This window comes from Acipenser ruthenus, chromosome 41 (assembly GCF_902713425.1).
Source record: "Acipenser ruthenus chromosome 41, fAciRut3.2 maternal haplotype, whole genome shotgun sequence".
Lineage (NCBI taxonomy): Eukaryota > Metazoa > Chordata > Actinopteri > Acipenseriformes > Acipenseridae > Acipenser > Acipenser ruthenus.
Window position 1 is genome coordinate 8362298 of NC_081229.1, and position 72089 is coordinate 8434386.

General features: G+C 42.1%; 1 protein-coding gene and 1 pseudogene across 1 annotated transcript in view; one reads left to right on the forward strand and one right to left on the reverse strand.

The window, feature by feature from the left end:
* Window positions 1–10903: 10903 nt before the first annotated feature.
* Window positions 10904–43930, forward strand: LOC131696848 (zinc finger protein 160-like; annotated as a pseudogene).
* Window positions 43931–59912: 15982 nt separating this feature from the next.
* The window catches only part of LOC117434240 (zinc finger protein ZFP2-like), a 12284-nt gene continuing 107 nt past the window's right edge, over window positions 59913–72089 (reverse strand). The window contains exons 1-4 of the mRNA XM_059011056.1: window positions 70774–72089; window positions 70134–70253; window positions 63464–63960; window positions 59913–61881 (exon numbers count right to left, since the gene is read on the reverse strand). The exon at window positions 70774–72089 is cut by the window's right edge and continues 107 nt beyond it. Coding sequence (XP_058867039.1) covers window positions 60674–61881; window positions 63464–63944 — 1689 coding nt within the window. The 5' untranslated portion in view covers window positions 63945–63960; window positions 70134–70253; window positions 70774–72089 and the 3' untranslated portion in view covers window positions 59913–60673. The remainder of the gene's footprint in view (window positions 61882–63463; window positions 63961–70133; window positions 70254–70773) is intronic.

The window sequence follows — 72089 nt, forward strand, 5'->3', positions numbered from 1 at the left end:
CCTCTTAAGTCCCCTCTGGCTCTCCTTCTTTCTAGGCTGTACAGATTCAGCTCTTTCAGTCTCTCTTCATATGACATGCCCTTCAGTCCTGGAATTAATCGTGTTGCTCTCTGTACTCTCTCCAGTGCCTCAATGTCTTTCTTATGATAAGGGGACCAGAGCTGGACACACTATTCTAGGTGTGGTCGTACCAGTGGATTGTATAATTAATATAACTTCTCTTGATTTGAATTCATCTGTCTTGAATATATAACCTAACATTCTATTTGCCTCGCATTGATCATTACTTCTTACGAAGTCAGTCAAGTCAGTCGAATGAAATCCAGCAGCAGGAAGCAAACCACAGTTCGCAGGATATCAGCACCCCTGTCATAGATGTGAGGAGGACTTGCATGGACACAGTTAGTGATGAACCTAATGATCCTTGTGAACCCGGTCAGACAAACCAGCATAAGAGAGAAAAGAACCTCAACGGGCACAAGCCTGGAGTTAAATGACCAAGAGCTTGTGAGAAAACTGCATGGGACACAGTAAACACAGATCTCTGCGTTGCATTGGAAAGATTAAGTGGAACAGTTGAAAAGAAGCTGGATAAATTTGGGGACATCATCTACGCATATGGAAGTGAGAGGTTTGGAGTTGAAAAAAGGAAGGAAAAAGTACAAACTATTCCTGGAAAGTCTAGACGGCAGCAGGAGATTGAACGCTTAGTTAGAGAAAGGAGACAGCTGAGGAACCAATGGAGAAGAGCAGAACAAAGTCAGAAGGAGGGACTCAATCTCTTACAAAGGGTCATAAAAGATAAGCTTGCAACATTGCGCAGAGCTGAGCGCCTACAGAAACGCTACAAAAAGAAGGAGCGTGCGAGAGCCAACTTTTATAAAGACCCATTCAAATTTGTAAAGAAGTTATTCACCAGTGAGAAGAATGGCACACTAAAAGCATCTAAGGTTGAGCTGGAGAGATATTTGGAGGAAACACATACAGATTGAAAAAGGCAGGAGCCTATGTCAGTTCCTTCAGACATCCCACCTATCAATCCACCAGAATACCAAATGGAGGACTGTGCACCTAAGTGGAAAGAAGTAGAGCAAGCTGTGAAAAAAGCAAGGGCTTCATCATCTCCAGGGCCTAATGGAGTTCCGTACAGAGTGTACAAGAGTGCTTCAGGAGTTCTACGAATTCTGTGGAAATTGATAAAAGTGGCATGGGAAAAACAGGTTGTACCAAGAGCATGGCGCCGAGCAGGTGGAGTCTTTATACCTAAAGAAAAAGATTCTACAAGCATCAGTCAGTTTCGTCCCATTTCCCTATTAAACGTAGAAGGCAAGATTTTCTTCAGCATTATTGCTCAGAGATTGTCAGCTTACCTATTAAAGAACTGCTTCATTGACACTTCAATACAAAAAGCGGGCATTCCAGGTTTCCCAGGTTGCTTAGAACACATCAATGTGATCTGGCAACAAATTCAATCAGCTAAAAAGGAGAGGAAGGAGCTCCATGTGACATTCCTGGATTTGGCTAATGCATATGGTTCAGTGCCACATGAACTACTTTGGGCAGCATTTGATTTTTTCAGTGTACCGATGACAATAACAAATTTAGTTAAAGCCTACTTTGGAGATTTGCAATTCAGTTTTTCAACTTCAGAATTCAGCACTACATAGCAATGCCTAGAGGTTGGAATAATGGCAGGATGCACCATTTCTCCACTGGCTTTTACCATGGCAATGGAAGTAATCATTAGGGCATCAAAATGGGTAGTAGGAGGAGAGCGTTTGGCTTCTGGAATGCGACTACCACCAATTCGAGCATACATGGATGACGTGACAACCATGACTACAACAGTAGCCTGCACTAATCGATTATTGGGCAAATTAACCAATAACATTGAATGGGCACAAATGCAATTCAAGCCCACTAAATCAAGGAGCATCTCTATAATTATAGGCAAAGTAGTAGATAAAACATTCTTCATTAATGGTGAGGCAATACCAACAGTGTCTGAGAAGCCAGTGAAGTGTCTTGGGAGATGGTACGACGGGGATCTAAAGGACACAGTTCGTGTGGGAGAAGTTAGACAACAAGCAGTGGAAGGGTTGAAGAGCATAGACAGCTGCGCTCCACCAGGTAAACTAAAACTCTGGTGCTTTCAGTTTGGTCTACTGCCGAGGTTGCTGTGGCCACTGACTGTGTACGAGGTTTCTTTGACAACAGTAGAGAAGCTGGAAGCTTTAATCAGTTCATACATCAGGAAATGGTTGGGAGTTCCATGGTGCCTCAGCAGAGTGGGACTTTATGGTAAAGGAATACTGCAGCTACCAGTCTCTGCTCTAACTGAGGAGTTTAAGTGCGCCAAGGTCAGACTGGAAATGACATTAGCAGAGTCACGTGACAAATGCGTAAGGGAGGCAGCACCTGTGTTGAAAACTGGAAGAAAGTGGGCGGCAAAGAAAGCTGTGGAAGATGCAAAGGCTGCCCTTCGAATTGGTGATATCATGGGGCAAGTACAGCATGGAAGAGGGGGTCTTGGTTTCAGTTCAGCTCCTCCTACATGGCACAAGGCAGCCCCAGCTCAAAGGAGGAAGCTGGTAGTCAATGAGGTGCAAAAGCAGGAGGAGAGGATGAGGTGTATAAAGGCCATTTCCGAGGCCAAGCAGGGAGAATGGATGAGATGGGAGAGTGTGGAACAACGCAAGATTGGCTGGCAAGACCTATGGTCAATGGAACAGAGCAGGATCAGTTTCCTCATCAGGTCAACATATGATGTTCTCCCATCACCACAGAACCTAAACCTCTGGGTAGGAGAGGATCCCTCATGTCCTTTGTGTTCATCACCTGCAACATTAAGGCACATTTTGACAGGATGTAAGGTGGCTCTTAGCCAAGGACGGTTTACTTGGCGCCATGACCAGGTGCTGCGATGTTTGGCCTTAGCATTGGAAGACAAGCGTAACATGACCAATAAGTTGCCACCTGTTCCATCAAAACATTACACACAAAAGACAACATTCCTCCGCCCAGGAGAGCAACCACCAAGAAAAGGTGTTAAAACCAATCCTCGCCCAGGACAACTGGAAGCTGCTAGAGACTGGAAAATGCTGGCAGATGTTGGTCAACGGCTTATTTTTCCACCTGAGATTGCCACCACTAACCTTCGACCAGATATTGTCTTGTGGTCTGGATCAGCACGCCTTGTTCACCTGGTAGAGTTAACAGTGCCATGGGAGGATGCTGTAGATGAGGCGTATGAGAGGAAGAAACTGCGGTATGCTCAACTAGCCACTGAAGCGGAACAGCGAGGATGGAGAGTCCGGGTTTACCCAGTGGAAGTGGGTTGTCGAGGATTTGTGGCACACTCTACAACCCGGTTTCTCAGAGACGTCGGATTCAGTGGCCAAGAGTTGCGTCGCACAGTGAAGAACTTATCTGAAGCAGCAGAGAGGAGCAGCAACTGGCTGTGGTTGAGACGGAAAGATTCTGGCTGGGGATCTCAAGCACAATAGAAAGAAAGAAACGCTGATGTACAGGTAAGTAAGCTGGGCTGAGTTGAGTGGGGGACGGAGGGGGGTGATGCTGGGACGCCAGAATCACCGTCGAGCCCTCTTGAGGTGTCCTGGGCTAGTTGACGAAACACTGGGGGCATGGCTTCAGTGATCTGTTCCTTTGCATATGGTTAAATTATATAACCAAGAAGGGGCCCGTATCTGTGGAATCGACCATGAGTGTTTTGTGTCTGTGTCTTAACACTGTGTGTCTTGTGTGTTGTTTTCTCACTAAAGATTACTGAGCACGATCCGGAGCTGCAGCCGCAGGCCAGCGAAAAACCCGGACTTCACCACTCACCTTTTCACTATCGGAACTGTCTTTTGTTTGCACCTTTTAGCACTTGAATCACGCACTGTCTTTGTGTTTGTGTTTAGTGTGGGTGTCTGAACGGGACTTTGGGGATACGGGTCAAACCCGTAGGATTACAAATAGAAGTGATACACGCCGCTGTATCACTTCCAGCACTATTATTATTTACAGGTTTTGCCTTAAGGCTCTGGACATTTATTACATTAAATAAACACCCTTGCACCTGTACCAACGTTTGTCTGTGTGATTATTCTGCACTGCACTCACCTGCACGTCTTTACCACTTTGCCACAACCCTACTTAGCTCAATCCAGACGGTTGTCATGCTGATGCGCTGGGGAGGCCGCACTATGGTTGATCCCCGGAGCCAGCATCGCAGCCGTTGTGTGTGCTGATGCGCCAGGGAGGCAAAATAAACTGATCCCTGGAGCCAGCATTACACTTCAGCCATTAACACCAGACAGAAGGATATCTACATCATCATATGGAAGGAAACGTAAATGGATGGAGACACATATGGATCACATTAGTTTACTGTAAAGCTACGTCTTAGTTGGTGCTTATCTTGGCGAGAGCCGAGTTCAAATCAGCATGAAGTTTTAACATCTACTCTCGTGTAATGGAAATCAGAGATTGACCAAATCTATATGTGGGAATGTAATACATGTAGAATTGAGTATCCCAGCTCAGCTAAAGAGTGCAGAGATTGACAGAATCTATATGTGGGAATGTAATACATGTAGAATTGTAGAATGATGAAGATTTATAAAGTATAACAGGGTGTGGCTGTGAGTCGCTGGACAAGAGAAACGGGTCAGTGTAATATCTGATGGAACAATCTGACAATATGAGACGTGTAAATATTTGAAGCGATCTGGTTAATTGTGTAACAGGTGCTGGAACGAATACAGGATGGATAATAACACATGTAACGGTGTTCAGTTTAAGGGTCGTGGATTCTATCTGAAGGATGTATAATTAAACAACACATTGCTAAAGAATGAATTACGATTTCGTAATATCCTATTAGAATTTACTGAGATTATATTTCTTTCCTGACTCTTATACTGTATATTAAAACAATTCTACTTGCACATGTTATTCATGCTATTTTGCTTATTGATACAAGAACATTATTATTATTATTATTATTATTATTATTATTATTATTATTATTATTATTATAGAATGACAAATATAGATGATTGATAGAATGGTTGCTTTTACTTATCATTGATATTTTCCATTGCATCTGAAATAGTACCTGAATATTATCCATTGCTTAACTTCACGTTGTGATTATTGTGATACTCGTGTTCTTTCTTCCTTTTGTAGCGTATCACTGAACTCACTTTGATAAAATGGATCATCTATAGAACAGTGTCGTGGTGTTATTGTTCCACTGGGTTTCATTTTCTGGATCATGAGCTCGTTTGGAAATAATTGATGGAATCAGCATAGGGGGTGTGACAAGATGAATGGTGCAGTGCAATGAATGTATAATGTCCAGACTGTTGTCTCCCAAAAAATAATCCTTTTTAATACAAAACAGAAATATTACAAAAATAATCCACACGGGACAAATAGTAAATAGCCCCGCTACCAGCGATGGTATTGGGGCAAACACGGCAGGGTCCAGGCTCAAACAACAGAAAACAAACAGACACTCCGATAACCACAGTCCTCCGTGCACGAAAATGTGCTCTTCTCCTTCGGGGCTTGTGGTGCGTGCGCTGTGCGATGAGGGGCGTGCTCTGGGGTAAGTGCTGTGCGATGAGGGGCGTGCTCTGGGGTAAGTGCTGTGCGATGAGGGGCGTGCTCTGGGGTAAGTGCTGTGCGATGAGGGGCATGCTCTGGGGTAAGTGCTGTGCAATGAGGGGCGTGCTCTGGGGTAAGTGCTGTGCGATGAGGGGTGTGCTCTGGTGTAAGTGCTGTGCGATGAGGGGTGTGCTCTGGTGTAAGTGCTGTGCGATGAGGGGTGTGCTCTGGTGTAAGTGCTGTGCGATGAGGGGTGTGCTCTGGTGTAAGTGCTGTGCGATGAGGGGTGTGCTCTGGTGTAAGTGCTGTGCGATGAGGGGCGTGCTCTGGTGTAAGTGCTGTGCGATGAGGGGTGTGCTCTGGTGTAAGTGCTGTGCGATGAGGGGCGTGCTCTGGGGTAAGTGCTGTGCGATGAGGGGCGTGCTCTGGTGTAAGTGCTGTGCGATGAGGGGTGTGCTCTGGTGTAAGTGCTGTGCGATGAGGGGCGTGCTCTGGGGTAAGTGCTGTGCGGTGAGGGGCGTGCTCTGGGGTAAGTGCTGTGCGGTGAGGGGCGTGCTCTGGGGTAAGTGCTGTGCGGTGAGGGGCGTGCTCTGGGGTAAGTGCTGTGCAATGAGGAGCGTGCTCTGGGGTAAGTGCTGTGCGATGAGGGGCGTGCTCTGGGGTAAGTGCTGTGCGATGAGGAGCGTGCTCTGGGGTAAGTGCTGTGCGATGAGGGGTGTGCTCTGGGGTAAGTGCTGTGCGATGAGGGGTGTGCTCTGGTGTAAGTGCTGTGCGATGAGGGGCGTGCTCTGGGGTAAGTGCTGTGCGATGAGGGGCGTGCTCTGGTGTAAGTGCTGTGCGATGAGGGGTGTGCTCTGGTGTAAGTGCTGTGCGATGAGGGGTGTGCTCTGGGGTAAGTGCTGTGCGATGAGGGGTGTGCTCTGGGGTAAGTGCTGTGTGATGAGGGGCGTGCTCTGGGGTAAGTGCTGTGCGATGAGGGGCGTGCTCTGGGGTAAGTGCTGTGCGATGAGGGGTGTGCTGTGGGGTAAGTGCTGTGCGATGAGGGGTGTGCTCTGGTGTAAGTGCTGTGCGATGAGGGGTGTGCTCTGGTGTAAGTGCTGTGCGATGAAGGGCGTGCTCTGGTGTAAGTGCTGTGCGATGAGGGGCGTGCTCTGGGGTAAGTGCTGTGCGATGAGGGGTGTGCTCTGGGGTAAGTGCTGTGCGATGAGGGGTGTGCTCTGGGGTAAGTGCTGTGCGATGAGGGGTGTGCTCTGGTGTAAGTGCTGTGCGATGAGGGGCGTGCTCTGGGGTAAGTGCTGTGCGATGAGGGGCGTGCTCTGGTGTAAGTGCTGTGCGATGAGGGGCGTGCTCTGGTGTAAGTGCTGTGCGATGAGGGGCGTGCTCTGGTGTAAGTGCTGTGCGATGAGGGGCGTGCTCTGGGGTAAGTGCTGTGCGATGAGGGGCGTGCTCTGGTGTAAGTGCTGTGCGATGAGGGGCGTGCTCTGGTGTAAGTGCTGTGCGATGAGGGGTGTGCTCTGGGGTAAGTGCTGTGCGATGAGGGGCGTGCTCTGGGGTAAGTGCTGTGCGATGAGGGGCGTGCTCTGGTGTAAGTGCTGTGCGATGAGGGGTGTGCTCTGGGGTAAGTGCTGTGCGATGAGGGGTGTGCTCTGGGGTAAGTGCTGTGCGATGAGGGGTGTGCTCTGGTGTAAGTGCTGTGCGATGAGGGGTGTGCTCTGGTGTAAGTGCTGTGCGATGAGGGGTGTGCTCTGGGGTAAGTGCTGTGCGATGAGGGGTGTGCTCTGGTGTAAGTGCTGTGCGATGAGGGGTGTGCTCTGGTGTAAGTGCTGTGCGATGAGGGGTGTGCTCTGGGGTAAGTGTTGGCTCAGTGGCTACAGCCTCCCTTACTCCAGCTCCTCTGTTAACTGACAAAGCAGACACGTAACACACAAAACAAACATCGGCTCCGGACGGTCGTTTCCATTAACTCAGCGCAAGGGGAGGTTTTGACGTAGCTGCTTCCCCTTTGTACCCAGCAAACTCCTCCCTGCAGTCAATGCGTCGCCATGGTTTCTCCAATGGAATCGTCCTGAGTACTTGCAGCTACGCGCCCCTCCTAATATGGTCACCTTCCGGTTTCCACCTACCACCGAGGTGGCAGATCTAGGAGACAGCATACCTTCCCCCTTACACAGCGCCCTTTCTAATCGGGAGGGAGATTAACAGCATCAATCCTTTCTCTCTATCACGGGTGTGTAGATTTACAGAGCACAGGATAATATACAATGCAGTGTGGTAATGGAATCAGCATGGGGGGTCTGTAGATTACAGAGCACAGGATAATATACAATGCAGTGTGGTAATGGAATCAGCATGGGGGGTCTGTAGATTACAGAGCACAGGATAATATACAATGCAGTGTGGTAATGGAATCAGCATGGGGGGTCTGTAGATTACAGAGCACAGGATAATATACAATGCAGTGTGGTAATGGAATCAGCATGGGGGGTCTAGATTACAGAGCACAGGATAATATACAATGCAGTGTGGTAATGGAATCAGCATGGGGGGTCTGTAGATTACAGAGCACAGGATAATATACAATGCAGTGTGGTAATGGAATCAGCATGGGGGGTCTGTAGATTACAGAGCACAGGATAATATACAATGCAGTGTGGTAATGGAATCAGCATGAGGGGTCTGTAGATTACAGAGCACAGGATAATATACAATGCAGTGTGGTAATGGAATCAGCATGGGGGGTCTGTAGATTACAGAGCACAGGATAATATACAATGCAGTGTGGTAAAGGGAATAAAGATGGGGGGGGTCTATAGATTTTGCAAGGGATTTATTTACCATTCGTACACATAAATACATACCGATGCAACACATGCTTTCACACACAAACATTCTGCAACATCCACGTTATGAGGAGTCAATGCCACGCTTACTACTAGATCTGCATTCGGTGTTGCTTATTGTAAATAATTTCTTATAATACAAATTAATTTAACACAGATGCAAATTATTTTGGAGCCTTCCCAGGGAAGAAATGTGAATAAAATAAAACATCCTAGTTCAAACAGCTGAGTGTAAAGGATTGTGGGAAATGTATTCACTTGCATCCACATTAGCATCTCTGTTCTGTATTTTCGTGTCGTTTGGGGACTTCAGTTCCCATGATGCATTTCGAGTTGCCATGCTGCTCACACAAATACGTGCGCTCCTTGATGACAAGTGGAGGTGCTGAAAGCGATGGATAATGCAGCGCCGTACAAGAAAAAGAAAAATGCTGCTGCAGATTTCAACATTCCCACAAGCACTTTGAAAACCGTTCTGAAATAACGGGATACAATAATACAGGCCTGTGAACAGCAAACTGGATGCAAGTCGTCAGCGTTTCTGATTTGCTCAATACCTGATGCTGAGGACGCCTTGCTTCTGTGCTTTAAAAATGCCTGTGATCAGAATGTGATGAATCTCAACTTGTTAATGTGTCATGAGCAACGGTGTCTAAGGTGATGTCGGCATGGAACTCCGAGGGAAAGACATCATCAGCAAAGGGCAACAGTGGGCGGAAGCGCATACTCCAGGATCGTGATATCCGTGCATTAATTCAAAGTGCAAGGAAAAACAGACGAGCAACTGCAGATCAATTGACTGCATATTTCAACCTGGGAAGCGAGCAGCCAGTTTCAACAAAAATGGTCTGGCGAGAACTCCACAGAGCGGGATACCATAGTGGCCCAACGCCCTATTAAGTGACTTTACATTGGGGTTTCCATTTTTTTGTCTATTACCTGTATATTACTGATTATCAACTCTCAGAGAATCTTATTTCAGTTTTGGCCCCTACACTTTCAATACCTCCCTGCATTGCTTGCTGTTCCCTGTTTAATTAAGTATTGGTATTAAACTCTTGTACTGGAGCAGTGTGGAGTAGTGGTTAGGGCTCTGGACTCTTGACCAGAGGGTTGTGGGTTCAATCCCCAGTGGGGGACACTGCTGTTGTACCCTTGAGCAAGGTACTTTACATAAATTGCTCTAGTAAAAACCCAACTGTATAAATGGGTAATTGTATGTAAAAATAATGTGATATGTGAAATAATGTATAATGTGATATCTTGTAATAATTGTAAGTTGCCTTGGATAAGGGCGTCTGCTAAGAAATAAATAATAATAATAATAATTGTACTGAGTGCATCATTCTGCGTTAACCCATTCCAGAGACTCACCCCCAGTGTTTAGTTTAGGCTCAAACTTCTTCCATAAATTGTAATTGTGATATAAACAGAATACCACTAAGGAGAAACCTTTACTGTCTCAGTCTTTTTTCTGTGTTGACCAATCATGTAGATAATACATGAAGGGTTGTGTCCACTGTCTCCCAATGCAGGAGTTAGGATATGTTGCAGTGGAGCTGCACTGACTCATGCTGGAGGCTCTTTGCAGTATTATTAACATATGGATGCAGTGTTCAGTGTAATAAGAGATTAGAGAAGACTGTTGCTAGACTGTTGTAGTGTTTTATTATGATGATGATGATGATGATGTCAGTGCTCTGTGCAGTAAAGGGTTACCTGGAGGTGTTTTGTGCAACCGGTCCCTGGTTTTCATGAATTGTGACTGATGACATTTAAGACTCTTGACCGGAGGGTCATGGGTTCAATCCCCAGTGGAAGACACTGCTGCTGTACCCTTGAGCAAGGTACTTTACCTAGATTGCTCCAGTAAAAACCCAACTGTATAAATGGGTAATTGTATGTAAAATAATGTGATATCTGTATAATGTGAAATAATGTATAATGTGAAATCTTGTAACAATTGTAAGTCGCCCTGGTTAAGGGCGTCTGCTAAGAAATAAATTAATAATAATAATTTAGAATGAATTAAAAACACACAAAACAAATGCACTGACTGGCTTCTTTAATATCACATTAAAAACCACTGGCTTCAGTACTCCCCCCTGGGTTAGCCCTGGGCAGGCTTGAGCACAGAGACTGAACTGCTCCCTCCTTCCATCCCTCACCCCCTAAGAGAAAGGGTGCTCCCTCCAGGGCAGGCTTGAGGCACAGAGACTGAAATGCTCCCTCCTTCCATCCCTCACCCCCTAAGAGAAAGGGTGCTCCCTCCAGTCCAGGGCAGGCTTGAGGCATAGAGACTGAACTGCTCCCTCCCTCCATCCCTCACCCCCTAAGAGAAAGGGTGCTCCCTCCAGTCCAGGGCTGGCTTGAGGCACAGAGACTGAACTGCTCCTTCCCTCCATCCCTCACCTGTGCTGGGATAATTACATTGTTGCTACTGCTACGATTGTCTAGGGTTTGCATGCTAAGGTTTAAATGTTAATATGCGTTGTAAGATTTAGGTATCATATAGTAATGTACATCACGCACTGGTAGTTGTTATTGTGCATGTTTCCTCTTTCTTTTAGCAGGTGCAGGAGGCCCATATAAGGGATGGAAAGATACTGACTACCAGCTAGAAAGAGGAAGTTCTCTCTATTTAGTAACCGCAAGCTGCATCCGTGACACTTCTCAGAAATGTCACCGACCTGGTTAGAATAGGTACAGCTGACAGGATGCTTGTAAATTAGATAAGTTGTTATTATTGTATATGATTGGTCTCATCTTAATCTTCCAAGCTGTTGCTATCCAACGTATACTGAGCTAAGCTTCTGTGATTGGCTCGCAATAACTGTAGGTTACAAGGTATATATTATGCTTACTGACTCTGCGTACTCAGAACTCAGAGAAAGGGTGCTCCCTCCAGGCCAGGCCTGGCTTGAGGCATAGAGACTGAACTGCTCCCTCCCACCATCCCTCACCCCCCTAAGAGAAAGGGTGCTCCCTCCAGTCCAGGGCAGGCTTGAGGCACAGAGACTGAACTGCTCCCTCCCACTAAGAAACAGAAAGAGTGCTCCCTCCTAACAAGGATACAGATTTACAGTATATGCTCACACAGCTGCTTCACTAAGGAATACAAACTTGTTATGTGACTGACTCATGTGGTAGAAAATTCACAATACAAGGTATTCTCGACAATGTTAAGAACACATACTTTAATGGAAGAACTTGTATTGTTCCACCCTGTAACTGTTTGTACTTTTCCACTCTGTATCTTATTCTTGCAACAAATAGCTACGTGCAGAATAATGCTGCTGTCAGCGAGGGGGGTAACCACAGCATCCTGTCTGCTAAATGTGAACGTTGACAGGTGGCAACCGATTGCAGAATTTTTGAACCACACTTTTGACCGTCTGTTCTACTAAAAATATGTTCTCTGTCTCCTCTGTATGCAAGAGTTTCGCTCAAGTTGTTACATGCCCAACTGTCACTTAGACAGTTTGCGGAGGTACCTATAAATATCCAAGCTAGGCAGAGCTATGTGGGCTTGTTCTCTAACTGACTCTGCACTGAGTGTTGTGACTAGCTCCAGGTTTGCAAATCTTAATAAAGCTTGCTGTTTGAGAATCTACAGTCTCTCTTCCTTTCAATAGAATTTCCACGACACTCGGCTCATAAGAACTTCAGTGACGTATATATTATGTTTAAATACGTTATTTATCCGACATCGACGTGCAGCTATAAACTGCTCAGAAGTCCGCAGACTCGTTGAGGAGGGGGCTCACCTTTCACAGGTAACAGATAATAATAATAATACTGCTAGATAGATTTACATTCTTTAGATATTTATAAATATTAATACTTGCTTACTGGGATCTGAATAAATGTTGTAATATGGCCGGCGGTTTGCAGGCTGCCTCTCGGAGTGATTGTACAGGCGCGTCCTATCTATTTCTATCCTATCTATAATGTTTTCATGTCTCTGTTTCAGACACAGCGTCGTTTCAAAGAGAATAAGAACAACAGTCAGAAGTTAAAAACCTGACCGAGCCCCGCAGAGTTGTTCTTCACTTATTTAAATGGTGTTGGGCACTCGTTGACGATTCAGAAAGTAAGTTCCATGTTGTTTTTAATTCATGTTTCGTTGTTCTCGACGCAGTGGTGTTGCAGATCCTGAATGAACAAGCCATGGCGAGCCTCCTCAGCAAGACCGATTCAATTAACATTCAACTCAGACCTGTGACAGAAAATCTAACGGGACACGAAGCCTCTGCCTGCTGCTATATTATTACTGTTAGTCACAGGATTTTCAGCCGGTCAATTTTGTGCTCTCCTAGTGTCTGGGATAAATCCCGACTGAACTGAACAGCTACTGTACGAAACTACACGTGATTGTAGATTCATATTGAATATAAACTACATGGAAACGCATTGCGCGCTGAGAGATAAGCACGTCTGTCTGTGTTAATGACTTTATAAAACAATGTTCTTGATTACAAAAGTACTTTTTAAAAATGTTATATTGTTTTCACTGCAGGTGCCTTAAAATAAATGATATAGACGCGGTTGTTTTAAACTAAATGATATAGACGCGGTTGTTTTAAACTAAATGATACAGACGCGGTTGTTTCAAACTAAATGATATAGACGCGGTTGTTTTAAACTAAATGATACAGACGCGGTTGTTTTAAACTAAATGATACAGACGCGGTTGTTTTAAACTAAATGATATAGACGCGGTTGTTTTAAACTAAATGATATAGACGCGATTGTTTTAAACTAAATGATATAGACGCGGTTGTTTTAAACTAAATGATATAGACGCGGTTGTTTTAAACTAAATGATATAGACGCGATTGTTTTAAACTAAATGATATAGACGCGGTTGTTTTAAACTAAATGATACAGACGCGGTTGTTTTAAACTAAATGATATAGACGCGGTTGTTTTAAACTAAATGATATAGACGCGGTTGTTTCTGTTATTTTGACAAAAAGTATTTAGAGTGTATCGCGCTACAGGAAGTGGCTGAAAGCCGGTGTAGGTGCAGAACGTGGTACATCATCAGAATGTGATACTGGTACCAAAACTTGACCCGTGTGACATCGAAAAATGGTACGCTGTCAATGTTGTGATTGACTGCTGCACAAATCAGTAGGAACAAGACAAACTGTAGATCACACACAGAATCCTACATGTTTACAATGTTAGATAACACAAGCTGTTGCTCATCAGTTAGTCACATACATTTCCTGAGCTGTGAAAAAAAAAAAATTTAAAAATAAGTCCAAACTCAGTACATGGTACCCTGTTCAGATGTCCGTTCACTTGTTTTCTGAGGTAAATCATCTGCACATGCCTGGGTAAGCGCAGTACATGGTGCACCATTGTTAGGAGGGATCACAGTACAAAGTATTGCATTATAAAATATCACATTACAGAATATCATAATACAGGTAAGAGCAGTTATGAACGTACAGTGAGATCAAATTCAAGTAAGAGCAGAATAAAGAATACAGTAAAGAGCGAGTTCCACTGAGAGCAGCTAAAACAGTAAATATCTGCTTACATGAGTAAAGTCCAGTAAGAACACGTAGTAAGAATGATACATGGATGAGAATGATTTCAAATAAGAGCAATTACAAACAAAAGTGAGTACGGTTACCTATAAGAGTAAAACCAGATACAAGACATGGGAAGTAGTTAGAGTTAGGAGCAGTAGTTGAATGCAGCAAGGTATGGAGCAGTTCAGTGCAAGTACAAGCTGATGCAAGTACTGGTACAATTGGGTGCCATCTAGTCCAGTATAGTGGAGAGTTGTGAGGTTTACAGATGCTGTCTGAACAGGTGTGTCTTGAGGAGGTGCTGGAAGGTGGTCAGGGACTGAGCAGTCCTGATATCCGTGGGTAGGCCATTCCACCACTGGGAGGCAAGGATGGAGATGTAGGGGGCTCTGGAGGTGGGGGAGTGTACCGGGGGAGTACAGCTAGTCTGCCAGAGGTGGAGGAGCGGAGGGGGCGATCACGGGGTGTAGGGAGAAATGATAGTTTGGAGATAGGAGGGAGCAGAAAGCTACAAGAGTTTTGAATTGGATGCGAGCAGCGATAGGGAGCCAGTGCAGAGGGCAGAGCAGCGGTGTAGCGTGGGATAAATGAGGAAGGGAAAAGACAAGACGAGCAGCAGAGTTTTGGATGAGCTGGAGCGGACGGATAGCAGAGGCAGGGAGGCCAGCCAGGAAAGAGTTGCAGTAGTCAAGGCGGGACAGTACCAGGGCATGGAGCTGTGTGGAGTAGCCGTTGAGGAAGGGGCGAATTCTGTATATGTAGCTGAGGAAGAAGCGACAGGAGCGTGCCAGAGTAGAGGTGTGTGATAATACCTGTATATGGTATATTGCGATATTCATCAGGCAATACTGTAACCGGTATTTGAACACCACTGGTATATTTGGTTAGACTGAGGAAAATGTCAGCTATTATCTCAAGAGATAAATACTTCCCTCGTAATTTCAGCTGTGCTACACAAAAAAAAATATAGCACAAGCACACAGATTTTGAGCTGCTTAAATTCTGCAAAGCAAAGTCACGTGTGGAAAAATCTAAAAAGGATGGCTGTACAGCAAATCTGCTGGTACCAGCAACCTGACACACAGTGGTGTAGTCCTACATCTTAAAGTACCGGAACGACAATTACAATATTGATGCTTCTAAAACAAATGATACGAATCCACGTTTTATTTGTACATTGAACTTGAGGTAACATTTAATAGGTAATACATGTTTTGAAAGCATCTAGCAGGTAAATGTTGTCTTTGGTGGTTTGGTTATTTTCTTTTATCATGTTTTTTTCTTTTGCTTTCGATTTTATGAGGTCATGTCCAGTGCAAAACTTCAATCACCCAGATGCCCTGTATAGTATATCACATCCTCCCTGTCTTCAATCACAGTGATGCCCTGTATAGTAGATCACATCCTCCCTGTCTTCAGTCACAGTGATGCCCTGTATAGTAGATCACATCCTCCCTGTCTTCAATCACAGTGATGCCCTGTATTGTACATCACATCCTCCCTGTCTTCAATCACAGTGATGCTCTGTATAGTAGATCACATCCTCCCTGCCTTCAATCACAGTGATGTCCTGTATTGTACATCACATCCTCCCTGTCTTCAATCACAGTGATGCTCTGTATAGTATATCACATCTTCCCTGTCTTCAATCACAGTGATGCCCTGTATAGTAGATCACATCCTCCCTGTCTTCAGTCACAGTGATGCCCTGTATAGTAGATCACATCCTCCCTGTCTTCAATCACAGTGATGCCCTGTATTGTACATCACATCCTCCCTGTCTTCAATCACAGTGATGCTCTGTATAGTAGATCACATCCTCCCTGCCTTCAATCACAGTGATGTCCTGTATTGTACATCACATCCTCCCTGTCTTCAATCACAGTGATGCTCTGTATAGTATATCACATCTTCCCTGTCTTCAATCACAGTGATGCCCTGTATAGTAGATCACATCCTCCCTGTCTTCAATCACAGTGATGCCCTGTATAGTAGATCACATCCTCCCTGTCTTCAATCACAGTGATGCTCTGTATATTAGATCACATCCTCCCTGTCTTCAATCACAGTGATGCTCTGTATAGTATATCACATCTTCCCTGTCTTCAATCACAGTGATGCCCTGTATAGTATATCACATCCTCCCTGTCTTCAATCACAGTGATGCTCTGTATAGTAGATCACATCCCCCCTGTCTTCAATCACAGTGATGCCCTGTATAGTACATCACATCCTCCCTGTCTTCAATCACAGTGATGCCCTGTATAGTAGATCACATCCCCCCTGTCTTCAATCACCATGATGCCCTGTATAGTATATCACACCCTCCCCCTGTCTTCAATCACCTGGATGCCGTGTATAGTATATCACATCCCCCCTGTCTTCAATCACAGTGATGCCCTGTATAGTACATCACATCCTCCCTGTCTTCAATCACAGTGATGCCCTGTATAGTACATCACATCCTCCCTGTCTTCAATCACAGTGATACCCTGTATAGTATATCACATCCTCCCTGTCTTCAATCACAGTGATGCCCTGTATAGTATATCACATCCTCCCTGTCTTCAATCACAGTGATGCCCTGTATAGTATATCACATCCTCCCTGTCTTCAATCACAGCGATGCCCTGTATAGTATATCACATCCTCCCTGTCTTCAATCACAGTGATGCCCTGTATAGTAGATCACATCCTCCCTGTCTTCAATCACAGTGATGCCCTGTATAGTATATCACATCCTCCCTGTCTTCAATCACAGTGATGCCCTGTATAGTAGATCACATCCTCCCTGTCTTCAATGACAGTGATGCTCTGTATAGTAGATCACATCCTCCCTGTCTTCAATCACAGTGATGCCCTGTATAGTAGATCACATCCTCCCTGTCTTCAATCACAGCGATGCCCTGTATATTATATCACATCCTCCCCCTGTCTTCAATCACAGTGATGCCCTGTATAGTATATCACATCCTCCCTGTCTTCAATCACAGTGATGCCCTGTATAGTATATCACAACCTCCCCCTGTCTTCAATCACAGTGATGCCCTGTATAGTATATCACATCCTCCCTGTCTTCAATCACAGTGATGCCCTGTATAGTACATCACATCCTCCCTGTCTATAATCACAGTGATGCCCTGTATATTGTATCACATCCTCCCCCTGTCTTCAATCACAGTGATGCCCTGTATAGTATATCACATCCTCCCTGTCTTCAATCACAGTGATGCCCTGTATAGTATATCACATCCTCCCCCTGTCTTCAATCACAGTGATGCCCTGTATAGTATATCACATCCTCCCTGTCTTCAATCACAGTGATGCCCTGTATAGTACATCACATCCTCCCTGTCTATAATCACAGTGATGCCCTGTATATTGTATCACATCCTCCCCCTGTCTTCAATCACAGTGATGCCCTGTATAGTATATCACATCCTCCCTGTCTTCAATCACAGTGATGCCCTGTATAGTAGATCACATCCTCCCTGTCTTCAATCACAGCGATGCCCTGTATAGTAGATCACATCCCCCCTGTCTTCAATCACAGTGATGCCCTGTATAGTAGATCACATCCTCCCTGTCTTCAATCACAGCGATGCCCTGTATAGTAGATCACATCCCCCCTGTCTTCAATCACAGTGATGCCCTGTATAGTAGATCACATCCTCCCTGTCTTCAATCACAGTGATGCCCTGTATAGTAGATCACATCCTCCCTGTCTTCAATCACAGCGATGCCCTGTATAGTAGATCACATCCCCCCTGTCTTCAATCACAGTGATGCCCTGTATAGTAGATCACATCCTCCCTGTCTTCAATCACAGCGATGCCCTGTATAGTAGATCACATCCTCCCCCTGTCTTCAATCACCACGATGCCCTGTATAGTATATCACATCCTCCCTGTCTTCAATCACAGTGATGCCCTGTATAGTAGATCACATCCCCCCTGTCTTCAATCACAGTGATGCCCTGTATAGTATAGCACGTCCTCCCAGTCTTCTGTCACAGCAATGCCCTGTGATTCCCCCCCTGCGCCCACCCCCCCTCATTGGTTAAAAAAAAAAAAAACTGATACAGTACTCCCCCTGTGCCAGGCAGAAATAAATGCAAGAACCAAACAAAACCAATGGGAACACAATCCTAAGGGAAGGTTTTATTAGGATATACAGCCAAAGGTTAGATTGGGGAGTTAAACATTTAGAGGGGAATTGAACTGGGTGGAAGAATCTATAATGAAGTGTAGGAAAATAAATCTGACAAATGTGCGATCACACACCTTCAACACACCTCCTGGGAAGGGGGGTGGGGGGGGGATCGCCCAAATCTATCACATTCTACAGTGCGTCACATTTAAGCATTTTACTGACTATCTTAACCTAATCTGTTAGAAACTGTTTCAAACGAGTCCTTTGTGGTGTTCTGTTTTCACACTGTGTCTCCACTCCTCCACACATCTTGATTAGACACCTGCTAACTTTGGCACTCTGCCCAGACACCAAGATACGAGAGACTGCAGATGTCTTGCTTAGCTAGTTACATGTGATTTAAGCTGTATCAAAATATGAAAATAAAACTTTAACATAGAAGCAAAGAAACTTATAATCAAATACATAATTAATACTTTATGCTTAATGTCATCTCCTACTATATATATATATATATATATATATATATATATATATATATATATATATATATATATATATATAAATTAGTGCATTGGTCCCCAAAAATAGGTATTTTTTTGAAATGTATTAACTTGCATCAAGATCAGCTGCACCGTATTTTAGTTTTGTTTTGAGGCTGCTGATGCTTTTCGAGAAAGATGCTGCTGCAGATTTCAACATTCCCACAAGCACTTTGAAAACCATTCTGAAATAACGGGATACAATAATACAGGCCTGTGAACAGCAAACTGGATGCAAGTCGTCAGCGTTTCTGATTTGCTCAATACCTGATGCTGAGGACGCCTTGCTTCTGTGCTTTAAAAATGCCTGTGATCAGAATGTGCCTGAATCTGGAATCACTATGAGACACACCCTGAGGAATGAGCACAGCAGCTGGGACATGCACATTTCAACTGCAGTTCATTTGCCATGTATACTTCTTAAAAGTTCACTTACAGCTGTATTTTCAATAGAAAGCACAGTATTTACATTGATATGCTTTTCATTGTACTGTAATTGAGATTTGATTTCAGTCTTCCTGTAACTTCAGTAAAAACTCACAGTATGCATTTGGCCTAATCTCCTGATAAAAAAAGAATTACTGATGAGACCCATTATTTTGCTGGTCCCTTGACATTCATATTAATATTCATATTAATAAGTATTTCGTACTCAAACCTAATGCCAGACAATATTATTCTACATATGCGCCACATAAATGACCACAAGTTAAGGTGAACATATGGCTTCATGGTCACCGGGACAAATTGCTAAGATGAATATTGTTGCTTAATTACTGTGGGAATCAAACAAGTAATACATATCAGCTGTTCACTATTCCTCCCTCTGTACATATCAGCTGTTCACTATTCCTCCCTCTGTACATATCAGCTGTTCACTATTCCTCCCTCTGTACATATCAGCTGTTCACTATTCCTCCCTCTGTACATATCAGCTGTTCACTATTCCTCCCTCTGTACATATCAGCTGTTCACTATTCCTCCCTCTACATATCAGCTGTTCACTATTCCTCCCTCTGTACATATCAGCTGTTCACTATTCCTCCCTCTGTACATATCAGCTGTTCACTATTCCTCCCTCTGTACATATCAGCTGTTCACTATTCCTCCCTCTGTACATATCAGCTGTTCACTATTCCTCCCTCTGTACTTATCAGCTGTTCACTATTCCTCCCTCTGTACATATCAGCTGTTCACTATTCCTCCCTCTGTACATATCAGCTGTTCACTATTCCTCCCTCTGTACATATCAGCTGTTCACTGTTCCTCCCACTGTACATATCAGCTGTTCACTGTTCCTCCCTCTGTACATATCAGCTGTTCACTGTTCCTCCCTCTGTACATATCAGCTGTTCACTATTCCTCTCTCTGTACATATCAGCTGTTCACTATTCCTCCCTCTGTACATATCAGCTGTTCACTATTCCTCCCTCTGTACATATCAGCTGTTCACTATTCCTCCCTCTGTACATATCAGCTGTTCACTATTCCTCCCTCTGTACATATCAGCTGTTCACTATTCCTCCCTCTGTACATATCAGCTGTTCACTATTCCTCCCTCTGTACATATCAGCTGTTCACTATTCCTCCCTCTGTACATATCAGCTGTTCACTGTTCCTCCCTCTGTACATATCAGCTGTTCACTATTTCTCCCTCTGTACATATCAGCTGTTCACTATTCCTCCCTCTGTACATATCAGCTGTTCACTATTCCTCCCTCTGTACATATCAGCTGTTCACTATTCCTCCCACCGATCAGAGGGAGTGAACAACTGGAATCGATCATTTAAATTAATTAAAATAAAAATAGATTTTTGAGAAGCATTTTATTCCTTATTATTATTATTATTATTATTATTATTATTATTATTATTATTATTATTATTATTGCTGTGTAGTGTAATTAAGGTGTAATGCTTAATTTCCACATTAATCTCTTAGTTTAAGGGTATCTTTAAAATCCTGTCCTGTCTCAGTGTCCCGATGACCATGGAGTAATCTAGTCGCCCTGCCAGTCCTATTTCTAAATGCTAATGTAACACACAATTAAATAATAGGTTAAGTACTGAGTGACATTTGCTTTCAGGTAAAGTTAATTGTATCTTATGCAAGTCTTACTAGATAAATGTCAATCTATTCAAATTGAACTAATGAACACAAGCTTTACTACATTAAATCATTACACACAAAGCCTGGCCAGCCTGTTTAAGATGTAACTCGAAAGCCTTGCAAATAGCAGATCCAATGAACAAACAAATACAACTTGTCTTAAATATTCCTGGATGTTCGATCAAAAATCCCAGAAAAAACCCATTCATCTAGTATAGGGAGGAGTTGCAATGCTAAATCCATTAACAAAGGTCCATATTTTCACCTGCTCCAAAAATATTTTTAACATTTCAGTCTGCCCAGTACAAAATCCAAATAAATAACAATTGCATCCAAGTTGGTGCAAAAAAACGCCATTTAGAAATAAAACAAAAACTATCTTGTAGTATGTGGTTCAGCGGATTAAAAAAAAAAAAAGACTTTAACATTGCAGTCTCGTCCAAAAGACAATGTGCAAGAAAAAGTTTAAAGTTCCCCAGACCACGCCTCCAGCAGGAAGAACTGGAGCGCTGGCCGCCCGCCCATGAAACCTGCCCGCTGTCAATCATTCTGCTGCAGACTCGAGGAGCCCTTCCTCTTTATAACTGAAGTGGTCTACACATTAAGAGTGTGAACCCAGTAAGGTGGTACACGTGAATACAAATATATTGAACTTCCATTCATGAAGAGATGTTATTTAAATGTGAGTCCTGGAGTAATACATGAGTGCTCGAGTTATTATAATTATTTAGAGTCCTCTTACCCCGGGGTTCCCAGCTCTGGTCCTGGTCACCCCCTGTGCCTGCTGGTTTTCATTCCAACTTAACCACACCCTTCATTGAACTGATCATTTGCTTAATTAGACCTGTTTAATTGTTGCAGAGTTCAAGTTACTTATAAAATGGTATAGGTAACTTGAAATATTTAACTGTTAACAGCTGAAAACAATTAAAAAGGTCTAATTAAGTAAATTAATGCTCTAACCCACCCCTAGTATATATAATATATAAAAAAGTAACTATAACAAAACTGAAACAAATATACCAGAACAGTTTGCACAAAATAATTCTTCCATGACTAATATAGCGGCGTTTCCATTACCTGGTAAACCTGTCAGACGGGTTCAAAAGCTAGTTGACTGGCAGAGACTGAAGCCGCCCGTCAGTTTGACTGGCAGCAATAGGTCTGTGACGGGCCTCTAGACCCCGCCCTTTAAAGGCACAGCCAATCGAATGAGTGCGTGATTGGGCAGTTCCAGGCTTGTTAACAAAGCAACTCTGTGATGGAGGGAGGATTTGTTTATTTCCTTTTCATGCATGATTCTGATTGGCTGCCTCGTGTGTTCGTCGACATGAAAGCACAATGCAAAGTCTAGTCTAGATCTGCCAGTCTGGTCTTATGGAAGCCTTCTCTCTCCTATCTGTTCAGTACAAATGCTTTAATTCACAGAAACACTGTATATAGAATGGTGCTCACCTGGTGTTCTCTCTGCCTCACTTCTCCCACGCTACTCCACTGCTCCGCTCACTCCACTGGCTCCCGATCACCGCTCACATCCAGTTCAAGACTCTTGTACTCGCCTACAGATGCCTTGACCAGACAGCACCCAGCTACCTCCAGACCCTCATCTCTCCCTACACCCCCACTCGACCTCTCCGCACCGCCTGCACTAGAAGACTGGCTCTACCTCCTCTACACTCCCCTGCCTCCAGAGCCCGCTCCTTCTCCACCCTCGCCCTGCAGTGGTGGAATAACCTTCCTACAGATGCCAGGACTGCCCAGTCCCTGACCATCTTCCGGCGCCTCCTCAAGACTCCCCTCTTCAGACAGCACCTGTAGAAACTCCTTTTCCCTCTGGACACTTATCACTCTTCCTTAATGCGCTTTACTTGCTCTTATCTGTTCCCTATTTTACTGCATTTAATCCTGTACTTTAGAGTACTGTAATCTGCCACTAGTGTTAATCAATCTGTGATTAACACAACTGTGATTCTTGAAATGTATTTTTGTTTACGACTGTTCCTTCAATAGTAAAGCCACTCCTGCTGTAATGTCAGATTGTGTCTGTCCCTTGAATGCTCTTCATAACACTGTATTTAAATAAATCAATGATTTTCTTTTTTCGGCAGCTACTAAACAGAATCCCGTGTGCTGCCATGGACAGTGTGAAGATGGAATCTGTCCAGATTAAAGAGGAGTTCCCTGAACTTGAACTTGTCCCCATTAGAGTGGAGTTCTCTGGGCTGGCTTCCCTCCCCATTAAACAGGAGCTCTGTGAGATGCAATGTGACAGCAGTCAGCCAGAGGTCTCTGAGATTAAAGCTGAGCACAATGAATTGGAGATCCCCCAGACAGAAGAACCCCTTCCTGTTAAACAAGAAGAGGTGCTGGAAACTGTCCGTATTAAACGGGAGCCCCCTGAAGTAGAGTTTGAGCACATGGAACCAGTGAAGGAAGAATCCGAGGACTTCAAACCAAACATCCCTGAGCTGGAGCCTGTACGCCTGCGAGAGTGTAGCGTGGTGCTGGAGAGAATCTGCGTGAGAGAGCAAGGCGCTGGAGAGGAAGGCTCTCCCAACAGCACGCAAGGAGGTGGAAAGGAAGACGGGCGCTCCCATTCAGAATGCAGTCTAGCAGGTGAGTGACTCCCAGTAGCTGTGACATTGTCATTCTAGATTGCGTGATATCCACAGTGTGGTTGAGAGGGAGGGAGCATATTGGTTAGAGTACTTTTAAAACCTGTCCAATCAGAATACTGATCTAAAAATGACTAATCCATTTGAACACTTTAAAAGTAAATGGTATTTACTCTGGTCCCTCCGCAGTCAGATACGCGACGGATTACTCGATTTGTATTTGATTTACCCCAAGATTTGGAAAAACTCCTAAAATACCATAAGAGAGATATAATTGTAATCTAATGCTGATATATTTGTAATTTGGGTTTGTCAGGGGCAATAGACCTGAAACATTACAGGAGAACTTCACAGTCAGATTTTGATCCCAGGGCTCGGTTTCACCAGCATCAGTCTTTACTGACTTTGCTTTCACACAGAAAGGCTTTATGTTTAACTTTGCATTTTTAAACTGGTGTAACCCAGAGCAAACCCCACAGCTAAAATGCACACACTTTAATCCAGGGGTTCCAAACAGCACCACCTTCAGGCCGCGGGTGCAATGACATTCTATGTGTTTTTTTCTATTAATAACGATAAGCAGCCGTCGGCAGCAGCTGTAATTATAGAAAAATAAAGTGTAGCAAGGGAGTATCGACGGACTGTCAATCAAAGCAGAAATTCACAAATCAGAGCTAACAGATTGCCTTCCTGTAGGCGGGATGTAGAGCGAGAGCTCTGACAATAGGGTGGTGTTGAGGTCATGTGATCGCTCTGCTGGCAGATGTAAAAAGTGTGTTCAGTATTCATAACATTACAATATGTCGAATCCGCTACCAAAGAATGTGTTTTGCAAAGTATTGTGGCAGTAGCCACACACAGTGTTGCAGGAAATGCATCACCTGCTTATTCATAATTCATAATGGCCAGGCAATGTCTTTTCTTTTTGATTATTAGCTCCTTTTTTGTTTGCCTTATATAGTTATCCCTGTCTCTTATTTTTAGAGCTTTTCAGGGCATATATATGTATTCGTTCAATTGGTTTGTTTTACCTGAGTTTTTTTTTTCATTACCCTTTTACTGGGGGTTTTACGGTAATGATTTGTTCTTGCTCCTTTTTTTACCTCCACTAGTCACCTGATAGGGGAAGGCCTTGAGTTCCTGTTTCCTGTTTTAGGAGGGGGAGGAGAAGGAAGGACTTTTGGGGTGTGGTTGTTGCTCACCTTTATTATTATTATTATTATTTATTTCTTAGCAGACGCCCTTATCCAGGGCGACTTACAATTGTTACAAGATATCACATTACACAGATATCACATTATTTTACATACAATTACCCATTTATACAGTTGGGTTTTTACTGGAGCAATCTAGGTAAAGTACCTTGCTCAAGGGTACAGCAGCAGTGTCCCCTTGCTGGGGATTGAACCCACAACCCTCCGGTCAAGAGTCCAGAGCCCTAACCACTACTCCACACTGCTGCCCTTTGTTTGTTTGGATCTTTTGTTGTAGTTCTATACTTTTTTGTTTTCCACTGTTTGCAAAATTATAGTTTTTGTTTTTCTCTTTCAACTATCCTAACAGCTCGGGCTGCATTTTCTTGACCACCAGTTTTTTCCTGCATACCTTTTTTGTTTGGGGTTCTGTTTGTTTTTGCCGGTTTTTTTGGTTCAAAGGATTTATAACAACTGCATTGCAGATTCACAGAACCAGCACCGGATCAAGAGCAGCCAGGGTGAGATCTTCTTCAATAATTTCTATTGGATTACAGTTTTTTTTTTTGAATGGCCATTCATGCTCTTTATTTTTGGGGTGTTTGCGTAGGATTTTTCTGGGACATTGTTTGCTTTTTTGGTGATTTATATATTGCCTTTATTGTTTTGTTTGTTCGGGACTGTTATTGTGGTGTTTTTATTTTTTACTTCTAGTGATATTTATTGCCTTCCAAAAGTTTGCTATAGGATGTTGTTCAGACAACTTTTGTCCTTTTTCCTCAGTAGCAATAAATGGATTTTTGGTAGCCTCTGTTTGGCCCCCTTTTCATAATTATTTTCGCTGTGGCAATTTACTGCTATTAGTAAACTTTGTTATAGTATAAAGAACAGAAAAGGCAGCTGCAGGAGTTTGAATGCATTTGTACTGCGGGCTCAGCTTTGAGGAGCTGGAATGGGTTTTTTTCTTTTGTAGAAACGTTTCCATACTAACTTTTATAATAACATTCATTTACAATTAATGCCAATGATGAATATGTTTTTTTGTCACTAAGTAGCTATTAACATTTAAAATATTGCGTGCTTTGATGTATGTTTCAATATTAACTAAATCAAGTTATGAATCAAACTGATAAGTCTTGTTGCATGCCATTAATTGATTTATTAAAATGTTTGGTTATACTGCTATTTTATTGATTACTGGCTCATTCACAGACGTCTTAAAATAACGCTAGAATATTTTTTGTTGAAACATAATAATGATAATATTTTTTTTTTTGACTGATTTCAGATTTCGCTGCAGGTGGATTTATTGTAAGTTTTCTTTTGGCGCAGCTGCACTGATTTTTTTTTTTTTTTTTTTTTGGTGGGGGGGGATGTTGCAAGCTAACTGAATGTGATTTTGCAAGTTGTATTTGGTTGTACAGAGTATTTGCGAAAAAAGTAACTTCTGCAAAGCTCTCGTTTCCTTCTGTATTGTATGTGTGATAGTTATCATGAGGTGACGGCTGGACGTTTTAGTTGCATAGTGTTCAGAAATCAGGATTTAAGAGTCATGTTTTTGTGCATGTTGTACTGGTTTTACTCAAAAGTGATTCCTGTTCAGGTATTTATGAATGGGAATAATAAGAGACATGCACTTTCTTGTTTGATAACCAAGAAAAATAACTGCATTTCTAGAATTTTCCATTATACAAAGGTACCTAATTTTAAAGGTTGATAAAAAACGTCTGTTTAATCTTTGCAATTTATTGTATTCACTAAAATGAAAGTGTTTGAATTTTTAACTCTCTGCATATTCTATGTGATTTCCATCTTTCACATTATTTATTCAAATGAATAAAGGACAGTTTAGATTAGCTTTATTTATCATGTTACAGGTTTAAACATAGAAAATGTTTTTAATTTGACATTTTCCCAAGGAGTGCTAATAGTGGGCCGCAGTGCCTGATGCAGCTGAACAGGTGGTCCTCGGGTAGAAAAAATTGGGAACCCCTGCTTTAATCCACTCCCCCACCCAGCCACATGCCCTAAGCCTACAAGCAGCCCCTCTTACTTTCTTTCCTGTTCATATCTTCCAGGTTCCAGTCCAGCAGCTAAAGCGAGGGCGGGCGGTGGAGAATATCCTGACTGTGGGAAGAGTTTCATTCGCTTAGGAAACCTGAAAACACACCAGCAAATTCACACAGGAGAGAAACCATATCGCTGCTCTGACTGTGGGAAGAGTTTCAATCACTTAAGATACCTGAAAATACACCAGCGAATTCATACAGGAGAGAAACCGTATTGCTGCTCTGACTGTGGGAAGAGTTTCAGAAATTCAGGAAAACTGAAAATACACCAGCGAATTCATACAGGAGAGAAACCGTATTTCTGCTCTGACTGTGGGAAGAGTTTCAGTCAATCAGCACCCCTGAAAGCACACCAGCAATTTCACACAGGAGAGAAACCATATTGCTGCTCAGACTGTGGGAAGAGTTTCAGTCTGTTAGGAAACCTGACAACACACCAGCGAATTCATACAGGAGAGAAACCGTATTTCTGCTCTGACTGTGGGAAGAGTTTCAGTCTGTTAGGAAACCTGAAAAGACACCAGCGAATTCATACAGGAGAAAAACCGTATTGCTGCTCTGACTGTGGGAAGAGTTTCAGAGTTTCACAACAACTGAAAAGACACCAGCGAATTCATACAGGAGAGAAACCGTATTGCTGCTCTGACTGTGGGAAGAGTTTCAGAGTTTCAGAACAACTGAAAACACACCAGCGAATTCATACAGGAGAGAAACCGTATAGCTGCTCTGACTGTGGGAAGAGTTTCAGAGTTTCAGAACATCTGAAAAGACACCAGCGAATTCATACAGGAGAGAAACCGTATAGCTGCTCTGACTGTGGGAAGAGTTTCAGTCAGTTAAGTAACCTCAAACAACACACCAGCAAACTCACACAGGAGAGAAATTGTACCAGTGCTCTGACTGTGGGAAGAGTTTCAACAAGTTAGGACATCTTCAAACACACCAGTGAATTCACACCGGAGACAAACCCTAAGGACCATGTTCATTCAAAAAGAAACATTACCTTACATCAGCGCTCCAGATAAGGTTTTGGGTCTAGGAGTAACTTACGCGTTTAACACTGAGAGTAAAATGTATTTTCAGTGGGTAAAATGCAACATTACCTTGAAGTCCTGAGTAATCTCGATAAATACTGTACAATCGTTGATGCTAATGGGCAGGCATTAAAAAAAAAATCCTTCCATTTTAACTGCAATGTTTCTTTGAACTACGGCACAACCACAGTTCTACAAGGTTCTTTATCGGCTTTATCGCATTTTTTTTCCAGGTATCACACTGACTCTGCAAATCAATTACATTATATTTTAACATTAACCTCTTTAGCGATACAGACGTACCTGGCACGTCATGATTGAAAACATGGTTAAAAATGTTTAAAAAAAATATATGAATCTGGATTGCTCTTTTTTCACTCGGGGTGCTTCATTGAGGAGTTATTACACAACATATTAATGTCATTATATTACACAGATAAAATATATTTGATGTGACGCAGTTGTTAAATGTAATTTACAGCCTGTTTGAATGCAAGCAGTGGCCATCATTGGCTTGTATTGGAAACATCCAGAATGAATTTAAAACAATCTGTGTGTAACTTTTGTTTTCTTTTCAATGAGGATTGATAATAAAATAAGTTTACCTTTTGATTAGTAGCTGTTTTATCGAGCTGTGCTTCATGAAATCAGCTTTGAAGTTACATATGACTATTTGTCTGTCTTGTTTTGTTCATGTGACAGAGAGGAAGATACTTCCTGCTCCTGACTGTCACCGTATGACACCATTGTAATGCCCGAGTGTGTGGGAGCTACTGTATCATCGTGTGACACCATTGTAATGCACCGAGCGTGTGGGAGCTACTGTATCATCGTGTGGCACCATTGTAATGCACCGAGCGTGTGGGAGCTACTGTATCATCGTGTGACACCATTGTAATGTACAGAGCGTGTGGGAGCTACTGTATCATCGTGTGACACCATTGTAATGCACCGAGCGTGTGGGAGCTACTGTATCATCGTGTGACACCATTGTAATGTACAGAGTGTGTGGGAGCTACTGTATCATCGTGTGACACCATTGTAATGTACAGAGCGTGTGGGAGCTACTGTATCATCGTGTGACACCATTGTAATGTACAGAGCGTGTGGGAGCTACTGTATCATCGTGTGACACCATTGTAATGCACCGAGCGTGTGGGAGCTACTGTATCATCGTGTGACACCATTATAATGTACAGAGTGTGTGGGAGCTACTGTATCATCGTGTGGCACCATTGTAATGCACCGAGCGTGTGGGAGCTACTGTATCATCGTGTGACACCATTGTAATGTACAGAGCGTGTGGGAGCTACTGTATCATCGTGTGACACCATTGTAATGTACAGAGCGTGTGGGAGCTACTGTATCATCGTGTGACACCATTGTAATGCACCGAGCGTGTGGGAGCTACTGTATCATCGTGTGACACCATTGTAATGCTCCGAGCGTGTGGGAGCTACTGTATCATCGTGTGACACCATTGTAATGTACAGAGCGTGTGTGGGAGCTACTGTATCATCGTGTGACACCATTGTAATGCACAGAGTGTGTGGGAGCTACTGTATCATCGTGTGACACCATTGTAATTTAGAGTGTGTGGGAGCTACTGTATCATCGTGTGACACCATTGTAATGCACCGAGCGTGTGGGAGCTACTGTATCATCGTGTGACACAATTATAATGTACAGAGTGTGTGGGAGCTACTGTATCATCGTGTGACACCATTGTAATGTACAGAGTGTGTGGGAGCTACTGTATCATCGTGTGACACCATTGTAATGCACCGAGTGTTTGGGAGCTACTGTATCATCGTGTGGCACCATTGTAATGTACAGAGTGTGTGGGAGCTACTGTATCATCGTGTGACACCATTGTAATGTACAGAGTGTGTGGGAGCTACTGTATCATCGTGTGACACCATTGTAATGTACAGAGTGTGTGGGAGCTACTGTATCATCGTGTGACACCATTGTAATGTACCGAGCGTGTGGGAGCTACTGTATCATCGTGTGACACCATTGTAATGTACAGAGTGTGTGGGAGCTACTGTATCATCGTGTGACACCATTGTAATGTACAGAGTGTGTGGGAGCTACTGTATCATCGTGTGACACCATTGTAATGCACCGAGCGTGTGGGAGCTACTGTATCATCGTGTGACACCATTGTAATGCACCGAGCGTGTGGGAGCTACTGTAGTTCCAACTTTAAAAAAAGTGTCGTAAACTCAGCGATCATAGGGTAAAAATAAACATTAGAAACCGTGTGTTTTTTGTATATAGCTACTGTGAGTGAAACCTTGTATCTCAAACTTGTTGTGTCTGGGTGAGTTGGTTGGAGATGAACTGTTAGGCTAGTGAGTTTGAGCATACAATTGATATATTTTACATATTTTTTGAATACTGTATCTTATTTTTGTAATCCCTGTAGTCAAATTCCTTACTTTAATAAATTTATATTAGATCTAATTTCTTTTTTATACCGTCCCCCAAAAAACTATTATTCATTATTTGTATATTTCATCTGATTTTTTTTCTCTTCATTTGATTTCTTTTCTTTCTAGTCTTTTTTATAAATAACATAAGAAATTCTAGAACAAGAAAAGACCATTCGGCCCACCTCTGCTCCGTTAACACTCAGGAGAGGAAAAACAAAGAACTCCTGTGTGAAAAATAATTCTCAGCAGTTACTTTGGTAAACCCCTTGACAATTTTAAATACCTCTTAAGTCCCCTCTGGCTCTCCTCCTTCCTAGGCTGTACAGATTCAGCTCTTTCAGTCTCTCTTCATATGACATGCCCTTCAGTCCTGGAATTAATCGTGTTGCTCTCTGTACTCTCTCCAATGCCTCAATGTCTTTCTTATGATAAGGGGACCAGAACTGGACACACTATTCTAGGTGTGGTCGTACCAGTGCATTGTATAATTAATATAGCTTCTCTTGATTTGAATTCATCTGTCTTGAATATATAACCTAACATTCTATTTGCCTTTTTTATAGCTTCTTAAGAGATTCATGCACTACAACCCCCAAGTACTTTTCATGCATAGCCTCCTCTATTTCATTACTATTCATGCTGTTTTTGTGCCATATGTGCAAGACTTTGTATTTATTCACATGTGTCAGCCCAAGCTTGAATCTTGTCTAAAGCTGTGTGGCAAAGTGGTTTGCAGTGTGCAGGTGTAGAGATGATGCAGTGCTTAAACAAGGACAGACAACAAAGAACCGGTGAAATTATGGTTTATTTATAATCCAAAGTCTGATGACAACAGTAAAGAATAATGAGAACTGGCTGTACACAATGATGTGTCTTGCCCAGTTAAATCCAGGGGTTCAGTCCCGAAACAGTAACCACGGTATTTAAACACACACAGTGAACACAAACACGGTCACAAGGGTAAAGTGAGTGCTGTAGTGCTCGTGGTGCAGCTGCAGTTTATCAAGTGCAGTGTTGTTCGTGTTTAGTGCTGGTCTGTAGCGACAGCTCCGGATCGTGATAGCCGTCTAATAACAAGAAACAAGATACAATTAGACACGACAAACAAAGAAAACACTCCTGATTTAGAACACGGCTCCCCTTGAAAACTAGGAAATTATTATTATTTATTTCTTAGCAGACGCCCTTATCCAGGGCGACTTACAATTGTTACAAGATATCACATTATTTTTTACATACAATTACCCATTTATACAGTTGGGTTTTTACTGGAGCAATCTAGGTAAAGTACCTTGCTCAAGGGTACAGCAGCGGTGTCCCCCACCTGGGATTGAACCCAAGACCCTCCGGTCAAGAGTCCAGTGCTCTCCTTCTGGGTTCGCATTAACCATAACAAAAGGAACAGATCACCTCGCTACGTCCCTGTGGCAAAGTGGTTAGCCGTGTGCAGGTGCAGGTGATTAGTAATCAGAGAGACAATGATAAATCCAGGTGCAATGGCGTTTTATTTTTAAACCCAAAGGCCTGATGGCAAACAGCAGTAAACAATAAACAATGAGAAGCGATACAGCGGCGTGTATTGTTTTATTTGTAATCCTCGGGTTGGCCCTGAAATAATAGTCCCGTTCTTTTAAACACCCACTGCTAACCATCCACAAAGTGAAACTGATGAGGTCACTTATGCTATAGATTCCAGCACAAGCGGTGGAGAAACAGGCCAGTCAGCAAGCCCTAAATAGTTTGTACCACTCAAAACATCAAAGAGAAAGAGGACTATTGCAGTCTGTAGTAACCCAAAAGCCTGAGATAGTTGGGTTACTATTCGTAGTAACCAAACTATCTCAGGCTGTTGGGTTACTACGGACTGCAATAGAGAACAACCCAACCAGAGACATGATACAATTGATTAGGGAAGAAAATCAAAGGTCTAGGGACCATGAAGCACAATAGTTTCAAATGCTTATACAACAAACACCACACACAGGATGGCCATCTCAAGGTCCACATCCCCAATGGCCCAACGTGACATTGGTTTCTCGAAATCAAAGAACAAATGAGTATGGTTAGTATGATCATCCTCAGTCAGTGTCCCCAGTATCAGTCCAGCAAGATGTGTCAATGAGACAGACGCCACAGTCAACTCCCTTGCTTGATTCACGTGGAACGTCATCTCCTGTTTCTCCACATGTTTCAACCAATATCTGATCATGATTCATACGAAACAAACATGACTTATAGACGACTGTGATTCGTTAACACTAGAAGGACCGGAGATATACTCATGCCTAGAAGCCCTGCAGCAGTCTTTCTGACAGTTGTATTCAAAACACTGAATAACAAAAGGATAAACAAACAGTCAGATGTAATTATTTTTTTTTATTGAGTATGTCACAAATATCTGAACAACTGAAGCATATATATATATATATATATATATATATATATATATATATATATATATATACACAGACATGCTTAAATTTGTTGGTACCCTTAGAGCTCATTAAAATAATGCTTCATTCCTCCTGAAAAGTGATGAAATTAAAAGCTATTTTATCATGTATACTTGCACATGCCTTTGGTATGTCATAGAATAAAGCAAAGAAGCTGTGAAAAGAGATGAATTATTGCTCATTCTACAAAGATATTCTAAAATGGCCTGGACACATTTGTTGGTACCCCTTAGAAAAGATAATAAATAATTGTATTATAGTGATATTTCAAACTAATTAGTTTCTTTAATTAGTATCACACATGTCAAACTACCTGTCAACAGGTGCAGAAGTCTCATTGAGAGCTACAGAAAACGTTTGGTTGCAGTGATTGCCTTTAAAGGTTGTGCAACAAAATATTAGGTTAGCGGTCCCATCATTTTCGTCCATGCCATTTTCATTTGTTTTCTTATTTACAATATTATGTTGAATAAAAAATCAAAAGCAAAGTCTGATTTCTATTAAATATGGAATAAACAATGGTGGATGCCAATTACTTTTGTCAGTTTCAAGTTATTTCAGAGAAAATTGTGCATTCTTCGTTTTGTGCGGAGGGGTACCAACAAATTTGAGCATGTCTGTGTCGCTGTGTGTGTGTCTATATATATATATATATATATATATATATATATATATATATATATATATATATATATATATATATATATAAGCTCAAAGAGCCAGCTGCCCTCTTTCTAGTAGCTTTCGAGGAGGCTGTGTGGTCCAGTGGTTAAAGAAACAGGCTTGTAACCAGGCGGTCCCCGGTTCAAATCCCACCTCAGCCACTGACTCATTGTGTGACCCTAAGCAAGTCACTTAACCTCCTTGTGCTCCGTCTTTCAGTTGAGATGTACTTGTAAGTGACTCTGCAGCTGATGCATAGTTCACACACCCTAGTCTCTGTAAGTCGCCTTGGATAAAGGTGTGTGCTAAATAAACAAATGGACATTACATAAGCAAATAAGATGTCCTTTTTTTGGAATACCATGTTCTTTATCAAAAACACGTAGCTTTCGAGTTAAGGGGAATAAAAGCAATGAATAGAGAACAAGGGGTAATCGGGAAATAGGCAATAAGCATTACAAGAGCCAATCAAATCGCGTCACCTAATGGCCTCTCTCTCTCTCTCTCTCTCTCTCTCTCTCTCTGATCACAATGTGTTGACGTCATATTCCTCCGACAGACAAGAACCAATCAAAACGCGAGACTGTTAAGCAGTTCCATCCCCAAAACCGGGGCTGCGTCATACCTCCGCGTCTTTTCAAAGAGAAGAACAACAACAAACGATAGAAATTTAAAAGAAAAAAGATTGAGCTCCGCAGAGTTGTTTTTAATTTATTTAACATTTCGGTGCGCACCAGTTGACAAGGCGTGGACGATAAATAAAAAAAGTAAGTTCCATGTTGTTGTTTTTAATTGGTGTTTGGTTGTTCTCGACGCAGTGGTGTTTTGCTGTTAGCCGCGGGTTTTTCAGCCGGTCAGTGTTTCTGTGCAGCGCAGGTATGTGATGTTCTCGTCATGGGTAGCTAGTAATGTCAGCGCGGTGTTGATGTGGTTTAACCTGCTGAACTCGGATGCGCGCAACCTCTCGATGCTCTCCTAGTGTCTGGGATAAATCCCGACTGAACTGAACAGATACTGTACGAAACTACACGTGATTGTAGATTCATATTGAATATAAACTACATGGAAACGCATTGCGCGCTGAGAGATAAGCACGTCTGTCTGTGTTAATAACTTTATAAAACATAATGTTTTTGATTACCCTATATATATATATATATATATATATATATATATATATATATATATATATATATATATATATATTTTAATTTGATTTATTTATTAACTGCAGATGTCTTAAACTAAATGATACAGACGCGGTTGTTTAAAACTAAGTGATACAGACGCGGTTGTTTTAAACTAAATGATACAGATGTGGTTGTTTTAAACTAAATGATACAGACGCGGTTGTTTTAAACTAAATGATACAGACGCGGTTGTTTTAAACTAAATGATATAGACGCGGTTGTTTTCGTTATTTTGAGAAAAGGTATTTAGAGTGTCGCGCTACAGGAAGTGGCTGAAAGCCGGTGTAGGTGCAGAACGTGGTACATCATCAGAATGTGGTACTGGTACCAAAACTTGATCCGTGTGACGTTAAAAAATGGTACACTGTCAGTGTTGTGATTGACTGCTGCACAAATCACTAGGAATAAGACAAACTGTGGTTCACCCACAAAATGGTATATGTTTACAATGTTAGATAACACCATTTGTTGCTCATCAGTTAGTCACATATTTGCTGAATTGGTTATATATATATATATATATATATATATATATATAGCTCTGGAAATAATTTTGCAGTGGTCTCTTAATTATCAGTTTCTCTGGTTTTACTATTTATAGGTATGTGTTTGGGTAAAATGAACATTTTTGTTTTATTCTATAAACTACTGACAACATTTCTCTCAAATTCCAAATAAAAATATTGTCATTTAGAGCATTTATTTGCAGAAAATGATAACTGGTCAAAATAATAAAAAAGATGCAGTGTTGTCAGACCTCGAATAATGCAAAGAAAATAAGTTCATATTCATTTTTAAACACCACAATACTAATGTTTTAACTTAGGAAGAGTTCAGAAATCAATATTTGGTGGAATAACCCTGATTTTCAAGCACAGCTTTCATGCGTCTTGGCATGCTCTCCACCAGTCTTTCACATTGATGTTGGGTGACTTTATGCCACTCCTGGCGCAAAAATTCAAGCAGCTCGGCTTTGTTTGATGGCTTGTGACCATCCATCTTCCTCTTAAACATATTCCAGAGGTTTTCAATGGGGTTCAGGTCTGGAGATTGGGCTGGCTATGACAGGGTCTTGATCTGGTGGGCCTCCATCCACACCTTGATTGACCTGGCTGTGTGGCATGGAGCATTGTCCTGCTGGAAAAACCAATCCTCAGAGTTGGGGAACATTGTCAGAGCAGAAGGAAGCAAGTTTTCTTCCAGGACAACCTTGTACTTGGCTTGATTCATGCGTCCTTCACAAAGACAAATCTGCCCGATTCCAGCCTTGCTGAAGCACCCCCAGATGAGTCCAATTTTCAGCTTTGCCCAACACCTGGTCGTCTAATGGTTAGACGGAGACCTGGAGAGGCCTACAAGCCACAGTGTCTCGCACCCACTGTGAAATGTGGTGGAGGATCGGTGATGATCTGGGGGTGCTTCAGCAAGGCTGGAATCGGGCAGCTTTGGCATGAATTGTAAGGTCTAAACAGAATTAAAAAATAACTTAATACAGTCGGCAAAATTCCTTAGTAACAAAACTAATCTGTACACAAAATATTAAGGCATCGGGTGTTCGATGTGCTTTTAGTACTCGCATACACACACATGCGCACACACACGCGCGCACACACACACACACGTGTGGAAGGCCACACTATTTAGTGCATCTTCAAATATTTAGTACATGCAGGGGCACTGGCCCCTCCAATAATCATCTCCAAAATATTGATTTCTGCCCTTTCTGTCACTGACACTCACACACTAAACGTATTTCCTCATAAAGTGTAGTTATGGTCGTGTGTGTACTTGGTTTGCACATGTCCCCCCCCCCCCCCCCCCCCCAATAAGAAATAAGTAATAATAATAATAACGTGCAGTTAAGGACTGGCGCTTGTGTCCCTTTAATGTTTGAGTCCAGCTGTAGTAGTACAATTAGTGGATAAACCGCACATTTTAAAAATGATGCTATTTTATGCTAAACTGAAAACTGTTAATATACTAAAGGGAAAGCACTTGTGAAGCTGAATCGAGAGCTTCAATGCAGAGTTCCTGAAATGCAGTGTGATTTATTCGTACACCACATTGAGCCTGTTTTAACGCTCGGGAATCGGACAATGCAATGTCTTTGTCAGAACTCATGAAGCTCTGTAAAGAACATGACCTGGACTTCTGTATCCTGATGTATTCCACCTACAGGTGCTTTGGGCCGCACTACCTGTTACAGCTGCAACTGCAGAAAGATGTGTCAGTGATAAAAAGCTCCACAGCGTATGGAGTTTCATTGAAATGGCGAGTGTAATGCTATTTATTTATATAACCATATCAACACACACCACACACATTGTGTGTGTATATATATAGATATATATATGGTTTTTTGTTTTGTTTGTTTAATGTGTCTCCCCAATTGCGGTGTTTATTTCACATGCCCCTGAGTACACACGTTGATTTTGATAAATACATTAACTACATGTTCTAAACAAATGTAAATGAACTACGTATTTTTCTACGTAGGGGCTGGTCATTTTACAGTCATGCAGCGTCATTACAAGAGTAGCCAGTCGCCTTTGGGATAACATCTTTTTAATTTCAGACTTTTTACGGTTAGAAAAAAAAATCAAGAATAATGAAAATTGCAAACCATGCCGGTGAGAGATTTTCTTCCACAGTGCAAATCTAGATTTGCTGAGTGCTGCCGACTTCTTGAGACAGACAGTGTTGAGCGTGACACGGTTCAATTTGCATTGACAATGTACTAAATTGACATTGTCGTGTTTCTTTACAAACACAAAAATAAATACAAAAACAAACATTTTAACAAAAACACTTGCTCACAGAGTGAAATCAAACAGTTAAAACAAAACAAAGTCACGAACACTAAAAGAAACAAAACAGACCCTGGGTCAGGCTGGGCAGTTTCCTTCACTGTTTCTGCACAAGGTTTTTAAACAATAACAAAACATCAGATTTTTTAAAAATACAAAACAAAACACAAGGCTGCGCTGTCATATTTATACATTCTATTAATAATACAGTCATATTTATACATTCTATTAATAATACAGTCATATTTATACATTCTATTAATAATACAAAGCCTCTATACAAGCAGGGCTTTGCCCTGCCCCCGCTAATAGTGTGCAGGGCTCTCTCCTGCTGCCCTGCTGCAGGCTCTCTTACAACCGTATTGTCAATAAAATGCACAGTACTACTGAATTTATAATACTTTTCATTGTACTGTCAATGAAATTTGATTTCAGTGTTACTGTAGCTTCAGTAGAAACTCAGTATGCATTTGGCATTATTTTATTACTGTAACGTCAAGCTTGGCAAATGTCTATGATGTTCTTTGAGCGCTGGATGCGGAAGCAGCTATCTTGTTTGTTTATGTCCGTGTTATGTCTGTGGTGAAGGGACTATCTGTATTGCTCAGATCCGACTCCTTTTTTTTTTTTTTCGCCTGCTATCGGTCTCACTCAGCCATTGAAAGCTTTTCTCTGCTTTTTCCTGAGAAAAAACAACTAGAGACCTGTGCTTGGCATCTTTTTGATGATGTCGGACCGGAAAGGAAAAATTGTAATGCTGGACCTGGTCCGACATAGGGCCACAAATGGTTAAACTTTTTCAACAGATAAAATTGTATGATATTATAAATTTATTACAAGAAATTCTGTGTTCCTTCAATAGTAAAGCCACTCCTGCTATAATGCCAGATTGTGTCTGTCCCTTGAATGCCCTTCATAACACTGTATTTAAATAGATACATAATTATTTTTTCAGCAGCTACTAAACAGAATCCCGTGTGCTGCCATGGACAGTGTGAAGATGGACTCTGTCCAGATTAAAGAGGAGTTCCCTGAACTTGAACCTGCCCCCATTAGAGTGGAGTTCTCTGGGCAGGCTTCCCTCCCCATTAAACAGGAGCTCTGTGAGATGCAATGTGAGAGCAGCCAGCCAGAGGTCTCTGACATTAAAGCTGAGCACAATGAACTGGAGATCCCCCAGATGGAAGAATCCCTTCCTGTGAAACAAGAAGAGGTGCTGGAAACTGTCCGTATTAAACAGGAGCCCCCTGAAGTAGAGTTTGAGCACATGGAACCAGGGAAGGAAGAATCTGAGAACTTCAAACCAAACATCCCTGAGCTGGATCCTGTGTGCCTGCGGGAGTGTAGCGTGGTGCTGGAGAGAATCTGCGTGAGAGAGCAAGGCGCTGGAGAGGAAGGCTCTCCCAACAGCATGCAAGGAGGTGGAAAGGAAGACGGGCGCTCCCATTCAGAATGCAGTCTAGCAGGTGAGTGACTCCCAGTAGCTGTGACATTGTCATTCTAGATTGGGTGAAATCCACAGTGTGGTTGAGAGGGAGGGAGCATATTGGTTAGATTACTTTTAAAATCTGTCCAATCAGAATACTGATCTAAAAATGACTAATCTATTTGAACACTTTAAAAGTAAATGGTATTTACTCTGGTCCCTCCGCAGTCAGATATGCGACAGATTACTGGATTTGTATTTGATTGGTTTTACAGACTAGTTTTAAACATATAAAAGACAAATCACATGAGCCTATGCTGTAGTCAGATATACATTGATTTAGGCAGACAGATTCCAGAATAGCCAGGCTCTGGACTGTAGAGGGGATCACACCATTAATTTCAATAGGGATTAGATCGGGACCCCAAAATCATACCGAATTAGAATGCTGGTTTGTAGAGGGGCTGGATTAGACAGGGCTCTACAGCTATGCACAAAAGCTTTGCATCTCCTACAATTGTAGGATTGAGGCATAATAAAAAAACATATAAACATCAGTTAGACCTTTCATTTAGCATCATGTAATCAAAGAAACTACTAAATTATATTGGAAAAGTCCACCGGAAGCCACAATAGTAGCACAGTATGTTAGATTTCAATGTCACATTGCATATTTTTTTTATTTTTTATTGTCGCCATCCTCAAATTCTAGGTGTTTCTAAACTTTTGTCTGTAGTGTAGGTTGCTGATGCATTTACAGTCTGTGTAACTGTATAAAATAAACTGCTTGTGTTTCTGTCTGTATACTGGAGTCCTGTAACCCACTGTGTTGGGATTCAATTATAGGAATGATAAATAGAGAGAACTGAATTAACAAAACACATAAACCCTGCATGTGTAATGTAATGCTATGGCATGGGGCTGCACATTTCTAATGCACCGTGATGTATATCTGTACAACAATAAACAAGATGATTCCAAACAGAGAGAGGGAGGGAGCCGTTCCAGTCTCCAAGGACATCATTGACAGCTGATGCGGATTACACTGCAGTTCAGTGTATGCATCTGTACAGACCCCAAGATTAGAAAAAACTCCATGATGAGAGAGATATCATTGTAATCTAATGCTGAGGAGAAAGATATATTGTAGGGTTTGTCAGGGGAAATAGACCTGAAACATTACAGGAGAACTTCACAGTCAGATTTTGATCCCAGGGCTCGGTTTCACCAGCATCAGTCTTTACTGACTTTGCTTTCACACAGAAAGGCTTTATGTTTAACTTTGCATTTTTAAACTGGTGTAACCCAGAGCAAACCCCACAGCTAAAATGCACACACTTTAATCCAGGGGTTCCAAACAGCACCACCTTCAGGCCGCGGGTGCAATGACATTCTATGTGTTTTTTTCTATTAATAGCGATAAGCAGGCGTCGGCAGCAGCTGTAATTATAGAAAAATAAAGTGTAGCAAGGGAGTATCGGCGGACTGTCAATCAAAGCAGAAATTCACAAATCAGAGCTAACAGATTGCCTTCCTGTAGGCGGGATGTAGAGCGAGAGCTCTGACAATAGGGCGGTGTTGAGGTCATGTGATCGCTCTGCTGGCAGATGTAAAAAGTGTGTTCAGTATTCATAACATTACAATATGTCGAATCCGCCACCAAAGAATACGTTTTGCAAAGTATAAAGAAAAGAAAAGGCAGCTGCAGGAGTTTGAATTTTTAACTCTGTGCATATTCTATGTGATTTCCATCTGTCACATTATTTATTCAAATGAATAAAGGACAGTTTAGATTAGCTTTATTTATCATGTTACAGGTTTAAACATAGAAAATGTTTTTAATTTGACATTTTCCCCAGGAGTGCTAATAGTGGGCCACAGCGCCTGATGCAGCTGAACAGGTGGGCCTCGGGTAAAAAAAATTGGGAACCCCTGCTTTAATCCACTCCCCCACCCAGGCACATACCCTAAGCCTACAAGCAGCCCCTCTTACTGTCTTTCTTGTTCATATTTTCCAGGTTCCAGTCCAGCAGCTAAGAGGACGGCCGGTGGTGAATATTCTGACTGTGGGAAAGGTTTCACCCAGTTAGGACGTTTAAAAATACACCAGCAAATTCACACAGGAGAGAAACCGTATTGCTGCTCTGACTGTGGGAAGAGTTTCAGTCGCTTAGGAAACCTGAAAACACACCAGCAAATTCACACAGGAGAGAAAACATATCGCTGCTCTGACTGTGGGAAAAGTTTCAGGGAAAGAGGAACCCTGAGAAATCACGAGCGAATTCACACAGGAGAGAAACCTTATTGCTGCTCTGACTGTGGGAAGAGTTTCAGTCAATCAGGACCCCTGAAAGCACACCAGCAAATTCACACAGGAGAGAAACTGTATTGCTGCTCTGACTGTGGGAAGAGTTTCAGAAATTCAGGAAAACTGAAAACACACCAGCGAATTCATACAGGAGAGAAACCGTATTGCTGCTCTGACTGTGGGAAGAGTTTCCCCGTATTGCTGCTCTGACTGTGGGAAGAGTTTCCGAGTTTCAGAAAAACTGAAAACACACCAGCGAATTCACACAGGAGAGAAACCATATTGCTGCTCTGACTGTGGGAAGAGTTTCAGTCTGTTAGGACACCTGAAATCACACCAGCAAATTCACACAGGAGAGAAACCGTATAGCTGCTCTGACTGTGGGAAGAGTTTCAGAAATTCAGGAACACTGAAAATACACCAGCGAATTCATACAGGAGAGAAACCGTATTGCTGCTCTGACTGTGGGAAGAGTTTCAGTCAGTTAAGTAACATGAAAACACACCAGTTAACTCACACAGAAGAGAAACCATATTGCTGCTCTGACTGTGGGAAGAGTTTCAGAGAAAGAGGAACCCTGACAAAACATGAGCGAATTCACACAGGAGAGAAACCGTATTGCTGCTCTGACTGTGGGAAGAGTTTCAGAAATTCAGGAAAACTGAAAACACACCAGCGAATTCACACAGGAGAGAAACCGTATAGCTGCTCTGACTGTGGGAAGAGTTTCAGTCTGTTAGCAAACCTGAAAACACACCATAAAATTCACACAGGAGAGAAACCATATCGCTGCTCTGACTGTGGGAAGAGTTTCAGAGTTTCAGGAAAACTGAAAACACACCAGCGAATTCATACAGGAGAGAAACCATATTTCTGCTCTGACTGTGGGAAGAGTTTCAGGCATGCAGACTCCCTGAATAAACACCAGCGAATTCATACAAGAGAGAAACCGTATCGCTGCTCTGACTGTGGGAAGAGTTTTAGTCAGTTAAGTAACCTCAAAAAACACACCAGCAAACTCACACAGGAGAGAAATTGTATCAGTGCTCTGACTGTGGGAAGAGTTTCAACAAGTTAGGACATCTTCAAACACACCAGTGAATTCACACCAGAGACAAACCCTAAGGACCATGTTCATTCAGAAAGAAACATTACCTTACATCAGTGCTCCAGATAAGGTTTGGGGTCTAGGAGTAACTTACCCTCTAATTTTAACACAGAGTAAAATGTATTTTCAGTGGGTAAAATGCAACATTTCTTTGAAGTCCTGAGTAATCTCGATAAATACTGTACAATCTTTGATGCTAATGGGCAGGCATTAAAAAAGAGCCTTCCATTTTAAATGCAGTGTTTCTTTGAACTACAGTACAACCACAGCTCTACAAGGTTCTGTATCGGCTCAGCACATTTATTTTCCAGGTATCACACTGACTCTGCAAATCAATTACATTATATTTTAACATTAACCTCTTTTGCGATAGGGACGTACCTGGCACGTCATGATTAAAAACATGGTTAAAAATGTTTAAAAAAAAAATAAAAATCTGGATTGCTGTGGCTCATCGAGGAGTTATTACACAACATATTAATGTCATTATATTACACACATAAAATATATTTGATGTGATGCAGTTGTTAAATGTAATTTACAGCCTGTTTGAATGCAAGCAGTGGCCATCTTTGGCTTGCACTGGAAACATCCAGAATGAATTTAAAACAATCTGTGTGTAACTTTTGTTTTCTTTTCAATGAGGATTGATAATAAAAAAAGTTTACTGTATCATCGTGTGACACCATTGTAATGTACAGAGCGTGTGGGAGCTACTGTATCATCGTGTGACACCATTGTAATGTACAGAGTGTGTGGGAGCTACTGTATCATCGTGTGACACCATTGTAATGTACAGAGTGTGTGGGAGCTACTGTATCATCGTGTGACACCATTGTAATGCACCGAGCTTGTGGGAGCTACTGTATCATCGTGTGACACCATTGTAATGTACAGAGCGTGTGGGAGCTACTGTATCATCGTGTGACACCATTGTAATGTACAGAGTGTGTGGGAGCTACTGTATCATCGTGTGACACCATTGTAATGTACAGAGTGTGTGGGAGCTACTGTATCATCGTGTGACACCATTGTAATGCACCGAGCTTGTGGGAGCTACTGTATCATCGTGTGACACCATTGTAATGTACAGAGTGTGTGGGAGCTACTGTATCATCGTGTGACACCATTGTAATGCACCGAGCTTGTGGGAGCTACTGTATCATCGTGTGACACCATTGTAATGTACAGAGCGTGTGGGAGCTACTGTATCATCGTGTGACACCATTGTAATGCACCGAGCTTGTGGGAGCTACTGTATCATCGTGTGACACCATTGTAATGTACAGAGTGTGTGGGAGCTACTGTATCATCGTGTGACACCATTGTAATGCACCGAGCTTGTGGGAGCTACTGTATCATCGTGTGACACCTTTGTAATGTACAGAGTGTGTGGGAGCTACTGTATCATCGTGTGACACCATTGTAATGTACAGAGTGTTTGGGAGCTACTGTATCATCGTGTGACACCATTGTAATGCACCGAGCGTGTGGGAGCTACTGTATCATCGTGTGACACCATTGTAATGTACAGAGTGTGTGGGAGCTACTGTATCATCGTGTGACACCATTGTAATGCACCGAGCGTGTGGGAGCTACTGTATCATCGTGTGACACCATTGTAATGCACCGAGCTTGTGGGAGCTACTGTATCATCGTGTGACACCTTTGTAATGTACAGAGTGTGTGGGAGCTACTGTATCATCGTGTGACACCATTGTAATGTACAGAGTGTTTGGGAGCTACTGTATCATCGTGTGACACCATTGTAATGCACTGAGCGTGTGGGAGCTACTGTAGCTGCAACTTTTATAAAAATAAATAAATACATAAAACATTTTGTCCAGTGTCGTAAACTCAGTGATCATAGGGTAAAAATAATCATTAGCAACCGTGTGTTTTTTGTATATAGCTACTGTGAGTGAAACCTTGTATCTCAGACTTGTGTCTGGTTGAGTTGATTGGCGAGAAACTGTTAGGCTAGTGAGTTTGAGCATACAATTGATATATTTTACATATTTTTCAAAGACTGTATCTTACTTTTGTAATCCCTGTAGTCATAGTTCTTTTATAAATTTATATTAGATCTAATTTCATTTTTCTACCGACCTCCCCCCCAAAAAAAAAATTATTATTAATTTTTTGTATATTTCATCTGATTTTTTTTCTTCATTTGATTTCTTTCTTTTCTTTCTATTCTTTATACATAAAAATCATAAAAACGCCTTTCTAAAAAAGTAATTCTTTAAATTAGCTTTAAAAACACTCAAAGAAGCTGAGTCCCTGATCTCTAGTGGAATAGAGTTCCATAATTTGGGATCATAGCAACAGAAGGCCCTGTCGCCCATAGAGCGCAGGCGAGCAGGCGGGACACACAGCAGTCTGAGATCAGCAGAGCAGAGATAAAAGATCTGACAGAGAAGTTGGAGAGTAGCCCATGAAGAGCCTTATATGTCAGCATTCAAAATTTTAAAATCAATTCTAAACCTGATAGGCAGCCACTGCAAGGCCTCCAAGACAGGAGTGATGTGATCTCTTGAGCGGGACCGAGACAAAATTCTGGCTGCAGAGTTTTGAACAAATTGAATTTTAGTGAGGATGCTATTAGACACCCCAGCGAGCCGGGTGTTACAGTAATCGATCCTGGAGAAAACAAAAGCATGAAGCAGTTTTTCAGCTGCAGGTAGAGAAAGCATGGGACGCAGTCTGGCAATATTTCTAAGGTGAAAAAAAAGAAACCTTGACAATATTCAGCACATGCGATTCAAAAGTTAAATTTTAGATCTGAACTCAAGCATGGTTCCATCAACAGTCAGATTTAAAGCATTGGTTATTCCTAGCTGGCGGGGAGTACCTAACAACATTACATCAGTCTTGTCACAAGGTGTAAAAAGGTGTAAATACCTCTATAAGTCGCCTCTTGCTCTCCTCCTTCCTAGGCTCTACAGATTCAGCTCTTTCAGTCTCTCTTCATATGACATGCCCTTCAGTCCTGGAATTAATCGTGTTGCTCTCTGTACTCTCTCCAATGCCTCAATGTCTTTCTTATGATAAGGGGACCAGAACTGGACACACTATCCTAGGTGTGGTCGTCCCAGTGCATTGTATAATTAATATAACTTCTCTTGATTTGAATTCATCTGTCTTGAATATATAACCTAACATTCTATTTGCCTTTTTTATAGCTTCTTAAGAGATTCATCCATTACTACCCCCAAGTCCTTTTCATGCATAGCCTCCTCTGTTTCATCACTATTCATGCTGTTTTTGTGCCGTATGTGCAAGACTTGTATTTATTCACATGTGTCAGCCCAAGCTTGAATCTTATCTAAAGCTGTGTGGCAAAGTGGTTTGCAGTGTGCAGGTGTAGAGGTGATGCAGTGCTTAAAACAAGAACAGACAACAAAGTACTGGTGAAATGATGGTTTATTTATAATCCAAAGTCTGATGACAACAGTAAAGAATAATGAGAACTGGCAATACACAATGATGTGCCTTGCCCAGTTAAATCCAAGGGTTCAGTCCCGAAACAGTAAACACGGTATGTAAACACACACAGTGAACACAAACACGGCCACAAGGGTAAAGTGAGTGCTGTAGTGCAAATGCAATTTAGCATGAACAAGTGCAGTGTTGTCCGTGTTTAGTGCTGGCCTGTAGTGACAGCTCCGGATCGTGATAGCCGTCTAATAACAAGAAACAAGATACAATTAGATACGACAGGAAATTATTATTATTTATTTCTTAGCAGACGCCCTTATCCAGGGCGACTTACAATTGTTACAAGATATCACATTATTTTTTACATACAATTACCTATTTATACAGTTGGGTTTTTACTGGAGCAATCTAGATAAAGTACCTTGCTTAAGGGTACAGCAGCGGTGTCCCCCACCTGGGATTGAACCCACAACCCTCCGGTCAAGAGTCCAGAGCCCTGACCACTACTCCACACTGCTGCTCTCCTTCCGGGTTCGCATTAACCATAACAAAAGGAACAGATCACCTCGCTACGTCCCTGTGTCAGAGTGGTTAACAGTGTGCAGGTGCAGGTGATTAGTAATCAGACAGACAATGATAAATCCAGGTGCAATGGCGTTTTATTTTTAAACCCAAAGGCCTGATGGCAAACAGCAGTAAACAATTGTATTGTTTTATTTGTAATCCTCGGGTTGGCCCTGAAATAATAGTCCCGTTCTTTTAAACACCCACTGCTAACCATCCACAAAGTGAAACTGATGAGGTCACTTATGCTATAGATTCCAGCACAAGCGGTGGAGAAACAGGCCAGTCAGCAAGCCCTAAACAGTCTGTACCACTCAAAACTTCAAAGAGAAAGAGGAATGATCAGCTATCTCAGGCTGTTGGGTTACTACGGACTGCAATAGAGAACAACCCAACCAGAGACATGATACAATTGATTAGGGAAGAAAATCAAAGGTCTAGGGACCATGAAGCACAATAGTTTCAAATGCTTATACAACAAACACCACACACAGGATGGCCATCTCAAGGTCCACATCCCCAATGGCCCAACGTGACATTGGTTTCTCGAAATCAAAGAACAAATGAGTATGGTTAGTATGATCATCCTCAGTCAGTGTCCCCAGTATCAGCCCAGCAAGATGTGTCAATGAGACTGACGCCACAGTCAAATCCCTTGCTTGATTCACGTGGAACGTCATCTCCTGTTTCTCCACATGAGTTTCAACCAATATCTGATAGTGATTCATACGAAACAAACATGACTTATAGACGACTGTGATTAGTTAACACTAGAAGGACCGGAGATATACTCATGCCTAGAAGCCCCGCAGCAGTCTTTCTGACAGTTGTATTCAAATATATATATATATATATATATATATATATATATATATATATATATATATATATATATATATATATATTGTGGCAAAGTGTCCGCCCCTGTGTGTATTTTGGGTGTTATGTGTTGTATGTTGCGTGTGTTAAATGTTGGTGTATAGTCATTGGTACACGGGATATAAACGGGTCTGTGTTTCACGTGTATTTAAAAAGTGTAGATTTGTATTTAGGCACGAGGAGGGCACAAATCACTTCACGTGCTGGTTAAATGTAATATGTGAGCACGGGGTTGCACAGAATTAATTCACGTGCTGGGATTCAAGTGAATAATTAATTAGTAATTGAATCCCAGCACAAACAGTATATATAGACACATTTTTTAGTCACTCGGGGTTTAGGTGTTCAGAGAGTGGAGAACGGGAGAGAGAGAGAGGAGTAAAATCGTGATTATAAAGATAATAAGTGTTTTGTTTGTACTCACCGTGTTTGTTCGTCTGTCCTGCACCGTCTGTTTAGTGTTTAGTCGTTTTGTATGTCTGTTTATTTTGGCGCAAGTGCCGTGTCCTGTTTTGTGTACCGTTTAAAACCTTTTATTTGTTAATAAACGCTGAGTGCCACCATTGCACTCAGCTCATCACAACCCCTGTCTGTGTTTGAGTTCCTTTCTGGTCTGACGCAACCCACTCTGGCCGTCTTTGTGACACGTGGTGTCTTCGTGGGATAGCCGCGCCTCCAAGCGTCAGACCAGGAGGGGTCTGGATTAAAAGAAAAAAAAAATAAAGGATTACAAATATTGTTTTGGGAAAAAAAAAAAAAAAAAAAAGTCAATGGCAGAAGACGCCATCAAACTGCGGGGCTGGTTCCTGGAGAATGCTGGGCTGGAGGCCCAGGCTCTACCCATAGTCGTCCGGGCCCTGTGGATGATGGACTGTGAGAGATGGGAGGCCTATCAGCAGGAACACACCCCAAACACCTTGCAGGAAGGTGTGGAGTTTGTCCTCAGCTACCTGGAGGCAACCATAAACGGAACAGCAGCCCAGGTAGCAGGACCACCAGCAGAGGAGTACCTGCTGTCCCCATCTCCACCAGCAGAGGGTGAGTACCTGCTGTCCCCATCTCCACCAGCAGAGGGTGAATGCCTGCTGGTTTTGCCTTCACAGCCCAAGCGGGAGGCAGAGACGGATAAAGAGGTGAAGGACAGGGAGGAGGAGTGCCGCCTAAGGGCCAGGCATCCACGGCGATGTAACAAGCCATCGCCGGGGTGCCTCCTCTGCGACCAGGATCACCTGTTCGCCCACTGTCCCTTCCACAGTTATGGGGAGGAGCCTGAGCGTCCACAGCCCAAGCGGGAGGAGCCTGAGCGTCCACAGCCCGAGCGGGAGGAGCCTGAGCGTCCACAGCCCAAATGGGAGGAGCCTGAGCGTCCACAGCCCAAATGGGAGGAGCCTGAGCGTCCACAGCCCAAATGGGAGGAGCCTGAGCGTCCACAGCCCAAATGGGAGGAGCCTGAGCGTCCACAGCCCAAGCGGAAGGAGCCCGAACATCCTACGCCTGAGTGGGAGGAGCCCGAACGTCCTACGCCTGAGTGGGGGGAGCCCGAACGTCCTACGCCTGAGTGGGAGGAGCCCGAACGTCCTACGCCTGAGTGGGGGGAGCCCGAACGTCCTACGCCTGAGTGGGGGGAGCCCGAACGTCCTACGCCTGAGTGGGAGGAGCCCGAACGTCCTACGCCTGAGTGGGAGGAGCCCGAACGTCCTACGCCTGAGTGGGGGGAGCCCGAACGTCCACAGCCCAAGAGGGGGGAGTCGGTGCGTCCACAGCCCAAAAGGGAGGAGTCGGTGCGTCCACAGCCCAAAAGGGAGGAGTCGGTGCGTCCACAGCCCAAAAGGGAGGAGTCGGTGCGTCCACAGCCCAAAGGGAGGCAAGTCGGGGCTTCCACAGCTCTGGGACCCAAGCCACCAGCAGAGGGAAAATGCCTGCTGGTTCAGCCCCAAGAGCCGGAAGGGGAGGAGTTACAGGCCCAACCCCCTGAAAATTTTTGGGGGGGAGAGGGGCAGGAGGCTGGTGTCCCCCAGCAGCCTCTATTCATGCTGCTGAAGGCAGCACGGCGCGCACCAGCCCAGCCGCCACAGCGGAGGGAGCCAGCGCCGCCAGGAGCAGAGGAGCTGGAGCTGCCTCTGCCTCCACCACCGCCAGGAGCAGAGGAGCTGGAGCTGCCTCTGCCTCCACCACCGCCAGGAGCAGAGGAGCTGGAGCTGCCTCTGCCTCCACCACCGCCAGGAGCTGGAGCTGCCTCTGCTTCCGCCACCGCCCGGAGCAGAGGAGCAGGAGCTGCCTCTGCTGCCCGTACCTCCACAGGGAGTACGGTGGCCGGAGCCCCAGAAAGGGGAGCTGCCGGCCACGAAGAAGGGGGACGAGGTCTGGAGACCACTTTCCCCAGCAGCAGTTTCGCTGCAGGAGTTCTTGTGGCCGGAGCCCCACAGGAGGGAGCTGCAGGCTACGAAGAAGGGGGAGGTCGGGGGACCACCTGCCCCCGCAGCTTTTTCGCTGCAGGACGGGACCAGCATGCTGTCAGCCGTGCCACTACCGGCAGGGGAGCTGACAGCATTTCCAGCCATGGGCCCACTGAAGCCTCCCTTCCCAGCCCGAGACTTTGGCCTGGACTGCTGGGTATTTAAGGGGGGAGGTGGCCGTTGAGGCCATGTGTGCTTTGCACAGGGGGGGGTATATGTGGCAAAGTGCCCGCCCCTGTGTGTATTTTGGGTGTTATGTGTTGTATGTTGCGTGTGTTAAATGTTGGTGTATAGTCATTGGTACACGGGATATAAACGGGTCTGTGTTTCACGTGTATTTAAAAAGTGTAGATTTGTATTTAGGCACGAGGAGGGCACAAATCACTTCACGTGCTGGTTAAATGTAATATGTGAGCACGGGGTTGCACAGAATTAATTCACGTGCTGGGATTCAAGTGAATAATTAATTAGTAATTGAATCCCAGCACAAACAGTATATATAGACACATTTTTTAGTCACTCGGGGTTTAGGTGTTCAGAGAGTGGAGAACGGGAGAGAGAGAGAGGAGTAAAATCGTGATTATAAAGATAATAAGTGTTTTGTTTGTACTCACCGTGTTTGTTCGTCTGTCCTGCACCGTCTGTTTAGTGTTTAGTCGTTTTGTATGTCTGTTTATTTTGGCGCAAGTGCCGTGTCCTGTTTTGTGTACCGTTTAAAACCTTTTATTTGTTAATAAACGCTGAGTGCCACCATTGCACTCAGCTCATCACAACCCCTGTCTGTGTTTGAGTTCCTTTCTGGTCTGACGCAACCCACTCTGGCCGTCTTTGTGACAATATATATATATATACAGCTCTGGGAAAAATTAAGAGACCACTGCAAAATTATCAGTTTCTCTGGTTTTACTATTTATAGGTATGTGTTTGGGTAAAATGAACATTTTTGTTTTATTCTATAAACTACTGACAACATTTCTCTCAAATTCCAAATAAAAATATTGTCATTTAGAGCATTTATTTGCAGAAAATGATAACTGGTCAAAATAATAAAAAAAGATGCAGTGTTGTCAGACCTCGAATAATGCAAAGAAAATAAGTTCATATTCATTTTTAAACAACACAATACTAATGTTTTAACTTAGGAAGAGTTCTGAAATCAATATTTGGTGGAATAACCCTGATTTTCAAGCACAGCTTTCATGCGTCTTGGCATGCTCTCCACCAGTCTTTCACATTGATGTTGGGTGACTTTATGCCACTCCTGGCGCAAAAATTCAAGCAGCTCGGCTTTGTTTGATGGCTTGTGACCATCGGCATGGAGCATTGTCCTGCTGGAAAAACCAATCCTCAGAGTTGGGGAACATTGTCAGAGCAGAAGGAAGCAAGTTTTCTTCCAGGACAACCTTGTTTCATGCATCCTTCACAAAGACAAATCTGCCCGATTCCAGCCTTGCTGAAGCACCCCCAGATGAGTCCAATTTTTAGCTTTGCCCAACACCTGGTCGTCTAATGGTTAGACGGAGACCTGGAGAGGCCTACAAGCCACAGTGTCTCGCACCCACTGTGAAATGTGGTGGAGGATCGGTGATGATCTGGGGGTGCTTCAGCAAGGCTGGAATCGGGCAGCTTTGGCATGAATCAAGCCAAGTACAAGGTTGTCCTGGAAGAAAACTTGCTTCCTTCTGCTCTGACAATGTTCCCCAACTCTGAGGATTGGTTTTTCCAGCAGGACAATGCTCCATGCCACACAGCCAGGTCAATCAAGGTGTGGATGGAGGACCACCACATCAAGACCCTGTCATGGCCAGCCCAATCTCCAGACCTGAACCCTACTGAAAACCTCTGGAATGTGATCAAGAGGATGATGGATGGTCACAAGCCATCAAACAAAGCCGAGCTGCTTGAATTTTTGCGCCAGGAGTGGCATAAAGTCACCCAACATCAATGTGAAAGACTGGTGGAGAGCATGCCAAGACGCATGAAAGCTGTGCTTGAAAATCAGGGTTATTCCACCAAATATTGATTTCAGAACTCTTCCTAAGTTAATACATTAGTATTGTGTTGTTTAAAAATGAATATGAACTTATTTTCTTTGCATTATTCGAGGTCTGACAACACTGCATCTTTTTTGTTATTTTGACCAGTTGTCATTTTCTGCAAATAAATGCTCTAAATGACAATATTTTTATTTGGAATTTGGGAGAAATGTTATCAGTTGTTTATAGAATAAAACAAAAATGTTCATTTTACCCAAACACATACCTATAAATAGTAAAACCAGAGAAACTGATAATTTTGCAGTGGTCTCTTAATTTTTTCCAGAGCTGTATATATATACAGTACTGTGCAAAAGTTTTAGGCAGGTGTGAAAAAATGCTGTAAATTAAGAATGCTTTCAAAAATAGACATGTTAATAGTTTATATTTATCAATTAACAAAATGCAAAGTGAGTGAACAGAAGAAAAATCTACATCAAATCAATATTTGGTGTGACCACCCTTTGCCTTCAAAACAGCATCAATTTTTCTAGGTACACTTGCACACAGTTTTCGAAGGAACTCGGCAGGTAGGTTGGCCCAAACATCTTGGAGAACTAAGCACAGTTCTTCTGTGGATTTAGGCAGCCTCAGTTGCTTCTCTCTCTTCATGTAATCCCAGACAGACTCGATGATGTTGAGATCAGGGCTCTGTGGGGGCCATACCATCACTTCCAGGACTCCTTGTTCTTCTTTACGCTGAAGATAGTTCTTAATGACTTTCGCTGTATGTTTGGGGTCGTTGTCATGCTGCAGAATAAATCTGGGGCCAATCAGATGCCTCCCAGATGGTATTGCATGATGGATAAGTATTTGCCTGTACTTCTCAGCATTGAGGAGACCATTAATTCTGACCAAATCCCCAACTCCATTTGCAGAAATGCAGCCCGAAACTTGCAAGGAACCTCCACCATGCTTCACTGTTGCCTGAAGACACTCATTCGTGTACCGCTCTCCAGCCCTTCGGCGAACAAACTGCCTTCTGCTACAGCCAAATATTTTGACTCATCAGTCCAGAGCACCTGCTGCCATTTTTCTGCACCCCAGTTCCTGTGTTTTCGTGCATAGTTGAGTCACTTGGCCTTGTTTCCACGTCGGAGGTATGGCTTTTTGGCCGCAAGTCTTCCATGAAGGCCACTTCTGACCAGACTTCTCCGGACAGTAGATGAGTGTACCAGGGTCCCACTGTTTCCTGCCAATTCTGAGCTGATGACACTGCTGGACATCTTCCAATTGCGAAGGGAAGTAAGCATGATGTGTCTTTCATCTGCTGCAGTAAGTTTCCTTGGTCGACCACTGCGTCTACAGTCCTCAACGTTGCCCGTTTCTTTGTGCTTCTTCAAAAGAGCTTGGACAGCACATCTGGAAACCCCTGTCTGCCTTGAAATTTCTGCCTGGGAGAGACCTTGCTGATGCAGTATAACTACCTTGTGTCTTGTTGCTGTGCTCAGTCTTGCCATGGTGTATGACTTTTGACAGTAAACTGTCTTCAGCAACCTCACCTTGTTAGCTGAGTTTGGCTGTTCCTCACCCAGTTTTATTCCTCCTACACAGCTGTTTCTGTTTCAGTTAATGATTGTGTTTCAACCTACATATTGAATTGATGATCATTAGCACCTGTTTGGTATAATTGTTTAATCATACACCTGACTATATGCCTACAAAATCCCTGACTTTGTGCAAGTGTACCTAGAAGAATTGATGCTGTTTTGAAGGCAAAGGGTGGTCACACCAAATATGGATTTGATTTAGATTTTTCTTCTGTTCACTCACTTTACATTTAGTTAATTGATAAATATAATCTATTAAAATGTCTATTTTTGAAAGCGTTCTTACTTTACAGCATTTTTTCACACCTGCCTAAAACTTTTGCACAGTACTGTATATATACAGTATATACACACACACATACATACAGTATCTATAGAAAGTCTACACCCCCTTGAACTTTTTTCACATTTTGTTGTGTCAGTACCTCAGAGTTTTATGCATTAAATAAGGATTTTTTTCCACTTATATGCACACCATGCTCCACACTGTTAAGGGGGAAAAAAGTTTTTATTGAGAAAAAAATTATATATTGAAGACAAAACTGAAAGATAGTAATTGGATAAGTCTCCACCCCCCTGAGTTAATTCTTGGTGGAAGCACCTTTGACAGCAATTACAGCTGTGAGTCTGTTGGGATAGGTCTCTACCAACTTTGCACACCTAGATTTGGCAATATTTGAGCATTCTTCTTTACAAAACTGTTCAAGCTCTGTCAAGTTCCTTGGGGAGCGTTGATGAACAGCAATCTTCAAGTCATGCCACAAATTTTTGATTGGATTTAGGTCGGGGCTCTGACTGGGCCACTCAAGTACATTTACCTTTTTCTTCCTTAGCCATTCCAGTGTAGATTTGGCTGTGTGCTTTGGGTCGTTGTCATGCTGAATGGTGAACTTCTGTCCCAGTTTCAGCTTTCTTGCAGAGGGCAGCAGGTTTTCCTCAAGGACTTCTCTGTACTTTGCTCCATTCATTTTCCCTTCTATCCTGACAAGTGCCTCAGTCCCTGCCAATGAGAAACATCCCCATAACATGATGCTGCCACCACCATGCTTCACAGTAGAGATGGTGTTATTTGGGTGATGTGCTATGTTGGGTTTGCGCCAAACATAACGCTTTGCATTTAGGCCAAAAAGTTACATTTTAGTTTCGTCAGACCACAAAACTTTTTGCCACATGGCTACAGAATCTCCTGTTTTTTTGCATACTTGAAACAGGATTCAAGGTGTGCTTTCTTGAATAATGGCTTCCTTCTTGCCACCCTACCATACAGTGCTTGGGATAGTGTTGTCACATGCACACTTTGACCAGTCTTGGCCGTAAAAGCCTGTAGCTCTTGCAAAGTTGCCATTGGCCTCTTGGAAGCCTCTCTGATCAGTCTCCTCCTTGCTCGGTCATCCAGTTTGGAGGGGTGGCCTGATCTATGCAGGGTCTTGGTGGTGCAAACACCTTCCACTTCTTAATAATCGTCTGGACCGTGCTCCAAGGGATATTCAAGGCCTTTGATATTTTTTTAGACCCATCCCCTGATCTGTGCCTTTCAACAACTTTGTCCCAGAGTTCTTTTGAAAGCTCCTTGGTGCTCATGGTTGAGTCTTTGCTCTGAAATGCACTACCCAGCAGAGGGAACCTATAGGAACTGCTGAATTTATCTTGAAATCATGTGAATCACTACAGTTTAACACAGGTGGAGGCCACTTAACTTGGTGTGTGATTTTGAAGGCGATTGGTTACACTTGAGCTAATTTAGGATTGCTATTACAAGGGGGATGGACACTTATCCAACCAAGCTAGTTCAGTTTTTATTTAATTAATTTTTCTACAAATTTCTTGAATATTTTTTTCACTTGGAAGTTGTGGGATAGGATGTGTAGATAAATGAATATATATATATATATATATATATATATATATATATATATATATATATATATATATATATATATATATATATATATATTTAATGCATTTTAATTCCAGGCTATAAGGCAACAAAAGGTGAACATTTGGAAAGGGGGTGTAGACTTTCTATAGGCACTGTAATTATGTGCTGCAATATTTTTTTACTAATCAGTATTGTTGTATTGGTATTGCATTGTTTAAAGTATGATCTTATTACCATCAAGCCATTTACTTTCAAAAGTTTTATAGACTTAAAAAGCCATCTTCCTGTTGGTTTTCAGATGCATGATTGTCATTACCTGAGAGTAGCTGTTTACTTCATTATAATATTGGACTTGGCTTTCTCCCAGATAAAATGAACTACTAGTTGTGGACCCTATCCAAGACATATCTTCACTAACATATGAGCCTTCATCGCTTTTCTTGCAGCTCTCCAGCTCGTGGTGAGTGTATGAGAGGAGCGGAGAGAGAGCAAGGAGGGAGGGAGAGAGAGAACAAAACTAAATAATAATACAGGTACAGTGAAGGCTTGTTAGCTGGATTTAAAGCCGTATTGCAGTTAATACAAAGGATTTAAAACAGAATTGTGGCAAAATGTACAAAAATGCCTCCACACAAAACAAAAGAATGTGCCCGTGACCAGAGGGATTTCACTGTGGAAGACAGCGAAGGAAAGTGTGCAAGTACTGTCGAGTTACTACTATACATATTGACAGAGGAAAAAAAAATATAGCATTTTGGAAAGTAACCGAACACACTAATTTCATACAGTATATCAAAAATGAAAGCCCCCCCCCCCCCCCCCCGAAAAAACGATTGACATAAAACTCGAAAATAGCTCAAAATAAGCACCGAAAAATACAATTAATAAAACCCGAAAAACAGAAGCCCTAATTATAAATTATGCAAAATTTAGCACAGGTGCAGTACAAGAATTTGCCACCAGGCGGCCACAGCCACCCACAGCAGCCTGGATTCAAGGCAATAGGAAGTTATAATAGTTTAGTCTCAAGTGCCACTAGAGCAGGGCTTCTCAAACTCGGTCCTGGGGTCCCCCTGTGTCTGCTGGTTTTCATTCCAACCCAGCTCTCAGTTACTGAACTATGCACCTAATTGAAGTGATAATTTGCTTAATTTACTTGTTAGATTCCAAGTTAGCTATAACATTTTAAGTAACTTGAAATGGAACTGTTTAAGAGCTGAAAACAAGTAACAAATAGCTAATTAAGCTAATAAAGCAAATAAGAGCTGGGTTGGAATGAAAACCAGCAGACACGGGGGGTCCCCAGGACCAGGTTTGAGAAGCCCTGCGCTAGACCAACAGCTACTAAATAAAAAGAAAACCCAACAAGAGACACAAACTAAGAACAAAACAAATTGAATGCATTAAAACAGCCACTTCTTAATATATCAATACAATTTAAAAAGAAAAGAATGAAAATGTGCAAAATAAAGTCAAAACAAACAGTAGCTGACCATTGATCCGTCTGCAGTTACAAGCAGCGCTTCTCAGCGCTATATTGGGGCAGCAGTGTGGGGTAGTGGTTAGGGCTCTGGACAGGGCAGCAGTGTGGAATAGTGGACTCTTGACCGGAGGGTCGTGGGTTCAATCCCAGGTGGGGGGACACTGCTGCTGTACCCTTGAGCAAGGTACTTTACCTAGATTGCTCCAGTAAAAACCCAACTGTATAAATGGGTAATTGTATGTAAAAAATAAATAAATAAATAACAAAGTGATATATTGTAACAATTGTAAGTCGCCCTGGATAAGGGTATCTCCTCCCCCTTTATACAGTGTGCAGCTCGACATACTGTATGCATAAATTGTGTCTCTTTATTAATGTGGCGTCTCTGTATAGCCACTGCTCTCCTTTCGTGAGTGGCAGGCAGTGCATATAGACAGTTGCTTTGATTGATGTGTTTAGTACTGTCTGTATTTCAATTTAATATCGGTATTTAAATTATATCTAGAGTTTCTGGATTCCGTACCTGCCTTTAAATATGTTGTTTAAAAAGTGAAACGTGCCGATTAACTAAGACTTCTTTCTACTCCGGCGAATAACATGCAGAATAAAGGCGGCAGAATAAAATGAATTGCTCTGCATTTTAACCATAATTTATGTCTCCTTTATTGTAAAAAAAAAATAATAATAAATTATGACTCTCATAAATGATTTGATTCCGTAAAGGCGGATGGCTGCATAAAAACACATTAAGCACCCAAACTCTGAAAAAGGTAAATCGCAACAAAGGACACACAGAACACCATTTTTACATTAATGTAAATTAAGAACATTCAATCTAAAAAAACTGTTACAATATATGTTCATTCATACCCAGTTTGCAATGAGCTGTCTGGATCTACCTCTATTGGAGATGTGCATCGCTGCTCCTCCGTGAGCTCTGCCATGATTGATGCTGGTGGGTGATAAGCGTAGCATTGTGGGATACACGATACTGTTTAGCATCTCATTTGTATATCATTTGTGTACATTAGCATTAAGTGCAGGTTAGTTCAGTTCGCCGCTGGAGCTTCTTATGAAACCGAGGTGCAGCACAGCCGCTCGGAGCAGCACAGGAAGGCGTGCTAGTGTCAGAAGAGTGTCGAGGTGAACTTCATTGTTTCAGGCGGTGCTCCATTCATGTACTTAATTGGGATTTATTCAAAATGTTGTGCTTCAATTGAGTTCAGCACATCTCTAGAGCACCCGTCTGAAACTGGCCTGTGACAGAGACAAAATGATTCTTGGTGATAGATCTCCCTCCCGACCTGCGCGGGCGCTGTGTAAAGGGAACAGAGTGCCCTGGACTGGGTGGCCTGACAATTCATTCCCAGGGTTAGGTGGAAGTCAGCCATCTAGAAAGGGGGCAGAGCTATGGTATACTAAATCATTGACCCGGAAGGGAAACGATGTGGCATCCACGGATTGGAGGAGCAGATGCGCTCGTTAACCAAGGGGTCATGGTTGACGGTATATAAGGGGACATAGTGATGTGATCTGTTCTTTTGTGAATGGTTAAACTAAACAACCAAAAGAAAAACCTGTGCTGTGGAAATCGTGAGTGTTTGTTTGTTTTTGTCATGTCTAAATAATGTTTGTTTGTGATTTATTAGACGGCTATCACAATCCGGAGCTGTCGCTAAACACGGACAACACTGCACTTCTTTATGATAAATTGCAGCTGCACCACGAGCACTACAGCACTCACTTTACCCTTGTGACCGTGTTTGTGTTCACTGTGTGTGTTTAAATACCGTGGTTAATGTTTCGGGACTGAACCCCTGGATTTAACTGGGCAAGACACATCATTGTGTACTGCCAGTTCTCATTATTCTTTACTGTTGTCATCAGACTTTGGATAATAAATAAACCATCATTTCACCAATACTTTGTTGTCTGTCCTTTTTTTAAGCACTGCATCATCTCTACACCTGCACACTGCAAACCACTTTGCCACACAGCTTTAGATAAGATTCAAGCTTGGGCTGACACATGTGAATAAATACAAAGTCTTGCACATAGGGCACAAAAACAGCATGAATTGTAACGAAATAGAGGAGGCTATGTATGAAAAGGACTTGGGGGTCGTAGTGGATGAATCTCTTAAGAAGCTATAAAAAAGGCAAATAGAATGTTAGGTTATATATTCAAGACAGTTGAATTCAAATCAAGAGAAGTTATATTAATTATACAATGCACTGGTACGACCACACCTAGAATAGTGTGTCCAGTTCTGGTCCCCTTATCATAAGAAAGACATTGAGGCATTGGAGAGAGTACAGAGAGCAACACGATTAATTCCAGGACTGAAGGGCATGTCATATGAAGAGAGACTGAAAGAGCTGAATCTGTAGAGCCCAGGAAGAAGGAGAGCCAGAGGGGACTTAAGAGGTATTTAAAATTGTCAAGGGGTTTACCAAAGTAACTGCTGAGAATTATTTGTCACACAGGAGTTCTTTGTTTTTCCTCTCCTGAGTGTTAACGGAGCAGAGGTGGGCCGAATGGTCTTTTCTTGTTCTAGAATTTCTTATGTTATTTATAAAAAAAAGAATAGAAAAAAAAGAAATCAAATGAAGAGAAAAAAAATCTGATGAAATATACAAATAATGAATAATAGTTTTTTGGGGGACAGAAGAAAAAATAAATTAGATCTAATATAAATTTATTAAAGTAAGAAATATGACTACAGGGATTACAAAAATAAGATACAGTATTTGAAAAATATGTAAAATATATCAATTGTATGCTCAAACTCACTAGCCTAACAGTTCCTCTCCAACCAACTCAACCAGACACAACAAGTTTGAGATAAAAGGTTTCACTCACAGTAGCTATATACAAAAAACACACGGTTCCTAATGTTTATTTTTACCCTATGATCGCTGAGTTTACAACACTTTTTTTAAAGTTGGAACTACAGTAGCTCCCACACGCTCGGTGCATTACAATGGTGTCACACGATGATACAGTAGCTCCCACACACTCTGTACATTACAATGATGTCACACGATGATACAGTAGCTCCCACACACTCGGTGCATTACAATGGTGTCACACGATGATACAGTAGCTCCCACACACTCTGTACATTACAATGGTGTCACACGATGATACAGTAGCTCCCACACACTCAGTGCATTACAATGGTGTCACACGATGATACAGTAGCTCCCACACACTCTGTACATTACAATGGTGTCACACGATGATACAGTAGCTCCCACACACTCTGTACATTATAATTGTGTCACACGATGATACAGTAGCTCCCACACACTCTGTACATTACAATGGTGTCACACGATGATACAGTAGCTCCCACACACTCTGTACATTACAATGGTGTCACACGATGACAGTCAGGAGCAGGAAGTATCTTCCTCTCTGTCACATGAACAAAACAAGACATAGACAAATAGTTGTATGTTACTTCAAAGCTGATTTCATGAAGCACAGCTCGATAAAACAGCTAATAATCAAAAGGTAAACTTTTTTTATTATCAATCCTCATTGAAAAGAAAACAAAAGTTACACACAGATTGTTTTAAATTCATTCTGGATGTTTCCAGTGGAAGCCATAGATGGCCACTGCTTGCATTCAAACAGGCTGTAAATTACATTTAACAACTGCATCACATCAAATATATTTTATTTATGTAATATAATGACATTAATATGTTGTGTAATAACTCCTCGATGAGCGACCCCGAGTGAAAAAACAGCAATCCAGATTCATATATTTTTTTTAAACATTTTTAACCATGTTTTTAATCATGACGTGCCAGGTACGTCTGTATCGCAAAAGAGGTTCATGTTAAAATATAATGTAATTGATTTGCAGAGTCAGTGTGATACCTGGAAAAAAAATGCGATAAAGCCGATAAAGAACCTTGTAGAGCTGTGGTTGTGCCGTAGTTCAAAGAAACACTGCAGTTAAAATGGAAGGCTTTTTTAATGCCTGCCCATTAGCATCAACGATTGTACAGTATTTATCATTACTCAGGACTTCAAAGAAATGTTGCATTTTACCCACTGAAAATACATTTTACTCTCTGTGTTAAAATTAGAGGGTAAATTACTCCCAGACGCTAAACCTTATCTGGAGCGCTGATGTAAGGTAATGTTTCTTTCTGAATGAACATGGTCCTTAGGGTTTGTCTCCAGTGTGAATTCACTGGTGTGTTTGAAGATGTCCTAACTTGTTGAAACTGTTCCCACAGTCAGAGCACTGATACAATTTCACTCCTGTGTGAGTTTGCTGGTGTGTTGTTTGAGGTTACTTAACTGACTGAAACTCTTCCCACAGTCAGAGCAGCTATACGGTTTCTCTCCTGTGTGAATTCGCTCATGTTTTGTCAGGGTTCCTCTTTCTCTGAAACTCTCTCCACAGTCAGAGCAGCAATACGGTTTCTCTCCTGTGTGAATTTGATGGTGTGTTTTCAGGTTTCCTAACAGACTGAAACTCTTCCCACAGTCAGAGCAGTGATACGGTTTCTCTCCTGTGTGAATTCGCTCATGATTTCTTAGGGCTGCTAACTGACTGAAACTCTTCCCACAGTCAGAGCAGTGATACGGTTTCTCTCCTGTATGAATTCGCTGGTGTGATTTCAGATGTTCTGAAACTCTGAAACTCTTCCCACAGTCAGAGCAGCAATACGGTTTCTCTCCTGTATGAATTCGCTGGTGTCTTTTCAGTTGTTCTGAAACTCTGAAACTCTTCCCACAGTCAGAGCAGCAATACGGTTTCTCTCCTGTATGAATTCGCTGGTGTCTTTTCAGTTGTTCTGAAACTCTGAAACTCTTCCCACAGTCAGAGCAGTGATACGGTTTCTCTCCTGTGTGAATTTGCTGGTGTGATTTCAGGTGTCCTAACAGACTGAAACTCTTACCACAGTCAGAGCAGCAATATGGTTTCTCTCCTGTGTGAATTCGCTGGTGTTTTTTCATGGCTCCTGACTGACTGAAACTCTTCCCACAGTCAGAGCAGCAGTACGGTTTCTCTCCTGTGTGAATTTGCTGGTGTGTTTTCAGGGATACTGAGTGACTGAACCTCTTCCCACAGTCAGAGCAGCAATACGGTTTCTCTCCTGTGTGAATTCGCTCGTGATTTCTCAGGTTTCCTCTTTCCCTGAAACTCTTCCCACAGTCAGAGCAGCAATACGGTTTCTCTCCTGTGTGAATTCGCTGGTGTTTTTTCAGGTTTTGCAACACACTGAAACTCTTCCCACAGTCAGAGCAGCAATACGGTTTCTCTCCTGTGTGAATTTGCTGGTGTGTTTTCAGGTTTCCTAAGCGAATGAAACTCTTCCCACAGTCAGAGCAGCGATACGGTTTTTCTCCTGTGTGAATTTGCTGGTGTGTTTTCAGGTTTCCTAAGCGAATGAAACCTTTCCCACAGTCAGGATATTCTCCACCGCCCGCCCTCGCTTTAGCTGCTGGACTGGAACCTGGAAAATATGAACAGGAAAGAAAGTAAGAGGGACTGCTGGTAGGCTTCGGGCATGTGGCTGGGTGGAGGAGTGGATTAAAGCAGGGGTTCCCAATTTTTTTTACCCCCCCGAGGCCCACCTGTTCAGCTGCATCAGGCACTGCGGCCCACTATTAGCACTCCTTGGGAAAATGTCAAATTAAAAACATTTTCTATGTTTAAACCTGTAACATTATAAATAAAGCTAATCTAAACTGTCCTTTATTCATTTGAATAAATATTGTGACAGATGGAAATCATAATAGAATATGCACAGAGTTAAAAATTCAAACACTTTAATTTTAGTGAATACAATAAATTGCAAAGATTAAACAGATGTTTTTATCAACCTTTTAAATTAGGTACCTTTGTATAATTATAATTATTATGTTTCAACAAAAAATATTCTAGCGTTATTTTAAGACGTCTGTGAACGAGCATTTTAATAAATCAATTACCGGTATGCAACAAGACTTATCAGTTTGATTCATAACTTGATTTGGTTAATATTGAAACATACATCAAAGCACGCAATATTTTAAATGTTAATAGCTACTTAGTGACAAAAACGTATTCATCATTGGCATCAATTGTAAATGAATGTTATTATAAAAGTTAGTATGAAAACGTTTCTACAAAAGAAAAAAACCCATTCCAGCTCCTCAAAGCTGAGCCCGCGGTACAAATGCATTCAAACTCCTGCAGCTGCCTTTTCTGTTCTTTATACATTGCAAAACATATTCTTTGGTAGCGGATTCGACATATTGTAATGTTATGAATACTGAACACACTTTTTACATCTGCCAGCAGAGCGATCACATGACCTCAACACCGCCCTATTGTCAGAGCTCTCGCTCTACATCCCGCCTACAGGAAGGCAATCTGTTAGCTCTGATTTGTGAATTTCTGCTTTGATTGACAGTCCGCCGATACTCCCTTGCTACACTTTATTTTTCTATAATTACAGCTGCTGCCGACGCCTGCTTATCGCTATTAATAGAAAAAAACACATAGAATGTCATTGCACCCGCGGCCCGAAGGTGGTGCTGTTTGGAACCCCTGGATTAAAGTATGTGCATTTTAGCTGTGGGGTTTACTCTGGGTTACACCAGTTTAAAAATGCAAAGTTAAACTTAAAGCCTTTCTGTGTGAAAGCAAAGTCAATAAAGACTGATGCTGGTGAAACTGAGCCCTGGGATCAAAATCTGACTGTGAAGTTCTCCTGTAATGTTTCAGGTCTATTGCCCCTGACAAACCCAAATTACAAATATATCAGCATTAGATTACAATTATATCTCTCTTATGGTATTTTAGGAGTTTTTCCAAATCTTGGGGTAAATCAAATACAAATCGAGTAACCTGTCGCGTATCTGACTGCGGAGGGACCAGAGTAAATACCATTTACTTTTAAAGTGTTCAAAAGGATTAGTCATTTTTAGATCAGTATTCTGATTGGACAGGTTTTAAAAGTACTCCAACCAATATGCTCCCTCCCTCTCAACCACACTGTGGATATCACGCAATCTAGAATGACAATGTCACAGCTACTGGGAGTCACTCACCTGCTAGACTGCATTCTGAATGGGAGCGCCCGTCTTCCTTTCCACCTCCTTGCGTGCTGTTGGGAGAGCCTTCCTCTCCAGCGCCTTGCTCTCTGATGCAGATTCTCTCCAGCACCACGCTACACTCCCGCAGGCGTACAGGCTCCAGCTCAGGGATGTTTGGTTTGAAGTCCTCGGATTCTTCCTTCACTGGTTCCATTTGCTCAAACTCTACTTCAGGCGGCTCATGTTTAATACGGACAGTTTCCAGCACCTCTTCTTGTTTCACAGGAAGGGGTTCTTCTGTCTGGGGGATCTCCAATTCTTTGTGTTCAGCTTTAATCTCACAGACCTCTGGCTGACTGCTGTCACATTGCATCTCACAGAGCTCCTGTTTAATGGGGAGGGAAGCCAGCCCAGAGAACTCCACTCTAATGGGGACCAGTTCAAGTTCAGGGAACCCCTCTTTAATCTGGACAGATTCCATCTTCACACTGTCCATGGCAGCACACAGGATTCTGCCGAAAAAAGAAAATCATTGATTTATTTAATTACAGTGTTATGAAGGGCATTCAAGGACAGACACAATCTGGCATTATAGCAGGAGTGGCTTTACTATTGAAGGAACACATAATTTTTTGTAATAAGTTTATAATACCACAGGATTTTTTCTGTTGAAAAAGCTTACTCAATTTATTTTATTATTATTATTATTATTATTATTATTATTATTATTATTATTTATTTCTTAGCAGACGCCCTTATCCAGTGCGACTTACAGTCGTAAACAAAAATACATTTCAAGAATCACAGTACAAGTATTAATACAATTAAGAGCAAGATAAAATACAATGACTTCAGTTCTAGTAAGTAGAAGTATAATACAAAATACGAATCAATATCAGAGCAGATGACAGTGTCAGTGATAGTTACATCAGGATACGATTAAATGCAAAATACTACAGATTAAATAACACTTGTGACAGATTACAGTACTCTGAAGAACAGGATTAAATGCAGTAAAATAGGGGGCAGATAAGAGCAAGTAAAGCGCATTAAGGAAGTGCTATATTAGTCATGGTAGAATTATTTTGTGCACACTGTTCTAGTATATTTGTATTAGTTTTGTTATAGTTACTTTTTTATATATTATATATACTAGGGGTGGGTTAGAGCATTAATTTACTTAATTAGACCTTTTTAATTGTTTTCAGCTGTTAACAGTTAAATATTTCAAGTTACCTATACCATTTTATAAGTAACTTGAACTCTGCAACAATTAAACAGGTCTAATTAAGCAAATGATCAGTTCAATGAAGGGTGTGGTTAAGCTGGAATGAAAACCAGCAGGCACAGGGGGTGACCAGGACCAGAGCTGGGAACCCCGGGGTAAGAGTACTCTAAATAATTATAATAACTCGAGCACTCATGTATTACTCCAGTACTCACATTTAAATAACATCTCTTCATGAATGGAAGTTCAATATATTTGTATTCACGTGTACCACCTTACTGGGTTCACACTCTTAATGTGTAGACCACTTCAGTTATAAAGAGGAAGGGCTCCTCGAGTCTGCAGCAGAATGATTGACAGCGGGCAGGTTTCATGGGCGGGCGGCCAGCGCTCCAGTTCTTCCTGCTGGAGGCGTGGTCTGGGGAACTTTCAACTTTTTCTTGCACATTGTCTTTTGGACGAGACTGCAATGTTAAAGTCTTTTTTTTTTTTTAATCTGCTGAACCACATACTACAAGATAGTTTTTGTTTTATTTCTAAATGGCGTTTTTTTTGCACCAACTTGATGCAATTGTTATTTATTTGGATTTTGTACTGGGCAGGCTGAAATGTTAAAAATATTTTTGGAGCAGGTGAAAATATGGACCTTTGTTAATGGATTTAGCATTGCAACTCCTCCCTATACTAGATGAATGGGTTTTTTCTGGGATTTTTGATCGAACATCCAGGAATATTTAAGACAAGTTGTATTTGTTTGTTCATTGGATCTGCTATTTGCAAGGGCTTTCGAGTTACATCTTAAACAGGCTGGCCAGGCTTTGTGTGTAACGGTTTAATGTAGTAAAGCTTGTGTTCATTAGTTCAATTAGAATAGATTGACATTTATCTAGTAAGACTTGCATAAGATACAATTAACTTTACCTGAAAGCAAATGTCACTCAGTATTTAACCTATTATTTAATTGTGTGTTACATTAGCATTTAGAAATAGGACTGGCAGGGCGACTATATTACTCCATGGTCATAGGGACACTGAGACAGGACAGGATTTTAAAGATACCCTTTAACTAAGAGATTAATGTGGAAATTAAGCATTACACCTTAATTACACTACACAGCAATAATAATAATAATAATAATAATAATAATAATAATAATAAGGAATAAAATGCTTATGAAAAATATATTTTTATTTTATTGATTCCAGTTGTTCACTCCCTCTGATCGGTGGGAGGAATAGTGAACAGCTGATATGTACAGAGAGAGGAATAGTGAACAGCTGATATGTACAGAGGGAGGAATAGTGAACAGCTGATATGTACAGAGGGAGGAATAGTGAACAGCTGATATGTACAGAGGGAGGAATAGTGAACAGCTGATATATACAGAGGGAGTAATAGTGAACAGCTGATATGTACAGAAGGAGAAATAGTGAACAACTGATATGTACAGAGGGAGGAACAGTGAACAGCTGATATGTACAGAGGGAGGAATAGTGAACAGCTGATATGTACAGAGGGAGGAATAGTGAACAGCTGATATGTATTACTTGTTTGATTCCCACAGTAATTAAGCAACAATATTCATCTTAGCAATTTGTCCCGGTGACCATGAAGCCATATGTTCACCTTAACTTGTGGTCATTTATGTGGCGCATATGGAGAATAATATTGTCTGGCATTAGGTTTGAGTACGAAATACTTATTAATATGAATATTAATATGAATGTCAAGGGACCAGCAAAATAATGGGTCTCATCAGTAATTCTTTTTTTATCAGGAGTCCAGGCCAGGCTGTGAGTTTTTACTGAAGTTACAGGAAGACTGAAATCAAATCTCAATTACAGTACAATGAAAAGCATATCAATGTATACTGTGCATTCTATTGAAAATACAGCTGTAAGTGAACTTTTAAAAAGTATACATGGCAAATGAACTGCAGTTGAAATGTGCATGTCCCAGCTGCTGTGCTCATTCCTCAGGGTGTGTCTCATAGTGAATCCAGATTCAGGCACATTCTGATCACAGGCATTTTTAAAGCACAGAAGCAAGGCGTCCTCAGCATCAGGTATTGAGCAAATCAGAAACGCTGACGACTTGCATCCAGTTTGCTGTTCACAGGCCTGTATTATTGTATCCCGTTATTTCAGAATGGTTTTCAATGTGCTTGTGGGAATGTTGAAATCTGCAGCAGCATCTTTCTCGAAAAGCATCAGTGGTCTCAAAACAAAACTAAAATACGGTGCAGCTGATCTTGATGCAAGTTAATACATTTCAAAAAAATACCTATTTTTGGGGACCAATGCACTAATTTATATATATATATATATATATATATATATATATATATATATATATATATATATATATATATATATATATAGTAGGAGATGACATTAAGCATAAAGTATTAATTATGTATTTGATTATAAGTTTCTTTGCTTCTATGTTAAAGTTTTATTTTAATATTTTGATACAGCTTAAATCACATGTAACTAGCTAAGCAAGACATCTGCAGTCTCTCGTATCTTGGCGTCTGGGCAGAGTGCCAAAGTTAGCAGGTGTCTTATCAAGATGTGTGGAGGAGTGGAGACACAGTGTGAAAACACAACACCACAAACAAAGGACTCATTTGAAACAGTTTCTAACAGATTAGGTTAAGATAGTCAGTAAAATGCTTAAATGTGACGCACTGTAGAATGTGATAGATTTGGGCGATTCCCCCCTCCCCTCTTCCCAGAAGGTGTGTTGAAGGTGTGTGATCGCAGGGTGGATCCATACTGATTGGAAGAGAGTATAAGAAATGGGGTGGAAATGCTGATATATTCATAGTATTTAATGTAATGTTTTTGTTTGAATTGTCAGTCAATTCTGTGATTTGACTCCACGGACGTCTGTGTTACGATACAAACGTATACATCAGGGCAAGCTGTGACCTGCGCGTCTTTGCTAGCTTGTATCTAATGTTTATACGATTGTATTAACAATATTTTCTTTTATACATATAAAGTATTTTTGATTAAAAAAAAATCAATTTGTCAGATTTATTTTCCTACACTTCATTATAGTTTCTTCCGCCCAGTTCAATTCCCCTCTAAATGTTTCACTCCCTAATCTAACCTTTGGCTGTATATCCTAATAAAACCTTTCCTTAGGATTGTGTTCCCATTGGTTTTGTTTGGTTCTTGCATTTATTTCTGCCTGGCACAGGGGGAGTACTGTATTCAGTTTTTTATTTTTCTTAAAAATATTTCCCAACATAAAACCAATGTCACCTTACAATAATTGATTTTGAGTTTCAGTGTTTTAAAATAAAATATCAAACAGAACGAAATTTCAATGTACCATTTGAAATTCAGTAATATGAAAGAATTGGTCAGGGGTCTGAATACTTTTGCAAGGCACTGTATATATGGTGATCAGGCATCCCGACATTCTAGCAAAGGTCCCAGTGCAAATCTTCCTCTCCTTTCCCCCCTCTGACCGACATTTCCTCCCGTATCTCTACCTCTCCAAATCAGACCTCCCCCTCTTCCTCCCCCACCGCTGATCTCTCTATCTCTATTCCTCTTGAATCCACCAAGAACCTCGGTGTCACCCTCGACCCCTCCCTCTCCTACTCTCAGCACAACTCTACTCTGGCACGCTCCTGTCGCTTCTTCCTCAGCTACATATACAGAATTCGCCCCTTCCTCAACGGCTACTCCACACAGCTCCATGCCCTGGTACTGTCCTGCCTTGACTACTGCAACTCTTTCCTGGCTGACCTCCCTGCCTCTGCTATCCGTCCGCTCCAGCTCATCCAAAACTCTGCTGCTCGCCTTGTCTTTTCCCTTCCGTGTTTCTCCCACGCTACACCGCTGCTCTGTTCTCTGCACTGGCTCCCTATCGCTGCTCGCATCCAATTCAAAACTCTTGTACTCACCTATCGCTGTCTTGACCTTTCTGCTTTCTCCTATCTCCAGACTATCATTTCTCCCTGCACCCCCTGCTCGCCACCTCCACCTCCGTCAGATTTGCTCCCCCCCCCCCCTCTGCCTCCAGAGCCCGCTCCATCTCCACCCTTGCCTCCCAGTGATATCAGGACTGCTCAGTCCCTGACCACCTTCCAGCACCTCCTCAAGACACACCTGTTCAGACAGCATCTGTAAACCTCACAACTCTCCACTACACTGGACTATATGGCACCCAGTTGTTCCAGTACTTGCATCAGCTTGTACTTGCACTGAACTGCTCCATACCTTGCTGCGTTCAACTACTGCTCCTAACTATAACTACTTCCCATGTCTTGTATCTGGTTTTACTCTTATAGGTAACCGTACTCACTTTTGTTTGTAATTGCTCTTATTTGAAATCATTCTCATCCATGTATCATTCTTACTATGTGTTCTTACTGGACTTTACTCATGTAAGCAGATATTTACTGTTTTAGCTGCTCTCAGTGGAACTCGCTCTTTACTGTATTCTTTATTCTGCTCTTACTTGAATTTGATCTCACTGTACGTTCATAACTGCTCTTACCTGTATTATGATATTCTGTAATGTGATATTTTATAATGCAATACTTTGTACTGTGATCCCTCCTAACAATGGTGCACCATGTACTGCGCTTACCCAGGCATGTGCAGATGATTTACCTCAGAAAACAAGTGAACGGCCATCTGAACAGGGTACCATGTACTGAGTTTGGACTTAATTTTAATTTTTTTTTTCACAGCTCAGCAAATGCATGTGACTAACTGATGAGCAACAGCTTGTGTTATCTAACATTGTAAACATGTAGGATTCTGTGTGTGATCTACAGTTTGTCTTGTTCCTACTGATTTGTGCAGCAGTCAATCACAACATTGACAGCGTACCATTTTTTGATGTCACACGGGTCAAGTTTTGGTACCAGTACCACATTCTGATGATGTACCACGTTCTGCACCTACACCGGTTTTCAGCCACCTCCTGTAGCGCGATACACTCTAAATACCTTTTTGTCAAAATAACAGAAACAACCGCGTCTATATCATTTAGTTTAAGGCACCTGCAGTGAAAACAAAATAACATTTTTAAAAAGTACTATTGTAATCAAGAACATTGTTTTATAAATTCATTAACACATACGGACATGCTTATCTCTCAGCACGCAATGCGTTTCCATGTAGTTTATATTCAATATGAATCTACAATTACGTGTAGTTTCGTACAGTAGCTGTTCAGTTCAGTCGGGCTTTAGCCCAGACACTAGGAGAGCACAAAATTGACCATGCTGAAAAACCCGCGGCTAACAGTAATAATATAGCAGCAGGCAGAGGCTTCCTGTCCCGTTAGATTTTCTGTCACAGGTCTGAGTTGAATGTTAATTGAATCGGTCTTGCTGAGGAGGCTCGCCATGGCTTGTTCATTCAGGATCTGCAACACCACTGCGTCGCAAACAACGAAACATGAATTAAAAACAACATGGAACTTACTTTCTGAATCGTCAACGGGTGCCCAACACCATTTAAATAAGTGAAGAACAACTCTGCGGGGCTCGGCCAGGTTTTTAACTTCTGACTGTTGTTCTTATTCTCTTTGAAACGACGCTGTGTCTGAAACAGAGACATGAAAACATTATAGATAGGATAGGAATAGATAGGACGCGCCTGTACAATCACTCCGAGAGGCAGCCTGCAAACCGCCGGCCATATTACCTAGGGAGGAAAGTACATTCCCTGCAAGGCAACAGACAGAAGCGTAGATACAAACGAGGTGTTGAATTGTTTTTAAAACTTTTATTTATAACAGTAATATATTATAACTGCAAATATTATCTGAACATGTTGATTTATAAAAACGTATTTGTTTTTAATTGTTAAATAAAAAAAACACTGTAATTGAAATTACTATATCATTATCCGATTCATTTTTCAGTTATATTTTTCAGTTATATTCAATGAAAAACATGCATTTTGCAGACTGCAGACTGCCAAGGCAATTTATATGGCTTTAAAAACACATTTTAATACAGAATTCTAACATGTATTCAGATCCCAGTAAGCAAGTATTAATATTTATAAATATCTAAAAAATGTAAATCTATCTAGCAGTATTATTATTATTATCTGTTACCTGTGAAAGGTGAGCCCCCTCCTCAACGAGTCTGCGGACTTCTGAGCAGTTTATAGCTGCACGTCGATGTCGGATAAATAACGTATTTAAACATAATATATACGTCACTGAAGTTCTTATGAGCCGAGTGTCGTGGAAATTCTATTGAAAGGAAGAGAGACTGTAGATTCTCAAACAGCAAGCTTTATTAAGATTTGCAAACCTGGAGCTAGTCACAACACTCAGTGCAGAGTCAGTTAGAGAACAAGCCCACATAGCTTTGCCTAGCTTGGATATTTATAGGTACCTCCGCAAACTGTCTAAGTGACAGTTGGGCATGTAGCAACTTGAGCGAAACTCTTGCATACAGAGGAGACAGAGAACATATTTTTAGTAGAACAGGCGGTCAAAAGGGTGGTTCAGAAATTATCTTCATAACTCACAACTTCTACTTCTGCAATCGGTTGCCACCTGTCAACGTTCACATTTAGCAGACAGGATGCTGTGGTTACCCCCCTCGCTGACAGCAGCATTATTCTGCACGTAGCTATTTGTTGCAAGAATAAGATACAGAGTGGAAAAGTACAAACAGTTACAGGGTGGAACAATACAAGTTATTACATTAAAGTATGTGTTCTTAACATTGTCGAGAATACCTTGTATTGTGAATTTTCTACCACATGAGTCAGTCACATAACAAGTTTGTATTCCTTAGTGAAGCAGCTGTGTGAGCATATACTGTAAATCTGTATCCTTGTTAGGAGGGAGCACTCTTTCTGTTTCTTAGTGGGAGGGAGCAGTTCAGTCTCTGTGCCTCAAGCCTGCCCTGGACTGGAGGGAGCACCCTTTCTCTTAGGGGGGTGAGGGATGGTGGGAGGAAGCAGTTCAGTCTCTGTGCCTCAAGCCTGCCCTGGACTGGAGGGAGCACCCTTTCTCTTAGGGGGGTGAGGGATGGTGGGAGGGAGCAGTTCAGTCTCTGTGCCTCAAGCCTGCCCTGGACTGGAGGGAGCACCCTTTCTCTTAGGGGGGTGAGGGATGGAGGGAGGGAGCAGTTCAGTCTCTGTGCCTCAAGTCTGCCCTGGACTGGAGGGAGCACCCTTTCTCTTAGGGGGGTGAGGGATGGAGGGAGGGAGCAGTTCAGTCTCTGTGCCTCAAGCCTGCCCTGGACTGGAGGGAGCACCCTTTCTCTTAGGAGGGTGAGGGATGGAGGGAGGGAGCAGTTCAGTCTCTGTGCCTCAAGCCTGCCCTGGACTGGAGGGAGCACCCGTTCTCTTAGGAGGGTGAGGGATGGAGGGAGGGAGCAGTTCAGTCTCTGTGCCTCAATCCTGCCCTGGACT